The sequence below is a fragment of the Eschrichtius robustus genome, chromosome 3 (assembly GCF_028021215.1).
Source record: "Eschrichtius robustus isolate mEscRob2 chromosome 3, mEscRob2.pri, whole genome shotgun sequence".
Classification (NCBI taxonomy): Eukaryota; Metazoa; Chordata; class Mammalia; order Artiodactyla; family Eschrichtiidae; genus Eschrichtius; species Eschrichtius robustus.
In genome coordinates this window covers 27,845,526-27,917,614 of record NC_090826.1, presented here as the reverse complement: position 1 = coordinate 27,917,614, position 72,089 = coordinate 27,845,526, and the positions used below count along the sequence as shown (strand labels likewise).

Genomic DNA, 72,089 nt, shown 5'->3' with positions numbered 1-72,089 from the left:
ACAGACGGCCATGAAGCACATGAAAAGATGCTCAACATCACTAATTATTAGAGAAATGCAAATCAAAACTACAATGAGGTATCACCTCACACCAGTTAGAATGGGCATCATCAGAAAATCTGCAAACAACAAATGCTGGAGAGGGTGTGGAGAAAAGGGAACCCTCTTGCACTGTTGGTGGGAATGTAAATTGATACAGCCACTATGGAGAACAATATGGAGGTTCCTTAAAAAACTAAAAATAGAATTACCATAGGACCCAGCAATCCCACTACTGGGCATATACCCAGAGAAAACCATAATTCAAAAAGACACATGCACCCAAATGTTCATTTGCAGCACTATTTACAATAGCCAAGTCATGGAAGCAACCTAAATGCCCATTGACAGACGAATGGATAAAGAAGATGTGGTACATATATACAATGAAATATTTCTCAGCCATAAAAAGGAACGAAATTGAGTCATTTTTTGAGACGTGGATGGATCTAGAGATTGTCATACAGAGTGAAGTAAGTCAGAAAGAGAACAACAAATATCGTATATTAATGCATGTATGTGGAACCTAGAAAAATGGTACAGATGAACCGGGTTGCAGGGCAGAAGTTGAGACACAGATGTAGAGAACAAACGTATGGACACCAAGGGGGGAAAACTGCGGTGGGGTGGGGATGGTGGTGTGCTGAATTGGGCGATTGGGATTGACATGTATACAGTGTTGTGAATAAAATTGATGACTGATTAAAAAAAATAGTAATAAAATTTAAAAAAAAAGAGTCCAGGTATCACATGATATCCAAGGTCCTTCACGACCCAGCTCCTTCTTTCTTCTCTTTGCAGAATCATCTTCCATCACTCACGGGTACGGACTTTCTGATCCAACATTCAGAAGGACTTGTTCCTTGTCCATATTATGGTATTACATGCCTTTGTTCCTTTGCTCATCCTGTTCCTTTGGTTCGGGACAGCTTCACCCTCACTCAGCCTCTCCTCCCCTCCCCTTCCCTACTCCCTTCTTCCCCCAACCCCCGCCCTTTCCCCAGCCTCACCTCTTCTGAGAAGCTTTCCCTTTCCAGAAAGGGCTCCTCTGTGCTCTGGCAGCACCAAGTACAATGTGGCCAGAGTCCCTAATCGTCTTGGTGTATGGTAATTTTCTGTTGGCCTAGCTGTTTCCCCCAATCGTTATGAGCAACTCAGGGGCAGGGGAGTCCTTAACTTACATACCTCTGTGCCCTGGATGGTGAAGACAGCGCTACCTGCTTTGTGAACCGAACCACAGCCCACTTCTCTGGAAAGGCCACTGCTGCTGCCTCAGCATTGGTGCCTCCTTGGCCCAGAGCAGGTCCTGTATGCTTAGCCACCGGCTGAACTTCCCTCTAAAGCCTGAAGCATCTCTGGCCACTTGGCCCATGTGAACAGTGCAGATTAAGCCCCAGGCCACTTCAGTCCTTAGGACGCTGTAGCTGGTCACCCTTTAGGTACCTGCCTTTTAGCTGCTTTGTCTCCCAGCGTTAGGGTGGCTCCCCACAGTGGAGTCAGACTGGGGGTATCCCAGAAGGGATGAAAATGTGGCCCCTGCTTCAAATCAGCACTCTTTGCCTGTCTGCTCAGTAGCCATAGGGAGGAGGTGGTAAGGGTAGAGGGAGGGATGGTTCCTGAGCAGTTCAGCTCTTGCCCAAACCCTCATACCCCATTCAGCACAACAGAAGTGCTGCAGCTAAGAGGCCCAGCCTCCTGACAAGCTGGTAAGGCACTTATTATTTCTTAAGCGTGTGCCTTGAGGCTCAACCCCACAACTGGCTATCAAAGTCTTCTCTGAGTGGAGGATATTCTCCCCAAGAGGAGTTCTGGGAACATAATTTTCTCCATATCATTGCATATCTAACAATGTGTCCAAGTCTCTAATGCATTGGGTTAGATTTGATAAGCCTGCCCCCTTTTCATTTATTCTTCTCCACTCTTTCCTTGGACGTTGACGTCAGTGGAGTCTCTGGTGTTTATTTTGGTCTCAAGCTCTGTTTTCTAGAGAACCCAGGCATGCCCATTTAAAAAAAAATCACTGTATCCCTGGTGTCTGGCCTAGAGCCAGAAAATAGTAGGTGCTCAGTGTATTCTTGTGATTATGATCCGGCTTTGGTATTGGGGGGTGTCAGATCAGTCATCCAGGACTCACTCTGAAGGTTGGAAGGCAATGGAAGGAAAGCAAGCAGTGAGTGCCCTCTGGGAGAGAAATGGGGATTGGAACTCAGAAGCTCCGTATATGGCGCATTTCAAAAGGGACTGGTCACCAGGAGACCTGCTTCTAACATCCAGTGTTCCAGACCAGCCCTGTGAAGGGGGAGTGGTTAATGTATGAAGTCCCTGCTTGCCCCCTTCTCCTTAGTCTGGAGTAGCCTTCCCAGAACCTGCTCACCTGAGACAACCACTCAGCTTTGCGGACTTCAACTTTCAGCCAGGGATGTTTTCCAGGTGTTGTCATGGCAATGCTGGAATCAGGAGTCACTCCCCAGGACTCTGCTTTGACTGTAAAGAGTAAACTCCTCCTTCCTTTCTCCTGAAGTGTCAGGTGAAACCTTTCCTGCTGTGGGGTGAGGGTGGGAGAAGCACGCCTACTGATACAGGTGACTGGACATGCACCACTTCTGAGCCAGCCTACGCGGGCGCCCAGGGAAAGAGGTGCTCAGAGCGCATCATCCGTCAGGGTCAAGAAGCCAGGGATCACACAACTAACTGACCAATCAATTCCTGACCCAAGCTGATCAGTGCCTTCAGTCAGGTTCATCTCTGATGGTATGGTGACAGGAACTTGTAGGGTCAGCTTGCCTACTCCAAGCCAGAGAGGGTTGGCTTGGTGGTTCATTGGGAGTCTCCTGCTAACAGCCACAACATTTGCTAACACTTGTATAATACTTACTAGGCACCAGGCACTGTCCAGGGAACATGGTAAGGGGTTTGGATTTACTGCAGTTATACATGTAAAATGCCTAGCACAGCCCCTGGCACATGGAAGTGATCAATATGGAGCTGCTGTTGTTAATTTCAGACTCCTCAAACACTAATATCACCCCTGCCTCCTCTAGCCAGTCTCCTTGACTGCTGATGCCATCCCAGGGTGGCCAGAGATCACCCCACCCCCTTGGATTTAGGACATGACTGTCAATCTGAAGAGCCAAGCTGGATGCTACATTCCTTTATTCCTCGTTCTCCAGAGCCCCGTCCTGGCCCCGGCCACCTTTGTTCTCTTTCTCTGAGGAGTTCCTAGGGGGTCAATGTCCACAGACTCTCTGGGCTGGACCCTTGTTCTAGTGGCCAGTTTTGCAAGGATTCAACTCAGAGAAATCCCCAGATTGTATATGTGTCTTGCCTCCAGGCTCAGCGTAATGGCATTGACAGTTGAAGTAAGCAATTGGCCAATTTCCTTCAGGAACGTTTGAAATAGAAAGCAGTTTGTCTGAGTGGAGGAAATTGTGAGAGCCCCAAATGGAACTGCTTAAATTTATTGCTGAAGAGTTTTTACATATTGAGCCAAAGGCATATCTTTTTGTACTCAGTCTTTGGTTTCAAGAGAGCCGCACTGCACCAGAGATGGAGAGTTCTGGGCTGCCGCCAAAATTGGCCTGCAGGATAGAAACCACCATCCCATCATCAGTCCTCCCAGGAGCAGCCTTAAATCTGCCCCATGAAAGTGGGAAAGATTTGACTGTTGGGATAGGAGACACTCCAGCCTTTTTCACTGGAAAGCAAAGCATGATGCCTGCATCTCCACACAGGATGTTGACCAAGACTTAGCATCCGTAGCATCAGTCATGACCCTCATCAGCTGCTGGACCATCCAAAGGCTGCACTAGACGTGACTTTTCTGGTGGGGCTTCCAGTCCTGAAGTGATGCGCTCTGGAGGCAGGAAATGTAGGGGCTTCCAGGGAAGAGCTCTTTCAGCAGTTTTTTCCTGGGTGGGACTGATAAATTTTTGATTTCAAGTTCTGGATGACACTGGAGATTTTATGCAAGTCAACATCAGAATAAGATATAAATTATTTGTAGAACAGCAAGGGGATATAGTTGGAAGAGCTTGGCAAGGCTGTTATCACACCTGAGACGTTGTCTGACTTGGCACTTGTGTGATGATTAGCAAGCAAGTCACTTTTCTTCTCTGGACCTCAGTTTCCCTACCTGTAAAATGAGGTGGTTAGACAAAAGAATCTGAGGTCCTGCCTACTTCCAATGTGCTGTGATCTGTGTCTCCTTATTGATCATGCCCCCAAAACTTCCCTCTTTCTATCTATCCCTCTCTCCAAATATGACTTATGTATTTTACACATATTCAGACCCCTTATTACAATGTTGGACTCAGTGCATTTTTTTATTGGAGTGTAATTGCTTTACAATGTTGTGTTGGTTTCTGCTGTACAGTGAAGTGAATCAGCTATAGGTATACATACATCCTCTCCTTCTTGGACCTCCCTCTCCCCCCATCCCACCCATCTAGGTCATCACAGAGCACCGAGCTGAGCTCCCTGTGCTATACCACAGGTTCCCACTAGCTATCTATTTTACACATGGTAGTGTATTTATGTCAAACCTAATCTCCAAATTCATCCCACCCTCCCCTTCCCTCCGTGTCCACACATCTGTTCTCTAAGTCTGCGTCTCTATTCCTGCCCTACAAATAGGTTCATCTGTACCATTTTTCTAGATTTCACATATATGTGTCAATATACCTGAGAAAACCATAATTCAAAAAGACACATGTACCCCTATGTTCTTTGCAGCACTATTTACAATATCCAGGACATGGAAACAACCTAAATGTCTATCAAAAGATGAATGGATAAATAAGATGTGGTACATATATACAATGGAATATTACTCAGCCATGAATAGGAGTGAAATTGGGTCATTTGTAGAGATGTGGATGGTCCTAGAGTCTGTCATACAGAGTGAAGTAAGTCAGTGCATTTGTTATACCGAGAGGAGAGGATGGGGAGAGGAGGCATCCTGGTGTAGTGTAAAGAGTATGGACCCAGGAGTCAGACAAGCATGGGTTCAAGTCCTGGTTCTGCCTTTTACTTGCTGGACCTTGGACAAGTTACTTACCCTTTCTGACCCTCAGCCTCTTTATCTAAACCTAGGAATAATGTTGTGAAGATGAAATTAGTGTCATAAATTATCAAAGAATAGGCTGGGCAAACATAGGTGCACACCCAGTATGAATTTCCTTCCTCTTCCTATGCCCAGATCCTATATAAACTGCGTCACCCACAGCACTGCTAGATGGATTAGGGAGGACCCCACCTTGATTTTATGTATGAGTTTGTAATTCTAAAGAGGAAGTGTTATCTTTCATGTTATCCTCTAAGCCGCTGGGATGAAAGATTCTTGGACCAAATGATAGATGTGTTTGGAAGAGCTGCTTTGATAAGTGGCTTGGGTTGGGGATTGGGTGAAACCTTTGCGATTGTCCTTAAGTAAAACGGATTATAGCTAAACTGCCTTCTAAAGAGGGTAAGTCCTGTTAATTGCAGGAGTTTTGTCTTGCTGAGCAGAGATTGAGTGAGGCCTGTGAGTCTGGGAGCAGAGCTGAATTAGTCTGAATGGTGGGGGAGAGGGACATTCATGGGGCTATGGGAGAGAAGAAAGAGTCAAGTGGTGGCCCAAGAGAGAAGAGACTTTGAGGAAAAGATGGAAGCATTTCAGAGGGACTTTAAAAAGGGGTTGGGCTACTCACATAAATATACATGCACAGAGATGCACCCTTGTATTAGAGATGTTACACTGAGACATGTGTTACACTGAGACATCCTCACATACAAGCATGGAGTTATTTGGATGCATGCAAGTGAATCCGTGTGTGTGTGTGTGTGTGTGTGTGTGTGTGTGTGTGTGTATGAGACAGCTGCTCTCTAAGCCTTATGAACATGTCGTCTGTATTAACCCTTCACCCTTCCACTTCCCCCACACCACGAGACCCTGCTGGGATCAGAATTGCTAGGTTTGCAGAAGTGGAGCTCAGAACACTGTATTGGCGTACCAGACTGAGCAAGATGGTGAGGTACACAGAGAAAAGTGACATTTCTCACTAACCTGAATAAGAACACATATTTCTGCTTGTAAAAGTAATATGCTCAGTCTTCACCATGTGCCAGGCTCTGTGCTAGGCACTGGGCATATAACAATAAGCAAAGAAGGCATGGACTCGACCCTTCTGCCCTCACACACCCGATGTTCTTATGGTGTCGACGGATGTAAAACATGTCTGGTACATGGGATGCACGTTATGAAGGAGGACACTTGGGATGCTCTGGGAGTGTGTGATAAGGGGAGGAACCCAGCCCCTTGAAGGACCTGAAAGAAACTCAGAGTGTTTGGAGTTGTAGAGAAGGAGGAAGAGAGTGACAGAAGATCAGGCTGGAAATGGACGCAGGCCAGATCACACAGGGCTTGAAAATATGTTCAAGGATTTGAACTTGATCCTGAGCCCACAGGGAGCCATTGAAGAGTTTTTAGCTTTTGGGAGGGGCATGCTTCATTTTGCCTTCTAGGAAGATCATTCTGGCTTCACTGTGCATGCTGAGTCTTTTCCTAGAACCAGGGCCCTTTCAGAGCCTCTGTGATGGTGTTGAAAGACAGCAAAGTGCAGCCAGGACCCAAGATCAAAGGCCTGGGCGAAATGGGCTGGACTCTCCTTCCAGCTCCCTGTGCAAACGCTGAGGCTTCCTGGGGACAGCATCAAGTCAATCATTTTAGAATATTCGGTTTTAATTAACATTTACTGAGTGCCTAAAATTGGCCAGGCTGGATTATGTCATTTCACGCTCACAGCAGCCTTATGAGGCGTGCAAAAAAAAAAAGAGTCTCATTTTAGATATAAGTGGGGAGAGGAAGAGGCAGACACGGACATTGTGGAGTCCCTTCTGCATTCTAGGCACAGAGCTGGGGGCGGTTAATCCATCTGATCATCTAGGAGGTAGGGACGGTTATCCTCATTTTAAGGTAAGGATTCTGACCTCAGAGGTGAAGCAGTTTTTCCAAGAACACCAAGTGAGTGGTACAACTGGGACTTTTCCCCCAATTACTGGGCTGCAAGTCAAGTTTATTCTTCTAGGTCCTTTCTGGAAACTTAAGAGAAACTCTTCTCTTGCCTCAGAGAGTCATCCCAGGCCCTGGGTGCTGCTTGGGGAAGACACACTGGAGCCAAGACAAGGGCAGCTGCAGAGGTCCGGGGCATCCCTGTGCTGGCAGACAGGGATGGTGAGCCTTCCAGCTCCTGGGGGCTGGCACAGCCTCCCACACCCTTCTGGAGCCCCACAGGGATAGAATTCAGGTCTGCAGGACTCAGGGGTCAAAAGCTCTGGTGTTCACAGGTCCACATACCCAGTCATCACATGACCTCTCTTGGTCACGGCAGGAAGCAGCACAGTGTAGTGAAAGGGCATGAGTTTCAGGGTCAGATCTCTCTGGGTTTAAACCCAAGCTCTGCTCTTTAGGAGCCGTGGAGACTTTCTACTATACCAAGTCACCTCGAAGCATCTTCTTTCCCTGTTGACCTTGGGCAAGCGTCTTTGTGCCTCCATTTCCTCACCTGTAAAGTGGAGATAACGGTACTTAACTGACACAGCTGCTCTGTGGGTTAATGAAATAACACAGTGCAATAGCCTGGGATCTGCATGTTCTAAATTCTCAATAAATGGCAAATTCTCAATTATTGGCAGCCCTTCACTTATGAGCCACATCTATAAGATGAGTGTATTTATACCCTTGGTATAGAGTTTGTGGGAATTAAATGACAAAATGTGTACAGAGTACCCAGCATAGTGATGATCAACAGCCTGGTACATGTGCAGGGGTCCACCCCTGTGTCTGCTTCAGTTTCCCTTTTCCTGGATCTGTGTAAGAGCAGCTGCCAGATGTTTTCACCAACTGCGAATATTTGCTGAAAAATTTCCAGGCTTGTTCTTTTCTTTGTCAGCCCTTCAGGGAGTAGCTTAGATTGTGTTTGCTGCTTCTCACCCCCCTCTGCCTTCACACTGGGCTGCTAGTAGAGCCATGAAATAATAAAATTATTCCTCTCCCCAGTTAGCAGTGCCTCCACATTACTTCACTTTATCAATTGCACACGTCTTTTGAGCAGAGTTTCCCTGCCCTGATCGCAGAGGGTAATGAAGGGTGGGGTCTGCTCAGGCCGTAATTGCACTGCAGAGCCTTGCTCCAAGTATTTCCAAGTCACTTCAGTAACGCTGAAGTTCTCAGAGCCCAGCTGGGATGGAGGTGGGGGAGAAGGGAACAGCCCATTACCTTGGCATGCGCACCCCACCTTTCCCTACAGTGGATTAGAGACCTTCAGTCAGTGTAGAGGCTGTCCAGTCAAGGAGCCTTGTGGTTTGGATATCAGTTACCTTCTATACAAGTCAAGTCCCATTTTGGTTGTCAGAAACCGACCTTGACCTTGACATCTCCTTTTATTTTCCATCCCATAAAGGTGGAATGTTGGTGGCTGCTTTTGGATTTGTTGTGGTTCTGGATTCTTCAAGCAGCAGAATCCCTCCCCTGTTCTGCCATTAATATACATCAGCTACCTCCAGCCAATGTCTAGTTCTTTTCCTTCTAATTTTCCATTGCATTTGGCCTTGGTTTGCCATTGTCCCAACTCAAGGCATCCTTTCAAATTCTTTCTTGGCCACTAACTGAAAAACTTTTTTCCTTTTGGTCAAAGTCTCAAGAAAGCATTAAATTGATCCAGCTTTTATTTTTATTTTTTTTTCTTTTTAAAGCCAGGCCACACAGTCTCTGGATGGCCCATGGATTTTAAGACTAAATGCAGAGATGGGAACTCTCAAGGCCATCCAAGAAGAGAAGGAATAGTGGACTGAGCTCTACAAGGCTTGGAAGGAGTGGCTACTTCTGGATCTAAGGTGGTTCTGGCCTTTGCTCATGTGTTCACTCTCTGACCCACTTGAATATGGCAGGTCAAGAAAAGTGTCAGGTAAAATAAAGCATGGAAGTTGTGTAGCAGGGATATGGGCGTAATCTCTTTTAGAAGAGGGTATGGGTGGGCAAATAAGGACACTGCTAAATTCAACAATCTCTGAGACTGAAACTATGAAGACTCAACATTTGATGGACTAAATCAGCATCTTGAGATGGTAGAGACCCATCTTGAGTGATGACAAAACATCTGAGTCCAATCAAGGGAATGAAGCAGTAGTCCCAGGAAGATGTGATTGTGGTGAAGCAAGCTGTAGCCTGATCAATTATACTGAATCGTGCTTGAAAATAGGGTGTTTTAACTAGCAGGGAGGAGATAGCAAGCGGTCAATCAGAGAGCAAGATGTGACAGACTCTCTTCTGCCCTGGCCAGGGGAAAGAGGCCAATGAACAGGGTGGCATAATGTTAAGTGTGAGCCAGAGAGTCTAGCAAAGTAGACAGACCTTAATTAGTTTCCCACATACATAAGCTAAATGGTGCTTAAGGCTACTAAGGAAGAGAGCAGAGAAACTTGGGAGCTTGGGACAGTGGATTTGATTTAGGGCAGGGGTCAGAAAAGGCTGCCTGAGGAAATGATCTTTGATTGGACATCTAAAGGCGATTTGGAGGTTTAAAAGGGCAAAGCTGGGGCTGAGAAAAGCGTTCCAGACCCTTACAAATGCCCTGGCATTCCTTGCTGTTCTTCAGATATATGTGTTCAGCATTTTTCTTCCTTTGGTCTTTGCTGTTTCTTCTGCCTAGAAAGCCCTCTCTCCAGATAATCTGATGGCTCACTCTTTGCTCAAAGATCACATCCTCAGAGATGCCGTTCCTGGCTTTTTGGCTAGAACAGCATCCCTGGACATTTGTTATTCCCTTTCCCTGCTTCGTGTTTCTTCATAGCACTTATTCATCCCATGCTTTTATATTGTATACAGATTTGTTTATGATCTGTCTTCACTCACTAGAATATAAGCTTCATGAGGGCAACTATTTTCACCTCTTTTGTTCACCACTGTATATCCACCCCAGTGTCCAATATATAGTTTGCCTCAATAAATATATATTAAATTATTGAGTTAAAAGGAGCAAGGTACGTATAGGAATAGAAGGGAAAATAGTATGGCTGGATTTTAATGAGCAAGAGGGTGGATGGTAAGAGAAAAGGGAGACAGGTAGGTGGAGGCCAGGGCACTGTTGGATAATAATGGTCTCTATTCAAGAGTTTCATCTTCATTCTATGGATAATGGAAAGTCACTGAAGGTTTTGAGGAGTGGGAGTATTGTGATGAAATTACCATTTTAAAAGAATTTTCTGGATTCTATGGGACAAATAGCTTGCTGGGGGTAGGGGATGTGGAGGGATGGAGACTGGTTAGGAAGCTTTTGTGTTCCAGCTTGGAGATAAAATGCCTTGGACTCAGGGGGTGACAACGAGGTGGAGAGAAGTAGATGAATTCAAATGATATGTATGAGGTAGAATGGGTGGGATGTGGAAATAGATTTGGACATAGAAGGTGGGAAGGGGGAAGAGGTAAGGAGCATTCCCAAGTTTCTCTCTTTTTTATGTTTATTTATGTATTTTTGGCTGCTTGGGGTCTTCGTTGCTGCGTGCAGGCTTTCTCTAGTTGCGTCAAGTGGGGGCTACTCTTCGTTGTGGTGTGCAAGCTTCTCATTGTGGTGGCTTCTCTTGTTGTGGAGCACGGGCTCTAGGCGCGTGGGCTTCAGTAGTTGTGGCACTCGGGCTCAGTAGTTGTGGCTCATGGGCTCTAGAGTGCAGGCTCAGTAGCTGTGGTGCACGGGCTTAGTTGCTCCGCGGCACGCGGGATCTTCCCGGGCCAGGGATCAAACCCGTGTCCCCTGCATTGGCAGGCAGATTCTTAACCACTGCACCACCAAGGAAGTCCCGATTCCCAAGTTTCTGACTTTTGGAACTAACGGATGGTGGTCCATTGGCTAAAAATGGAACTTTGAAGGAGGAGTGTGTGAAAGGGCAGGAGAGGGTGGGAAAGAGCTGGAAAAATCAGAGATGATGGCCAGATCCTGAAATACTAAAATTTAAGATTTGAAGATACTGGACAGTTCCAGAGGATGGCCAAGTCCAGGGTAGAGCTGCCTGGACTTGCTGCTGGTCTAGGTGTGGGAGTGAATGTGGGTTTGAGTATTGGAGTGAATGTGGGTGCCATTAGTTGAGATGTACTGTGTGGGATGCAGACCTTCACTGGGTTTGAGATTATCAAGTTGCTGCAAAGGCATAGGGATTGTGGAGCCCACATGGACAGTGAGGTCGGCCTGGCTGAGACTGAGCAGAGAGGAAGACCCTGAGCCAGGGCCAGAGTCCTCCATGGAGGTGAAGGTGTGACTGGGAGGTCAGGTGTGGCAGCAGTGAGGAGGGGGTGGGGTGGCCGAGCCCCTAGGAAGGCGTCCCTATGTGAGATGGTAACCATGGTGAGGAGGGTGGAGACTTCCTCCCACGCTGCCCACCCCTTTACACTGAAGCCCTGGGGGCTTAAGAGAATGAGGCCTGGAGCAGAGTTGGTCTCACTTCTCCCAGGAAATGGAGGGGAACTAAGAAGGGGAGGGGATGCAGGGGTGAGGTGTGCAAGATGGGGGCCCATCCAGTCCGCTGAAGTTTGGTCAGGGGCAATGGTGCATTTTGACACCTGGGATAGATCAGTCTTTAAACAGTCTCCCTCCTCTATTTAATAAAATTATTTTTAGTACTAATTATGAAATAAAACCAATAATAATAATAATAATGATGATGATAATGACCAGAGAAGAAACTCAGTAAAAGTTATCTTGTATTGAACTTCATATATATCATTATGCCAGTAAAAAAATAAAATAAGTAAAATACTACAGTACAAAAATTTTAAGAAGTAATGGATTAATACTTTTAAATTGTATTAACATATGTTTTGAAAGAAAGGGGAAACTTCGACTTACTTATTGGTCTGTTGCAATAACAAATGATAACACTACAATTTCTGTTTTCTTGATTCACTTTTTAGCTTTAAAATAGGCAACAATTGAAAAAGAATTCACTTCAATGTTAAAGATATGATCCAAATCCAGTAAAGTAGTTCCTGAGCTAAAATTTGCACTTTCCAAACAAAAGATAGTACCCTTGCAGTTTGCGTTCTGTTTCACTGCTTTAAAAATTTATATACAAATAAAAATTCTATGTGGTCACATGGAAAGACAGAATGGAAGTAACTCAAGCTCAGTTTCTTTGTTTTCCAAAGACTATCTTTACCGTCACTGTGCTATCATTGTTTATTTAGAAGCTTCTATTTAAACACAGGAATATGTAGTATCATGGGAGTTAGAGACATAAAGTGCCCCTGAAGTGGGCTTGAGTGATTCTGAATGTTGGAACACTCTGAAAATAAACATGTGTAACTGAGGCCCCACGTATGGGAGCCAACTGTATGACTGAAAGGGCTCTGTATTACCATCCATGAAGAATACAATGTTCATTAAAGGACAAGTAATAAAAAGAGATAATCTGAATATATATTGTATCTATATTAAATATATATGTTAAAACTCAACAGTAACCACAGCAATTGTTAGCATTTTACCAACAAAAGGATTTTTGGTGGAAGAGTATTTTTATCACTGCAATGTTTAGAATTGTCAGTTCCTGGTGATAATAAAAAGAGACGGACTTTTAGTTGGCTTTATTACTGTTTTAAGCATCTGTACAGACAACACATCCCTGTATTTCCTGCGCTGGGGTGGACTTCCCCACTGCCCTGCCCCAGGTACCCACTGGCAAGGGGAGTGAGCCCAGAGCCCGCATGGGTGGGAGGGGCAAGGTTTGGGAGAGGGCAGGTGATGGGATCCGTCTGGATTTGGAGGGACACAAAGGCTGTTTGGGGTGAGAGCTCTCCTTTAAGAGGCTTTACTGGGAGTCTTGGGTGGGGGTCCCTTTATCCTATGTCTTCTGTGTTCTCTACAGATAGATGAAGGGATCCCCATAGCAGGGACAGCCATCGCTGGTTCTCCTGCTGAAGCCCAGAATTTGCCTGTTTTTTCTGCCTCTCTGTCTCGGACTCATTGCTTCCCCCCTCACACTTTTGTCTGTCTTCCCCTCTATTTCTCTGTCTGTCTGGCTGTCACTCTGTTTTCCATCTCTCCCTCTCTGTGTCACTCCCTCTCTCTGCCTCTGTTTCTCTCTCTCCTTTGCTGCCTCTCCTTGTGTCTGTCGTGCTAGTTCTCTACCTCTCTGGTGTGTCTTTCCTGTTTCTCTATGTGTCTCAGCCTCTCTGCACAGGACATGGGTCTCCTAGTTTCTCTATTGGAGAACTAAGGGGAGTGAGGGGAACAGCAGGGCATAATTGAAGCTATGCATCCCCACCCCTTGTTGGGAAATCCTCCTCCTCTTGCCATGCCCCATTCCCTGGGGCATTTCTAAAAGTCAGAAGCCAAGCCCCTGGAAATGACAGCCCTTTCTCCAATCCCGGGGCTGGGGTGAGGGTTGGTGGCTTTTGGAAGTTGCAGGCCCCATGGACAGGCAGGGGAGGGGCCTGGGGTGGACATGGGCGGAGAAAGGCAAGGTGCAGCTGTAGAGTCGGGGCTTCAGTGGGAATCTCTGAGAGACTCCTTTAGTGGCCCTTTGATGCACCATGCTCCCTCCTTCTGGCTTGGCCTGGGGAAGGGAGGAGTACTCGCTTTCCAGGTGAGACCCTCCCGACACTGGTTTCCTGAGTAGGGCTCCTGCCCCAGGCAAGATGGCAGCCCCAGGACTGAAGAAGCTGACTCAGCCTCCTCCCTACCCTCTTCCCCACTCCCTCCTCCTGGACCACGAGTCCTGTCCAGAGGACATGGGAGTTGTCCGCTGCCCCTCTCTCCCTGGAGTGCACCCCCTCACTCCCCTCTTTGTCCTGCCCCTTCCCTGTGCTGCCTGCTCTGGCTTCCCAGCCAGCTGCCCCTTGGCTTTTACTTGAGGTCCTTTTTACTGAGACAGAAGAAGACTCAGACCTCAGGGGAGAAGGCAGTGGAAATCATAGGCTTGGAGCATCCTGGTCCCTGAATGCCTGGGGAGGGTGCATTCCTTATATAGATGAAAAGACTGAGGCACAGAAAGGTTCCCCCAATGGGTAACCTTAGAGTCCATTCAGTCCAGTTACCTTCTTCCCATTCCTTCCACTGGATTCTTGATGCTCCGCAAATACCCAGAATGCCTCTGCCTCAGGGCCTTTGCACTTGCTATTTCCTCTGCCTGGAATGCCCTTCCTGTACATACCTGAATGGCTCATTCTTAGCCCTTCAAGTATTTGCTCAAATGGATATTTGAAGCCTTCCCTGACCATCTTATTCTTCCAGAACTCCTTCCTTAACTCCCATTCCCTGCTTAATTTTTCTGCACAGCATTTATCACCCAACACACTACAGAGTTAATTATTATTATTTTTTGTTGTCTATCTTTCTCACCAGAGTATAAGCTTCCCCAGGGCAGGAAATTCTGTATATCTTGTTGAAAGCTGTATTCCTAACTCCTAGAAAAGCGTTTGGCACCCAGGAGGCAAACTTGTGCCCTGACTGGAATGCCCTTTCTCTGATACCAGGAGAACCTCTGCCTGACCTTGAAAACTTGGCCCATGTTTTCCTCCAAGCCTCTCCTATTCTCCAGGCAGGTTTTGATCCTCCCTGCCCTGCCCCCCCATTCACTCTCCACCAAACACCTGTTGCTCTTGAAAGATCACGTGCTCTGAGCCCAACTGTGATTCACATTCTTGCTTCCCCTCTTCCTAGCCATTGACAAGTGACTTAGTCCCTCTGGGCCTCAGTTTCTTTATCTGTAAAATAGAGGTGATAATAAGATATGATACAATAAAATACCATATGATATGATATATGACACGATGTGATATGATACGATATGATGTAATAACATATGATACTATACAATATGATATATGATATGACATGGTATGATATGATACATGATACAATATGATATGATACAGTATGATATGATATATACTTACGATAGAGCAGTTCTGAGCATCTCTTTTGTGAGATGGACCTGCCACTACCGGCTCATTCTGGATGGCAACCTGGGGGGGGCGGTACATTCTTTGACAGCAGCACCAGTCCAGGCTCCTGAGGGTGGTGGAGGCCGCACCTGCCCACTGCAAGCCGAGAGACAGAGACGTGGCAACATTCGACGAGCACTTGAGTTCTGTGAAGAGGACCTGCCTGGGCTGGTGTGGGCACCCATGACTGGGCCTGCTTAGCCAAAGCCCCTGCCCTGTGAGACCCCGTGTTCACAGGGGCATGGACAGAGCATGACCGTGACTGCCATGCCTGACCCTGTCTCTGCCACTTCCATGTGCTGCCTGTGTCCCGTGGAACCCACAGTGAGGATGCCATCACCCCATCTTCCACAGGTGCAGGTGAGCCTAGGACACCCCCCTGCCTGCCTCCTTTGGAGCGCCAGGCCTTTGCTGGGAGAGGGAGGATTCTGAGGAGATACAACACCTCCCTGGGCTGGCCAAGAGGGGTCCCCAGCCTTTGCTGAGGGCTATTTTACCACTTGTGGAAGATTGGACTTGCCAACCTTGAACATTCCTTCCAATTCTGAGAACCTACAGTTCTAGGAATATTTATCCTCTACATCCAGCCAAAATTTCTTCCTTCAACCCTTTGTTGTTTCTCCTACATTTCAAAACCAGAAAGCAGAATGCTCAGGTCTTGTGTACCTGGAGGCAAGTTGCTCCTCTTCCAGTGACCCCTACGTGCCCGGGAAGGCATTCCTGGTCATCTGTGGCAGCCGGCTTTATAGAACATTGATAAATCAAAGGCAGTTTGGATGGAAGAGAAAAGTGGACTCCAGTGTACATTCAGCCAATTAGCAAAATGCCCAACAGTCCTTCTCAACTAAGCATCTTCGAAATGATCTTGTGTTTGTGCACCCAACAAACACATTTGCTTGGAGATTATTTTTTTATTCCTTCAATAGGATATATTTTTGAGTGTCTACTCTGCCATGTGCTAGGCTGGGTACTGATCATCCTGCGTGCTCAAGATCAGACATGGAACCCACCCATTTGGCACTTCGTACCTAAAAAGGGATAGGCCTTTTCACCGGTAGGAATTCCAGTCCTTGTGAGAAATAACAGGCAGCTGCTCTCCTAGAGCCGGATAAAGACAGGCGTGTGTTTCAATCAGGGATCCATGAGCGCAAGACTCAGAAGCCTGCTCAAGCTAGCTCAGCCAGAGAGGTTGCTGGAAGGGACTCTGACATATGGGACGCGTGGTCATGCCTTGTGGGTCCTGGAAAGTCACCAGGCAGCCATCTGTTCCTTGGATGCTCTCTACTGTTACATGATCCTGCTTCTACAAGGGCTATCATAATGCTCCCAAGTTGTGACCTCAGGTCATTAAATCTTTGAGGCTTTCCAGCTTGGCTGCCTATATTATCAGGGGTCCAGCAGGACACAGACGGTCTGCTCGAAAGGGGAGGTCAAAGAGAGCTTAGAGCAGAGATTACTTACCAGTAAATGGTTCAGGGAAACCAACAAGGGACCCTGAAGCGCCTTGGGGCTGGCAAAGTGGGAAACCATTTCTTCTTGTACATCAGAAGGGGCAAGGGGAGGGAGTGGTGCCCTTGAACCTGGCAAAGCCTGTGGCAATGGGAGAAGGGCTGCCTGACAAGAGTCATGGCCTTTGGTAGAGGAATTCAGCCACTGCCAAACCATAACCTGGAAGAGAGGGAACTGTGGGAATAAGTCCCCCTACCTTTCTCTCCTTCCACTCTTCTCTCTCTTGCTGGTGCCTCATGTTGGCCAGATCAGGCTAGAATCCAGGAGGTCAGGGAGGCCAGCTGATACAATCCAGATAGAGGTCAGCTTCCCAGGGCACAGAGCAGGGCAGAGAAGGATAGGGAGTGGATTTGGAGGGGCAAATGGAGGATATCCATGGCTAACTTATGTGGTCTTTCCATCTCACTTTCAAATGCCCAAGAGGGAGAATCTAATTGGATCAGCTCAGACTGGGGCAATGGTGGAAGGAGCTTCTGAGAGATAAGCACCATCATTTTCATTTCCAAGTTAAACAAACCAAGGCTGATAGAGGGGAAGATGCACTCCCAAGATAATGAGTGACAGTGCCACTGAGCTCAGGGGAGCTGCCCTTCCTGGATATTCTCTCAGCAACATTCCTGGCCTGGGCTTAGGGAAGTACTTTCTGCGTTTCCCCTTCTACATGTTTCCAACAGGTGTTGTATTCAGGTGTCTCTCTAAAGATCATAAAGAGTTAGGAATGGGTGTGTGTGCCCTTCAAAGTATATTCCATCTGAGAAGAACACTGTTCCAGACCCACTGTGCACTGTCTAGTCCAGTGTCCGAGACTCCCATGATGCTCCTTTCTACCTGCAGTTGGACTCCAGTGTTCATCTGTGCTAGGCTTGCCTGGTAGGTTTTTTGGACAACGTGGAGTCCCCACACCATGGTCACTATACCTCCACAAGGGTCAGGGCCTGACTTCACAGGGCCTTTGCTCCTGATGCAGGCCTGAGCCATGCTTTTGACTTTGCTGTGCCTGGAGTAGCCTGGACACCTTGAAGAGAACAACCTGCATCCCAGCTCGGGTCAAAGGGGCTCCAAGAGGCCCCTTACTAGAACTGCGTTCACACCATCTGAGAAACCTGTAAGTGCTTTCCTTTCTGGGAATCCTCCATAAAAGAGGCTCCTTGTGGTCGTATCTTAAACTCTTCTGCCTGGAAAGCTTTGCTAGGTGTCTTACCTAACCCCCTTTCAGTGTCATCGAAGCTTGTTTTGCTTAGTGAGAACAGAGTAGTCATCTGAGGTGTGTTCAGAGGCCAGTACAGACTTTGTTGTCAAGAGCAAGGAACGGTGAGAAGAAGCTTCCCAGTGGAGCAGGAGCCATTCTGGGGCACCAGTTGTGTGGAGTGGGTGCCAGCTGTGAGGGCCTGGATTCCAGCCAGGTGTGTGGACTGGGTCACCATCTGAGCGGACTGGGGTGCCAGCTGTGAGAATCCAAGTGCCAGCCAGTTGAAGGGATTGGAGTGCCAGCTGTGTGCATTGGGATGCCAGCCAGGTGTGGACAGGATTAGCAGCCAGCTGTGTAAACTAGGTGCTCACTGTGTGGGCTGGGGTGCCAGCCAGCTGTGTGGACTGGGGTGCCAGCTGTGAGAACAGGGGTGCCAGCATGGGCCAAGTTGAGACTGGATGGTGTCTCGGCTGCGCACTTACCACTGTTGATGGCCCTGATGTTCTCTTCAAGCAGTTTCAGTAAATCAAGGTCACTGAATCAAACTGTCTTTACCCAGTGACTTTTGATGCAGAATTGAAGATGTGTTTCTCTGATGCAAAGAAAAGAAAATGTCCTTAAGAATAATAAAACCATCATTAGGAATGGGACAGATCTTTCAGGATCATATTTTAAAGGGAAAGAATGACTATTTATGCTAAGATGTTAATTTGTTCATACTTGCTGGATGCCTACTATGTGCCAGACATTGTATAAATAATCATACTTAGATGACCAGGGCTCAAGATAAAGTACCTGGGGTTGTTTGTGTACTAGTTACTCACTGTAAGTGAATGCTCCATGGCTGAGGCCAGAAGGGTGAGGAAGACTCTTCCCTTCATCCTTTCTTCTCATGGGAAACAATCATTACCCCTAATCTATAGGGGCCTAGGCTGAGGGCAGTGTGAAGGACCACGGTAGGTACACAATTGCAGACCAGAGCCGTGGGGGTCTTAGAGGTGCTGGTTGTGAGGGATGCAGCTCAGAGTGAGGGGACCTGAACACTTCTGCAAAGGGAGATGATTTTCTGGCTTATCTAGCTACACTTATCATTTCCACACTGTTTTTTTTTTAACATCTTTATTGGAGTATAATTGCTTTACAATAGTGTGTTAGCTTCCGCTTTACAACAAAGTGAATCAGTTATACATATACATATGTTCCCATATCTCTTCCCTCTTGCGTTTCCCTCCCTCCCACCCTCCCTATCCCACCCCTCTAGGTGGTCACAAACCACAGAGCTGATCTCCCTGTGCTATGCGGCTGCTTCCCGCTAGCTATCTGTTTTACATTTGGTAGTGTATATATGTCCATGCCACTCTTTCACTTTGTCACAGCTTACCCTTCCCCCTCCCCATATCCCCAAGTCCATTCTCTAGTAGGGCTGTGTCTTTATTCCCGTCTTGCCCCTAGGTTCTTCATGACCTTTTTTTTTTTTTTTCTTAGATTCCATATATATGTGTTAGCATACGGTATTTGTTTTTCTCTCTCTGACTTACTTCATTCTGTATGATAGACTCTAGGTCCGTCCACCTCACTACAAATAACTCAATTTTGTTTCTTTTTATGGCTGAGTAATACTCCATTGTATGTATATACCACATCCTCTTTATCCATTCATCTGTTGATGAACACTTAGGTTGCTTCCATGTCTTGGCTATTATAAATAGTGCTGCTATGAACACTGCGGTGCATGTACCTTTTTGAATTGTGTTCTTCTCTGGATATATGCCTAGGAGTGGGATTGCAGGATTGTATGGTAGCTCTATTTTTAGTTTTTTAAGGGAATTCCCATCAACAGTGTAGGAGGGTTCCTTTTTCTCCACACCTTCTCCAGCATTTATTATTTCTAGATTTTTTGATGATGGCCACTCTGAACAGTGTGAGGTGATACCTCATTGTGGTTTTGATTTGCATTTCTCTAATAATTAGTGATGATGAGCATCTTTTCATGTGCCTTTTGGCCATCTGTATGTCTTCTTTGGAGAAATGTCTTTTTAGATCTTCTGTCCATTTTTTGATTGGGTTGTTTGGTTTTTTGGTATTGAGCTGTATAAGCTGTTTGTATATTTTAGAGATTAATCCTTTGTCAGCCGTGTCATTTGAATTCCTGCCCCTTTTCAGCTACATCTTAGAATTTTAGCATGTGACCTTGGGGGAAGTGCATTTGTTGGTTGTTTTGAAAAAAATCAAGCAACAAAGGAGGACCTGTTCATATTACTTTTCAAAGAGCCATTGGAAAGATATATACATATGTATATATATATACATACATAATATACGTACATAAACCTATAGACACACAAACACATATTGCATAGTTGATTCTTATTATTTTTGGGGGTTGTGGTCTACAAAGTTGCCACAAACACACTGACTTAGTGGATACTGAATCATTGTTTCTAGGGGAAATAAAAGGGTCAGGTTCCTGCGAGCCTCAGGTTGCAACATTTCTGTCAGCCAATCAATATATAACCTTGTTTTATGTGTTTCTCTTTAAAGACACCTTCTCTAATATATATTGTTGACTCACTAACATTGAACTCATGGCCAACAGCACTATAACTCATGCCTGAATGAAGCTCATCTAACACATGTATTTTCTCCCCGAGGCCCACCGCAACTTTCTTGTGCTTGGGAACACTAGACAGCACTTCATCGCTATGCTTGGGGGGCCTTTTAAAATAGCAAAATCACCAGAAAAAGCACAAAAATGCAAAAAAGGAAAAATGGGGTGGGGCATTAAATAGACTTCAGATAAGACACTTGTTTATAGTATAAGAACTGAAACAAGAGTGTTGCCTTGTTCAACCTCATCTGGGAATGTGCATGTCAGGCCGCTCAATTTTTTTGCTACTCTGGACATGTCCATAAATGACTGTGAAAGTATTGATTTTGGTGTTACAAATAAATTTTACCAAGCAGGGGAATTCATGAACATGGAATCTGTGAATAGTGAAGATCGACTGTATATATACTTGCTAGTCTATCTGTGTACACACACTCACACTCACACACACACACACACAAATGACATGTTACTCAGAGGTTAGGGACTAAACCTAGAGGCAGAAAACACCAATTAGATTTGACCTGATGCTTCGGAACAGAGACACGTGAAGATGAGTTCCTTTGAGGTTGTCTCATTATAACGGACTTCTAAGCATTTATAAGTGACCAGGGTAGGGAGGTGCACACTGGTGTTTCTAAATCTGCAGTTCTACTGAGGTTTTTTAGGACATAAGTCATTAAGTTGTTCGGCTAGACTCTGGGAAGACCTTCAACTCTTCTCAAGTGGACAGAAAATGGTAACATGAAATAAGGCCAGGTGTGAATGTAATACATTTAGAATGAATAGTTATGACATGACAGGCTCCAGGTCTCGGGATGGCTCTTGGGGTGGGAAGTCAGCGTAGACCCTTTAACAACTCTGAACAAGGTACTGTAAAGGTCAAGGTGGCTGGTCTCGTTCTAGGCAACATCTTATCACTCACCCAGATCCACCAAGCTGGACACCTGAGAGGTACCTTAAACTACCTTTCCTTTCAACATTTGTGATTCTGCTTCCTTTATATTTCTTTAACCAGGCCATTGGTCATTTTCTGGACCATCTCAAACCAGAGGTGACCACAACTATCATTCAGGTATGGCCCATGAGCATTATGTAAGAGGAAAGAGCATATTTGCTTGTGTTTCTAGTGCTACACATTAGACCCTAGACCCTGGGTAGATAGGTGGGTAGGTGAATGGTGAAGTAAAAATTGTCTTTGGTTAATATTTTTTCTTATTATCCAGGAGTAACAATCAGTGGTCTATCACTTTCTTATCTGTTAAATTGGACCACTTGGTGAGAAATAATGATGGTGATAATGATAAAAATACTAATGATAGCTAACATGCCTATATAAATATATCAGGCATTGGGCCAAGTGTTTTATTTTTATCAGAGTAACAATGTGCCTGATAAAATGTTGTGGTTTTCCCACAAACATTTTATTTTGAAAAATTTAAAAGATGATTGAAAAGTTGAAAGAAAAGTACAGTGAACATCTACATACCCTTTATCTAGTCTCACCAATTACATTTTGTTACATTTCTTTATTTTCTCATCTCTGTCAGTCTCTCAACTATCTATCTATCTACCTACCCATCTATCATCTACCTATCTCTCTATCTACCCACCTATCTATCATCTTATTATTTATTTTTGCTGAATAATTTTAAAGTATATTACAGATACTGTATTGCTTTATACCTATATACTTCATCATGTATCTCCTAAGAATTAAAGGCATTCTTCTATATAATCATAATACCATTATAATAACTAGGGATTTTAAAGTTAATTCAACACTATCATCTACTATGCAGTCCATATTTAAATTTCATGTACTTAGTTTAAAAGAATAAATATCCATATAAGTCTTTGAAGGGAAGGTAGCACTTTTCCTTTCTCCTGATTTTTTTTCTCCCTCAGGCAACCATTTCCAACTCTTTTAGCTGTTTTCTTCCAGTATTAACTCCATGTTTCTAAATAACATGCTTATTCTGTTTTTTTTAAAAAAAATCTACTTACCATTTATTAACTTCTTTTTGTGTAAGAAGAGGATTTATCTCTCTTATCTCGCAAAACACATTTCGTTCTATCTTCCTAATATGATTATATTATCATTTTTGGATAATATTAGTATTCAGTTATGTTATTATGGTTGTATTAATCTCAGCTTGAGTTACATAGTGGATCATGACTATATTTCTTTTCTTGTACAACTTTGTTGTTTTCCTTGGGTTGTAATTGCCCTGATTTGTCATTTACTTGGTTTTCTATGTACCTATCACTACTTTATCCCCAAGCTCCCTGGCAGAATTATAATTTTCTCTTAAATATGTTGACACATGTAAAATTATGTATTGATTTCATTCTTGGTCCTCCTGCTCCAACTTGGTTTCTCGCTCGTCTGTCATCCTGGAACTTCCTTTCATCATCAAATTGGAAATTCCCTTGACTCTCTCCTGTATTAAATTCTTGATTTCCTGGATGGCAGGCTTTCTCTTTTTTGATTTTTCTCCCTCATCTTGGTGGAGAACATCCTTTAGCAGTTTTCTGAGGAAGGGTTCATGGGAGGCACTATTTTTGAGATCTTGTATGTGTGAGGTGATTTTCTATTATATCCTCCCACTTTCTTAACAGTTTGGCTGAATATAAAATTATAGAATGGAGATCATCTCTCCCCTGACTCTCAGGATTTTTAATGTATTTCTCCATTGTTTCCATTTTGCAGTGTTGATATTGAGAAGTCTGATGCTATTCTTGTTCCTGATTTTTTTTAAAAAATTATTTATTTATTTATTTTTGGCTGCGTTGGGTCTTCGTTGCTGCTTGTGGACTTTCTCTAGTTGCAACGAGGGGGCTACTCTTCGCTGCGGCGCGCGGGCCTCTCATCACGGTGGCCTCTCTTGTTGGGGAGCATGGGCTCCAGGCGCGTGGGCTTCAGTAGTTGTGGCGCACGGGCTTAGCTGCTCCGCGGCATGTGGGATCTTCCCGGACCAGGGCTCGAACCCGTGTCCCCTGCATTGGCAGGCGGATTCCCAACCACTGTGCCACCAGGGAAACCCTTGTTCCTGATTTTTTGAGTGTCCGTTGGTGGGCGATGTTTTCCATCCTTTGTTCTGGTACTTGGGGGCCCTTTCAATCTGGAAATTCATGTCCTGGTTTATTGCTTCAATAATTTCCCCTCTTGGTTTCTCTCTTTCTGGAGCTTCTGTTATTTTTTTAAACTTTTTGTTGGGGTATCGTTGATTTACAATGTTGTGCTAGTTTCAGGTGTGCAGCACAGTGCATCTGTTACACATGTATATACATCCACTCTTGTTTAGATTCTTTTCCCACATAGGCCGTGACAAAGTATTGAGTAGAGTTCCCTGTGCTGTACAGTAGGTACTTATTAGGAGCCTCTGTTATTCAAATATTGGCTGTTCTCATTGGTGTTATAATCTTCTTGTACTTTCTCCCATTTTTCACTTCTCTGGTGCTCTGTGCGTCTCTTTGGAGGTTCCCTTAACTTACTCTTACAACGTTCTACTGAGTTGTTTACTTGTTATAATATTTTTAATTTTCAAGAGTTCTTTTAATATTTCTCTTTAATCATTATAAGTTCTTGTTTTAAGGATACAATAGTTTTCCCTATTTCTCTGAGGATATTAGTTACAGGTTTTTTTTTAATCTATCAATACCTTGTTTCTATTTCCCAATTTTTTTCCCCCCATTTGCTTATGTTAGTCTTTCTTCCATGATAGAGCAGTTCCTCAAACATCTGGTGAGCCCCAGTGCCTTTTGTATTTAAAAGGGAGGTACCAAAATGCTCAATGGAAGTTCCATGACTATAGCTTTACGGACTAGTGACTTCCCCTAGGATGATCGAGCAGGACCCAGTTGTTCAATTATGAACTCATAAATGCCAATACCATAAGGTCTCTTCTTTTGGATTGATCAGTTGCTGCCCTCTCCAGCTCCATGGACAGCCATATCCTGCTCTCCCCACCCTTTCCCCCACCCAAGCAGTTAGGCTGTTCTCCAGCCATACTGCCACTCCCTGCTGACCCCCAGAAGTGAGCAGTTGTAGGCTTCTGTGTGCATGTGTTTGTTCAGAATGCCTTTTGTCACTCCCTAACTCCTTCACGGGGCAAACTCTTACTTACTTAATAGAGTCTGTTATAATCACTTCTTTTGTTTCTGCAATTTTCCCCTCCTCACCATTCCAGGACAGAGTTAGCCTCTCCCTGCTGTCTGCCCTAATAGTTCCCAGAGGTTCTCAGTGGGAATCCAATGCTGCAATATCATGGTTTCTTGCTTGTTTGTCTCCTCCACTAACCTCAGTGTCTTTCAAGGTCAGGAGCTCTCTTATTCTGTTACCTGGTCCTGGTCCAGCCAGTTCCTTTAGCAATAGTGACACTTTGTCATCTTGGGATAATATAAAGAAAATAGAGACACTTCTCAGAAATCAAGGAAATTTTATGGACCTGTTACCATCACAGACATCTAAGCCCAATTCCAAGGGCTACATTTTCACTAAGACTTATACAAGTTTTCAAAAGCCTACAAAACCTCTTGCCGCACACTTTCCTAGTGTCCTCGTAGGATGGAGAGCAAACACACTCATATCACTATTTAACTACCACACCCCACAGCCAGAGTGGACCTATTATCTGGAGAAACAGAAACACCCATCATGAGGAGTTTTGACCTCCCTCGGAAGACATCTGTCGGTAGAGGTGTCAATCAACTGTGAGCATAAAGTCCCAGATGGAGCTGGGTTCTCCCAGAGTCTTGACACCTGGACTTCTTGCATATCCATTATCAACAGATCAGGAAAATGTCAATATCACATGAATACACATTAGGTAGAGTGGGGATAGCAATTACATTTCACCTCCAGTGTAGTTCCACCTGATAAGTAGAGTCTGCCTGAAGTGCTTGTTAAGGGTTCTGAGGCCTTAACCAGGTTTGGTATGAAAGAGTCCTGTGATCCATTAGTGATGTCTGCCTGGGAAGTTATTCACCAGCCCAGAACCAGGGGAAAGTTGAAAGTAAAATGTTCTAAGACAGTGTTTCCCAAACTTGGCTGACGATAAGAATTGCCCGGAAGTGCTTTTTAAAAATAGATTCCAGACTCTTCCCCAGGAGATTTGGATTCAAGAGGTCTGGAGTGAGAACTGGGAATCTGTACTTAGTAAACACCCACGGGGCTAATGCCATCAGCCTGTCTGGAAACTGTTCTAAAGGAGGGTGGGTTTCCAGGAACCCCTGCTTAACAAAGGAGGAAATGCAGGATGGTGGAGTAACGGAACCCAGTGCTAGGAAAAGAAAGGAAGAATGGTGAACCCAGGCAAACAGGACCACAGACCCCTACACTTAGGTGAGGGATCTGCATGAATCCTCAAATCCCAACTGAAACCCCCTAACTTATTTGGTGTTGAACCTCATGAACTAGCAGAGTGCCTGGCTTGCAGTGGGCATAAATCAATGACTGAAGCATAAGCAAATCACTAAATTTTGGAATTACACATCTCAGTATCTTGTTTAACTTCCACGTGTTCATACCCAGATCCCTGTGTATTGCTTCTGGCACTTCTGGTCTGAGGTGCTCTAGAGAGGCTGGGGATGAATGGTAGGTATAACCCATGAAAAGAAGGTATAGAGATCTGTGTTTGTCAGTCAGGGAAACTGAGGGTTGAACAGGGATGTCTCCTCTCCTTTTGTAACATCAGTGTCTTCAGTGGGGACTCACCAAGTTCTTGACATGGAAGCTCCCTGAACATTGAACACAGTCAGTTTAGACAAACTTCAATAAATTTCATCTTATCAGTGGGGGACCAGCTCCTGAAACTAGTCCCCCCACCTCAAAAAAGGGGGGCAAGCTCTTATAAACAGGCATAAATGTTGTGGACCTGCAGCCCCTTCTCCAATATCCCAACATCAGCAGTGCGTGTTCATGCTAAAGTGAGGAGAGGTTGGGTCTTGTCTGCACCTTCAGTGAGGAATCCATACATATATCATGCAACCCAAACAGATAGCTCATATTTGCTATGCACTTACTATGCACCACAAACAACTTTAAGCCTTTTGTATATTAACTTATTTTATCCTCTCTAGACACCATGAGAAGATAACTTTATTTCATAGCTATGAAACTGAGGCACAGAAATTATAAGTTATTTGCCCAAGATCACATAGCTAATAAAATGCCCATATTAGTTATCTATTGCTGCATAACAAATTACCAGTAGTACCCCCTTATTTGCAGTTTCACTTTCTGTGGCTTCAGTTACCCATGGTCAACTGTGGTCCAAAAATATTAAATGGAAAGTTCCAGAAAGAGACAACTCATAAGTTGTAAGGTACATGTCATTCTGCGTAGTGTGATGAAATCTCTCGCCATTCTGCTCTGTCCGGCCCAGGACATGAATCATCTGTTTGTCCAGTGTACAATAAGATATTTTGACAGAAAGAGAGAGAGAGAGACCACATTCAGAAAACTTTTATTACAATATAATTGTTCTATTTTATTATTTGTGATTATTGTTAGTTTCTTACTGTGCTTAATTTATAGATTAAATTTTATCATAGGTATTATATATAGGAAAAAACATAGTATATATAGGGTTTGGTACCATCCATAGTTTCAGGCAACCACTGGGGGTCTTGGGACGTATTCCCCCGTGGATAAGGGGAGAGTATTGTATTCCCAAATCTAGCAGCTTAAGAAAACAAAATTATTTCACAGTTTCTGTGGGTCAGAAATCTAGGTATGGCTTAGCTGGGTCCTCTTGCTCAGGGTTCCTTACAAGGGTGCAGTCAAGGTGTCCACTGGGGCTGCTAGTCATCTCAAGGTTCAACTAGAGGAGGATCCGTTTCCAAGCTCACTCATGTGGCTGTCAGTAAGTGCATAGGATAAGGTGGAGCATATAGGTGGATGTAGCAATACTGATGATATTCTAGTTTTTAAGTCAGTATTCACTTTACTATACACTGTATAACTCACATGCAGATTACATGTTTTCTTTTGGATGTACCAAATATTACATGACAAATTATTATTATTTTATAATTTACTTGTTTCCTTGTGGAAAGAGATAAGAGCAAACACTAACTCTCAAGAATCAAGCATCTGTGTGTGCTTGAATTGGTGATATGCAACAGGATTGCACATGAGAAACGACTGGGGAACTTTTTCTTTTTTCTTTTTTTTGTATTTATTTATTTATTTTTGGCTGCGTTGGGTCTTTGTTATTGCGCACGGGCTTTCTCTAGTTGCAGCGAGCTGGGGCTACTCTTCATTGCGGTGTGCGGGCTTCTCATTGCAGTGGCTTCTCTTGTTGCGGAGCATGGGCTCTAGGCGTGCAGGCTTCAGTAGTTGTGGCTGGTGGGCTTTAGAGCGCAGGCTCGGTAGTTGTGGTGCACAGGCTTAGTTGCTCTGCAGCATATAGGGTCTTCCTGGACCAGGGCTCAAACCTGTGTCCCCTGCACTGGCAGGTGGATTCTTAACCACTACTTCACCAGGCAAGCCCCGAACTTTTTCTTTTTTAATTAAGAGACTTTATTTTTTTTTTAGAGCAGTTTTAGGTTTATAGAAAAATTTAGTGGAAGGTACAAAGAGTTCCCCATCCCTAGTTTCCCCTATTACTGAAGTATTGCATTATTGTGGAACATTTGTTATAATTGATGACAATATTTATACATCGTTATTAACAAAAGCCCGTAGTTTACATTAGGATTCACTCTTGTGTTGTACATTCTATGGGTCTTGACAAATGCATAATGGCAAATATCTACCATTATAGAATCATAAAGAATAGTTTCACTGCCCTAAAAATTCCCTTTGCTCCACCTATTCATCCCTTCCTCTCCCCAACTCCTGGCAATCACTGATCTTTTTACTGTCTCCGTAGTTTTGCCTTTTACAGATATCATATAGTTGGAATCATACAGTACGTAGACTTTTCCAGACTGGCTTCTTTCATTTAACAATATGCATTTAAGTTTCCTCCATGTCTTTACATGGCTTGATAGGTCATTTGTCTTTATCTCTGAATAGTGTTCCATTGTTTGGATATACTACAGTTTACCTATTCACCTATTGAAAGACATATTTGTTGTTTTGGCAATTATGAATAAAGCTGCTGTAAACATTTGTGTGCAGGCTTTTCTGTGGATAGACATTTTCAACTCATTTGGGTAAATACCAAGGAGTGCAATTACTGGATTGTATATTAAGAGTATGTTTGGTTTGGTAAGAAACTGCTAAACTGTCTCCCAAAGTGGCTGTACCATTTTGCATTCCCACCAGAACCTAATGAGTGTTGCTGTTGCGCCACAGCCTTGTCGATATTTGTTGTCAGTGTTTTGGATTTTGCCATTCTAATAGGTGTGAAGTGGTATCTTGTTTTAATTTGCAGTTCCCTAATGGCATGTGATATTTAGCATCTTTTCCTATGTTTATTTGCCATTTTTATGTTTTCTTTGGTGAGGTGTCTGTTTCGATCTTTTGCCCATTTCTAGAGCGGGTAGTTTTTTTCTCGTTAAGTTTTAAAAGTTCTTCATATATTTTGAATACAAATCATTTATCAGGTATGTGTTTTGCAAATATTTTCTTCCATTGTGGCTTTTTTTTTTTCATTCAACAGTGTGTCTTGCAGGCAGAAATTTTTAGTTTTAATGAAGTTTAATTAATACAAATTTTTTTCATTCATAGATTGTGCTTTTGGTGTTGTATCTAAAAGTTCATCTCCAAGCCCATGGTTACTTGGATTATCTCTTACGTTATCTTCTAGTTTTATAGTTTTGTGCTTTACATTTATATCTGTGATCCATTTTTGAGTTAAATTTTGCAAAAGGTATAAAGTTTGTGTCTAAATTCTTTGTTTGTTTGTTTGCTTTTTTCTGCATGTGGCTGTCTAGTTTTTCTAGCATCATTTGTTGAAAAGACTATCTTTTCTCCATTGTATTGCCTTTGCTCTTTTGACAAAGATCAGTTGACTGTGTTTGTGTGGATCTATTTCTGGGCTCTCTATTTTGTCCCATTAATTTATCTGTTCTCTCACTAATACCATGTTATCTTGGTTACTTTAGCTTTATAGTAAGTCTTTAAGTCAAGTCGTGTCAGTCCTGTGACTTTGTTGCTCTCCTTCAATATTGTGTTGGCTATCGTAGGCCTTTTGCTTCTCCATATAAACTTCAGAATCATTTTGTTGATATCCACAAAATGACTTGCTTGGATTTTGACTGCATTGTATTGAATCTATAGGTCAAGTTGGGAAGAACTGACATCTTAACAATGTTGTCTTCCTATCCATGAACCATGATGATTTTTAGACAGCTTTATTGAGAGATAACTCACATGCCACACAATTAAACCATTTAAAGTATAGATTTCGATGTTTTTTAGTATATTCACAAGTTTGTGTAACTATCAGCACTATCTAATTTTAGAAATTTTTTGTCTCCCCCAAATAAATTCCATGCCTGTTAGTACTCCCCATTTCCTCCCAACCACTACTCCGGCCCAACGACTAACATACTTTCTCTCTCTACAGACTTTCCAATTCTGGACATTTCTGGACATTTTATATAAATGGATAGTTCATATAAACACAAGGTGTTGTCTTTGAGACTAGCTTCTTTCACTTAGCATAATGTTTTCAAGGTTCATGCACGTGGTAGCATGTATCTGTACATTATTTGTTCTTATTGTGGAATAATATTTCATTGTATAGCTATACCAGATTTTATTTAACCATTCATCAGTTGATGGGCATTTGGATTGTTTTTACTTTTTGGCTGTTATGACTAATGCTGCCATGAACATTTCTGTACAAGCGTGTGAATATATGTTTTCATTTCTCTTGGGTATATGCCTAGGAGTGGAATTGCCGAGTCACATGGTAACTTTATATTTAACGTTTTGAGTAGCTGCCAAACTCTTATGCAAAGTGGCTGCACCATTTAAAAATCTGCCAGCAATGTGTGAGGCTTCTAATTCCTCCACATTCTCACCAATGTTTGTCATTGCCTGTATTTTAAATTATAGCCACCGTAGTGGGTGTAAAGTGGTATCTCATTGTGGTTTTGATTTGCATTTCCCTATGAATAATGATGTTGAATATCTTTTTATGCACTTATTGATCATTTGTATATCTTCCTTGGAAAAATATCTATTCAGATCTTTACCCACTTAAAAACTGTTATTTGTTTTTGTCATTGTTAGTTTTAAGAATTTTAAAATATATTCTGAATACAAGTCCCATATTAGGTATAAGATTTGCAAATATTTTATTTCATTCTATGGGTCGTCTTTTCACTTTCTTGATGGTATCATTTGTGGCACAAAAGTGTTTATATTGATATAGTCCAATTTCCTTTCCCCCCCCCCTTTTATTGCTTGTACTTTTGTTATAGTGTTTAGAAAGCATTACTTAATCCAAAGTCACAAATTTGCTTCTATGTTTTTGTTTAAGACTTTTATAACTTAGCACTTATATTTAAGTCTACGTTCCATTTTGAGCCAATTTTTGTATATAATTGAGGTAGGAGTGCAAATTTATTCATTTGCTTGTGGATATCCAGTTGTCCCAGCTTCATTTGTTGAAAGAGTGTTCTTTCTCCATTGAGTTGTCTTGCCGCTTTTGTTGAAAATCAACTGATTATAAATGTAAATGTTTAATTCTAGACTCTCAATTCAATTCCATTGATCTGCCATTATGCCAGTACCACACTGTCTTGATTGCAGTGTAATTTTGCAGCAAGTTTTGAACTTGGGGAGTGTGAGTCTTCCAACTTTTTTTTACAAGATTCTTTTGGCTATTCTGGGTCCCTTTAATTTCCATATGAATTTGAAGATCAGCTTTTCTGTTTCTGCAAAAAAGGAAGTTAGGATTTTGATAGGGGTTGTGTTAAATCTGTAGATGAATTTTGTGAGTATTGCTATCTTAATATTAACCCTTCCAATCCATGAACATGGAATGTCTTTCCATTCATTTATATCTCTAATTTCTTTCAACAATGTTTTGTAGTTTTAAGTGTACAAGTCTTGTACTTCTTTTTCCTGACTATGTTATTCTTTTTCATTCTATTTCTTAGTATGAAATAGCATGCTATTGTAAATGGAATTGATTTCTTAATTTTTTCCATAATGTTTATTGCCAATGTATAGAAATAAAACATTTTTATAAATTAATCATGTGTGTTGTGTCTTTGCTGAGTGCACCACCCCCCCGCCCCAGTACAATATTGAATAGAAGTGGCAAGAGTGGACATCCTTGTCTTGTTCCTGACATTAGGAGAAAAGCACTCAGACTTTCACCGTTAAGTAAGATGCTGTGGGTTTTCTTCGATCTCTTTAGGAAGTTGAAAAAGTTTCCTTCTATTTATAATTTCTTGAGGTTTTTTTTTTAATTTTGAAAGGTTATTGGATTCTGTCAAATTATTTTTCTGCAACTTTTGAAATGATATTTTTTGCCATTTATTCTATTAATATGGTGCATTACATTAATTGATTTTCAGATATTAAACTAATTTGCATTCCTGGGATAAATCTCATTTGGTTATGGTATATAATCCTTTTCACATGTTGCTGGCATCAGTTTGCTAGTATTTTGTTAATGATTTGTGCAAATATATTCGTAAGGGATACTGGTATGTAGTTTTCTTGTGATGTCTTCGTTTTGTTTTGATATCGGGGTAGTAATGACATCATAGAATGAATTGAGAAATGTTTCTCTTCTTCTATTTTTTGGAAGATGTCATGAAGGATTAGTATTGATTCTTCTTTGAGTTTTGGTAGAATTTACCAGTGAACTTATTTGGGCCTCGGCTTTCCCTTGTGGGAAGTTTTAAAATTACAAATTTGATTTCTTTACTTGTTACAGGTATATTCAGATTTTCTATTTCTTCTCAGGTCAGATTTGGCAATTTGTGTTTTTCTAAGAACTTCCTACTTCATCTATTTTATCTGATTTGTTGGCATAAAGTTATTTGTAGTATTCCTTTACAATTCTTTTTATTTCTGTAAGGCCGGTAGTGATGTTCTCATTTTCATTTCTAATTTTAGTGTCAAGTATTCTTTCTCTGCTTTTTTCTTGGTCACTCTAGCTAAAGGTTTGTCAATTTTCTTAGTCTTTTTAAAGGACCAAATTTTTGTTTTTATTTTTTTAAATCATTTTTCTATTCTCTATTTCATCTTTTCTGCTCTAATCTTTATTTTCTGCTCTAATCTTTCTTTCCTTCTGCATTTTTAGGGGTTTGGTTTACTCTTATTTTTCTAGTTGAAAGACTAGGTTATTAATTTGAGTTCTTTCTTATTTTTTTAAAAATAGGTGTTTACGGCTATAAATTTCCCTCTGAGCACTACTTTCACACATTCCATAAATTCTGGTATGTTGTGTACTCGTTCTCATTCATCTCAAAGTATTTTCAAATTTTCCCTGCAATTTCTTCTTTGCCCCATTGGTTAAATAGTAGTATTTTGTTTAATTTCCACATATTTTAAAATTTCCCATATTTCCTTCTGTTATTGATTTCCAATTTAATTCCTTACTGAGGCTTGTTTTGCAGCCTAGAATAAGGCCTATCTTAGAGAATGTTCCATGTGCATGTGAGAAGAATGTGTATTCTGCTGCCAATATGTGGAGTGGTTTATAGACGTCTTTCAGGCCTAGTTGGTTTATAGTATTGTCCAAGTCTTCTATTTTCTTTTTGAGCTTTTGCCTAGTTGTTCTATCTGTTACTGAAAGAAGAGTATTTATAAGCCTGCAGTTATTATTGGTGAATTGTCTATTTTTCCCTTCAGTTCTGTCAGCTTTTGCTTCATGTATTTTAGGTCTGTGTTGTTAGATGCATATATGTTTATGCTTGTTATACTTCCTGATGGATTGACTTTTTTACCATTATAAAATGTCCCTCTTTATCTCTAGTAACATGAAACCTCTTCCCTACAGGCAAACTGGGGATAGAGTGATTGGATCCCCAGTCATCTCAGCCTGCTGAGCCTAGAGTAGAGCTTTTCCCCTATGAGTAGGGGCTGAGTGAGGGAAGGGAGACTGGTCCTCTCTGCAGCATCAACCAGAATAGAACTTCTGCAACCTGGGGCTGGAGAGGGGGATGAGAAAAACCAGTAGACTGCCCCCTGACAAGATGAAACAGGAGCTCCACACTGGGAGCTGGAGGGAGAGGGAACCCTCTTGTTCTTGGACACATTGACTTGGGGCAGAGCTTCTGTAATGTAGAGCTGTGGGGTAGGGGGTAAGGGAGTGAGTTGTGGCTCAAATACCAAAGACTCTCACTGTTCTTACTGAGGTTTAGTAGGTTTTCTAGAATGAATGTTTCTCCCATTGCTATACATATTTAGGAAAATTTCTAGAGACTTTAAATAATTTTTTAAAAATAATTTTCACCAGTTAAATAGTTGTTTTGCTGGAGAGAGAGTCTGCCAAGCTCCTTTTGCACCTTTCAGGAAGTATTTCCCCTTCATGTATATTTTTAAAAGAATAAATAGGACTAAGTGTAGCTTGCTTGGGTTGAACACCACCCAGGTATTCTCGACAGTTGAGGTTGATGTGACCAGAAAGGAGGAAAAACGAGACATAGTCCTTGGTGGCACCAAATTATAAAAAATAGAAGTTGGCTGCTGATGGGCTTCCCTGGTGGTGTAGTGGTTCATAATCCTCCTGCCAATGCAGGGGGTATGAGTTTGAGCCCTAATCCGGGAAGATCCCACATGCCGTGGAACAACTAAACCCATGCACCACAACTACTGAGCCTGCTCTCTAGAGCCTGTGAGCCACAACTACTGAGCCCACATGCTGCAACTACTGAAGCCCATGCACCTAGAGCCCGTGCTCCACAACGAGAGAAGCCACTGCAATGAGAAGCCCACATACCACAGCAAAGAGTAGCCCCTGTTCACCGCAACTAGAGAAAGCCTGCACACAGTAGCGAAGACCAAACACAGCCAAAAATAAAATAAATAAATTAAAAAAAAAAAAAAAGAAGTTGGCTGCTGAGTGGTCACATATTTGCCTTTCACTTCTCTGAGAAATCAGTCTCGTTACTCAGCAACTCAAACTTATGGCAGCAATAAAAGTGCAATTGCATCCGTGTGAAGGCCTAACCTAGCCTAGTGCTTTGGATTGCTGTATAAGCTCAGGGCACAAATGCCAAGGCAGGAGGTTGATTAGCAAGAGGCCATTGATTTTTTAAAAAATCAAATTATGTAGTTAAAAGGGAAAGTGGAACTTGGTAGAAATGAAGAAGAGCCATTCCCAAACTGGGTGACTCTTGTTGGAAGAAGACCTAGTTAGTGGAGGGCTGATGTAGGCCAGGGAGGTCTCAGATCCAGAGGGCAAGCATGTTTACCAGGGAAGGAGATTCACTTGGTGGTGGTATGATCAGAAGCTCAAGGGTGTCGCACCAGCCAGGCAAGGATGTGCCAGGATGGAGTAGTCTCAGCAGGTGGTTAGCTTGCTGGTTGCAGGACAACCCCTGCACCTCGGTCCCTCATAGCCTTGGGAAAATGGATGCTGAGGCATGAGACAGATACCCAGTGTTCATGGGGCACAAGATCAGAATGGGTCCAAGCACCAAGGCTGACAAGATGAATCTTGAACAGCAGGCTATGGGCTTCTTAAATTCTTCTAAGTACCAGATGATTGGGTTCTGAGCCTGAGGTGTAGCTAAATCTGTGGTGGAAGCTGATTGGCTATAGCTGTAGGCATTTGAGACTCTTGGCGACAGAGAATTATGTAGGTGAATACAGCTCTCCTTAGTTGGCAATTCAGGTAATAATAATAATCACAGTAGTAATAGTAGTAGCGACAGCAACAGCACCTATATACCACTTATAATGTGCCAAGCTCTCCTTCTAAGCATACATTTAATCTTTAGGAAAATCTCATGAAGTAAGTAATATTATTACCCCATTTTAGAGATGAGAAAGCTAGAGGCATAGAACATTTAAGTAGCTGCAACTGTATTGCACTGCCAGCACTTATTGGAGACAGAGTTGAAACCCAAGCATCTGCTCCGTGGGCCATATCTTCCTACTGCAGCTATCACATCAGATGATTTCTGAACTTTTTTACTCATCCCTAAGTGGGAAGAACAATAGACACCTCATCAGAATGTAGGGAAGATTAAATATCTGTGGGAGTACATGTAAGCCAGAAATTATGGTCCCTATGTTCATTATTCGTGATTGCTACAATCCCCAGGCTACCCTCAAATACAACCCCTCTGCCTGTTTCTTCTTCTTCTTCTTCTTCTTTTTCTTTTTTTAATAAATGATTGCTTTTATTTATTTATATCTGGTTGCTCTGGATCTTCTTTGCTGCGTGCGGGCTTTCTCTAGTTGTGGTGGGTGGGGGCTACTCTTCATTGTGGTGCGTGGACTTCTCATTGTGGTGGCTTCTCTTGTTGTGGAACATGGGCTCTAGGCTCACGGGCTTCAGTAGTTGTGGCACGTGGGCTCAGTAGTTGTGGCTCATAGACTCTAGAGCGCAGGCTCAGTAGTTGTGGTGCACATGGGCTTAGTTGCTCTGTGGCATTTGGGATCTTCCTGGACCAGGGATCGAACCCGTGTCCCCTGCATTGGCAGGCGGATTCTTAACCACTGTACCACCAGGGAAGTCACTGCTTGCTTTTTTTTTTTTTTTTTTTAACATCTTTATTGGAGTATAATTGTTTTACAATGTTGTGTTAGTTTCTGCTGTATAACAAAGTGAATCAGCTATATGCATAGATATATCCCCATATCCCCTCCCTCTTGCATCTCCCTCCCACCCTCCTTATCCCACCCCTCTAGGTGGTCGCATAGCACCGAGCTGTGCTATGCAGCTGCTTCCCACTAGCTATCTATTTTACATTTGGTAGTGTATATATGTCAATGTTACTCTCTTACTTCGACCCAGCTTACCCTTCTCCCTCCCTGTGTCCTCAAGTTCGTTCTCTATATCTTGTGTCTTTATTCCTGTCCTGCCCCTAGGTTCATCAGAACCATTTTTTTTTTTTTTAAGATTCCATATATATGTGTTAGCACATGGTATTTGTTTTTCTCTTTCTGACTTATCTCACTCTGCATGACAGACTTTAGGTCCATCTGCGTCACTACGGATAACTCAATTTCGTTTCTTTTTATGGCTGAGTAATATTCCATTGTATATATGTGCCGCATCTTCTTTATCCATTCATCTGCCGATGGACACTTAGGTTGCTCCCATGTCCTGGCTATTGTAAATAGAGCTGCAGTGAACATTGTGGTACATGACTCTTTTTGAATTATGGTTTTCTCAGGGTATATGCCCAGTAGTGGGATTGCTGGGTCATATGGTAGTTCTATTTTTAGTTTTTTAAGGAACCTCCATACTGTTCTCCATAGTGGCTGTATCAATTTACATTCCCACCAACAGTGCAAGAGGGTTCCCTTTTCTCCACACCCTCTCCGGGATTTGTTGTTTGTAGATTTTGTGATGATGGTCATTCTGACAGGTATGTGGTGATACCTCATTGTAGTTTTAATTTGAATTTCTCTAATGGTTAGTGATGTTGAGCATCTTTTCCTGTGAGCAAAAGTTTTAAGTTTCATTAGGTCCCATTTGCTTGTTTGTTTGTTTGTCTTTATTTTTCCCCATTCCTTTTTTTTTTTTTGCATGGAAGAATAGTTTTTATTGTTTGTTTATTTATTTATTTTACTTCTTTATTGGAATATAATTGCTTTACAATGGTGTGTTAGTTTCTGCTTTATAACAAAGTGAATCAGCTATACATATACATATATCCCCATATCTCCTCCTTCTTGCATCTCCCTCCCATCCTCCCTATCCGACCCCACTAGGTGGTCACAAAGCACCAAGCTGATCTCCCTGTGCTATGCAGCTGCTTCCCACTAGCTATCTATTTTACATTTGGTTGCGTATATATGTCCATGCCACTCTCTCACTTTGTCTCAGCTTACCCTTCACCTTCCCCACATCCTCAAGTCCGTTCTCTACGTCTGCATCTTTATTCCTGTCCTTCCCCTAGGTTCTTAGAACCATTTCTTTTTTTTTTTTTTTTTACATTCCATATATATGTGTTAGCATACGTTATTTGTTTTTCTCTTTCTGACTTACTTCACTCTGTATGACACACTCTAGGTCCATCCACCTCACTACAAATAACTCAGTTTTGTTTCTTTTTATGGCTGAGTAATATTCCATTGTACATATGTGCCACATCTTCTTTATCCATTCATCTGTCGATGGACACTTAGATTGCTTCCATGTCCTGGCTATTGTAAATAGAGCTGCAGTGAACATTGTGGTACATGACTTTTTTTGAATTATGGTTTTCTCAGGGTGTATGCCCAGTAGTGGGATTGCTGGGTCATATGGTAGTTCTATTTTTAGTTTTGAAAGGAACCTCCATACTGTTCTCCATAGTGGCTGTCTCAACTTACATTCCCACCAACAGTGCAAGAGGGTTCCCTTTTCTCCACACCCTCTCCAGCATTTATCGTTTGTAGATTTTTTGATGATGGCCACTGACTGGTGTGAGGTGATACCTCATTGTAGTTTTGATTTGCATTTCTCTAATGATTGGTGATGTTGAGCATCCTTTCATGTATTTGTTGGCAATCTGTATATCTTCTTTGGAGAAATGTCTATTTAGGTCTTCTGCCCATTTTTGGATTGGGTTTTTTTTTTTTTTTAAATATTGAGCTGCATGAGCTGCTTCTAACTTTTAGAGATTAATCCTTTGTCAGTTGCTTCGTTTGCAAATATTTTCTTCTATTCTGATGGTTGTCTTTTCATCTTGTTTATGGTTTCCTTTGCTATGCAAAAGCTTTTAAGTTTCATTAGGTCCCATTTGTTTATTTTTGTTTTTATTTCCATTTCTCTAGAAGGTGGGTCAAAAAGGATCTTGCTGTGATTTATGTCATAGAGTGTTCTGTCTATGTTTTCCTCTAAGAGTTTGATAGTGTCTGGCCTTACATTTAGGTCTTTAATCCATGTTAAGTTTATTTTTGTGTATGGTGTTAGGGAGTGTTCTAATTTCATTCATTTATATGTACCTGTCCAGTTTTCCCAGCACCACTTACTGAAGAGGCTGTCTTTTCTCCATTGTATACTCTTGCCTCCTTTATCAAAGATAAGGTGACCATATGTGCATGGGTTTATCTCTGGGCTTTCTATCCTGTTCCATTGATCTATATTTCTGTTTTTGTGCCAGTACCATACTGTCTTGATTTCTGTAGCTTTGCAGTATAGTCTGAAGTCAGGGAGCCTGATTCCTCCAACTCTGTTTTTCTTTCTCAAGATTGCTTTGGCTATTCGGGGTCTTTTGTGTTTCTATACAAATTGTGAAATTTTTTGTTCTAGTTCTGTGAAAAATGCCATTGGTAGTTTGATAGGGATTGCGTTGAATCTGTATAGTCATTTTCACAATGTTTATTTTTCCAATCCAACAACATGGTATATCTCTCTGTCGTTTGTATCATCTTCCCTGGTGACCGAGCTGGTGGCCGAGGATGGGAGCTGGGTGTACATGGTGGGCATGGCACACTTCAGCGACAACAGCAAGAAGGACATGGTGAAGACCATCTGGGAGGTGCAGCCTGACGTGGTTGTGGTGGAGCTGTAGCAGTACCATGTGTCCATGCTGAAGATGAATGAGTGTACACTGCTGCATGAGGCCAAGGAGATCAGCCTGGAGAAGCTGCAGTAGGCCATCAGGCAGAACGGGGTCATGTCAGGACTCATGCAGATGCTGCTGCTGAAGGTGTCCACCCACATCACTGAGAAGCTGGGCATGGCCCCTGGAGGTGAGTTCAGGGAGGCTTTCAAGGAGGCCAGCTAGGTGCCTTTCTGCAAGTTCCACCTGGGTGACCAGCCTATCCCTGCCACCTTCAAGAGGGCCATCGCCACCCTCTCTTTCTGGCAGAAGATCAAGCTGGCCTGGGGCCTATGTTTCCTGTCAGACCCTATCAGCAATGATGATGTGGAGTGGTGCAAGCAGGACCTACTGGAGCAGATGATGGCTGAGATGATTGGCGAGTTCCCCGACTTGCACTGCACCATTGCGTCTGAGCGGGACATCTACCTGACCTACATGCTGAGGCAGGCGGCCTGGTGCCTGGAGTTGCCGCGTGCCTCTGATGCCGAGCGCAGAAAGTGCGTCCCCTCCGCGGTGGTGGGCATTGTGGGCCTGGGCCACATCCCCGGCATTGAGAAGAACTGGACCACTGACCTCAACATCCAGGAGATAATGATTGTCCCCCTGCTGTCCGTCTCTGGCAGAGTGTCCTGGCTGGCCATGAAGGCCACCTTCTTGGACCTCCTGGGCTACAGCCTGTACTGGTTGGGGCGCCATGCCAGCAGCCTGGTCTTGTCACTGCCTGCCACCCAGTACTGCCTGCGGAGGGCCCCCGAGGCCTGGCCACACAAGTAGGAAGGACAGAGGGAGCCACCACGTCCATCCAGGGGGCTGCCCGTGGCTGCTCCTGTGACATAGCCAAGGGGCACAGGGGCTGGCCCCCTGAGGAGCTCCTGGTTGCCACCCCCCATGGGGGTCCAGCTTAGCCTCGCCTGCCCTCTCCCAACCCACCCAAATAAAGAATTATTTCACTGTCAATAAAATAAAATAAAATAAAATAAAATAAAATAAAATAAAATAAAATAAATAAAATAAAATAAAATAAAATAAAATAAAATAAAACTACCCTTCATCAGTGTCTTATAGTTTTCTGCATACAGGTCTTTTGTCTCCTTAGGTCGGTTTATTCCTAGGTATTTTATGCTTTTTGTTGCAATGGTAAATGGGAGTGTTTCCTTAACTTCTCTTTCAGATTTTTCATCATTAGTGTATAGGAATGCTAGAGATTTCTGTGCATTAATTTTGTACCCTGCTACTTTACCAAATTCATTGATTGGCTCTTGTAGTTTTCTAGTAACATCTTTAGGGTTCTCTATGTATAGTATCATGTCATCTGCAAACAGTGACAGTTTTACTTCTTCTTTTCTAATTTGTATCCCTTTTATTTCTTTTTCTTCTCTGATTGCTGTGGCTAGGACTTCCAAAACTATGTTGAATAATAGTGGTGAGAGTGGGCAACCTTGTCTTGTTCCTGATCTTAGAGGAAATGCTTTCAGTTTTTCACCATTGAGAATGATGTTGGCTGTGGATTTGTCATATATGGCCTTTATTATGTTGAGGTAAGTTCCCTCTATGCCCACTTTCTGGAGGGTTTTTATCATAAATGAGTGTTGAATTTTGTCAAAAGCTTTTTCTGCTTCTGTTGAGATGATCATATGGTTTTTATCCTTCAATTTGTTAATATGGTGTATCACATTGATTGATTTGCATATATTGAAGAATCCTTGCATTCCTGGGATAAACCCCACTTGATCATGGTGTATGATCCTTTTAATGTGCTGTTGGATTCTGTTTGCTAGTATTTTGTTGAGGATTTTTGCATCTATGTTCATCAGAGCTCTTGGCCTGTAGTTTTCTTTTTTGTAACATCTTTTTCTGGTTTTGGTATTAGGGTGATGGTGGCCTCGTAGAATGAGTTTGGGAGTGCTCCTCCCCCTGCTATATTTTGGAAGAGTTTGAGAAAGATAGGTGTTAGCTCTTCGCTAAATGTTTAATAGAATTCACCTGCTAAGTCATCTGGTCCTGGACTATTGTTTGTTGGAAGATTTTTAATCGCAGTTTCAATTTCAGTGCTTGTGATTGGTCTGTTCATATTTTCTATTTCTTCCTGGTTCAGTCTCAGAAGGTTGTGCTTTTCTAAGAATTTGTCCATTTCTTCCAGGTTGTCCATTTTATAGGCATATAGTTGCTTGTAGTAATCTCTCATGATCCTTTGTATTTCTGCAGCGTCAGTTGTTACTTCTCCTTTTTCATTTCGAATTCTGTTGATTTGAGTCTTCTCCCTTTTTTTCTTGATGAGTCTGGCTAATGGTTTATCAATTTTGTTTATTGTCTCAGAGAACTAGCTTTTATTTTATTGATCTTTGCTATTGTTTCCTTCATTTCTTTTTCATTTATTTCTCATCTGATCTTTATGATTTCTTTCCTTCTGCTAATTTTGGTTTTTTTAAAAATTCTTCTTTCTCTAATTGCTTTAGGTGAAATGTTAGGTTGTTTATTTGAGATTTTTCTTGCTTCTTGAGGTAGGATCGTATTGCTATAAACTTCCCTTTTAGAACTGCTTTTGCTGCATCCCATAGGTTTTGGGTCATTGTGTTTTCATTGTCATTTGTTTCTAGGTATTTTTTGATTTCCTCTTTGATTTCTTCCATGATCTCTTGGTTATTTAGTAGTGTATTGTTTAGCCTCCATGTGTTTGTATTTTTTACAATTTTTTTCCTGTAATTGATATCTAGTCTCATAGCATTGTGGTCGGAGAAGATACTTGATACCACTTCAATTTTCTTAAATTTACCAGGGCTTAATTTGTGACCCAAGATATGGTCTACCCTGGAGAATGTTCCATGAGCACTGGAGAAGAAAGTGTATTCTGTTGTTTTTGGATGGAATGTCCTATAAATATCAATTAAGTCCATCTTGTTTAATGTGTCATTTAAAGCGTGTGTTTCCTTATTTATTTTCAGTTTGGATGATCTGTCCATTGGTGAAAGTGGGCTGTTAAAGTCCCCTACTATGATTGTGTTACTGTTGATTTCCCCTTTTATGGCTGTTAGCATTTGCCTTATGTATAGAGGTGCTCCTATGTTGGGTGCATAAATATTTACAATTGCTATGCCTTCTTGGATTGGTCTCTTGATCATTATGTAGTGTCCTTCTTTGTCTCTTGTAATAGTCTTTATTTTAAAGTCTATTTTGTCTGATATGAGAATTGCTACTCCAGTGTTCTTTTGATTTCCATTTGCATGGAATATCTTTTTCCATCCCCTCACTTTCAGTCTGTATGTGTCCCTAGGTCTGAAGTGGGTCTCTTGTAGACATTATACATATGGGTCTTGTTTTTGTATCCATTCAACCAGTCTATGTCTTTTGGTTGGAGCATTTAATCCATTCACATTTAAGGTAATTATCAATATGTATGTTCCTAGTACCATTTTCTTAATTGTTTTGAGTTTGTTTTTCTAGGTCTTTTCCTTCTTTTGTGTTTCCTGCCTAGAGAATTTCCTTTAACATTTGTTGTAGAGCTGGTTTGGTGGTGCTGAATTCTCTCTCTCTTTTTTTAACAATTTATTTATTTTATTTTTGGCTGTGTTGGGTCTTTGTTGCTGTGTGCAGGCTTTCTCTAGTTGTGGCGAGTGGGGGACTACTCTCCGTGTGGTGCGCGGGCTTCTCATTGTGGTGGCTTCTCTTGTTGTGGAGCACGGTCTCTAGGTGTGTGGGCTTCAGTAGTTGCAGCACGTGGGATCAGTAGTTGTGGCACACGGGCTTACTTGCTCTGCTGCATGTGGGATCTTCCCAGTCCAGGGCTTAAACCTGTGTCCCCTGCACTGGCAGGTGGATTCTTAATCACTGCACCACCAGGGAAGGCCAGTGGTGTTGAATTCTCTTAACTTTTGCTTATCTGCATAGGTTTTAATTTCTCCATCGAATCTGAATGAGATCCTTGCTGGGTAGAGTAATCTTTGTTGTAGGTTTTTCCTTTCATCACTTTAAATATGTCCTGCCAATTCCTTCTGGCTTGCCAAGTTTCTGCTGAAAGATCAGCTGTTAACCTTATTGGGATTCCCTTGTATGTTATTTGTTGCTTTTCCCTTGCTGCTTTTAATATTTTTTCTTTGTATTTAATTTTTGATAGTTTGATTAATATGTGTCTTGGCATGTTTCTCTTTGGGTTTATCCTGTATGGTACTCTCTGTGCTTCCTGGACTTGATTGACTATTTCCTTTCCCATGTCAGGGAAGTTTTTGACTATAATCTCTTCAAATATTTTCTCAGACACTTTCTTTTTCTCTTCTTCTTCTGGAACCCCTATAATTAGAATGTTGGTGTGTTTAATGTTTTGCCAGAGGTCTCTGAGATTGTCTTCAATTCTTTTTTCTTTATTCTTCTCCCTGGTAGTTATTTCCACCATTTTATCTTCCAGGTCACTTATCCATTCTCTGCCTCAGTTATTCTGCTATTGATTCCTTCTAGAGTATTTTTAATTTCAGTAAGCATGTTGTTTGTCACTGTTTGTTTGTTCTTTAGTTCTTCTAGATCCTTGTTAAATATTTCTTGTATTTTCTCCATTCCATTTCCGAGATTTTGGATCATCTTTACTATCATTACTCTGAAATCTTTTTCAGGTAGTTTGCCTATTTTGTCTTCATTTATTTGGTCTTGTAGGTTTTTACCTTGCTCCTTCTTCTGTAACATATTGTTTTGTCATTTCATTTTTTTTTTTTTTTGATGGGTGGTGCTGTGTTCCTGTCTTACTGGTTGTTTGGCCTGAGATGTCCAGCACTGGAGTTTGCAGGCAGTTGGATGGAGCTGGGTTAGGAACTCTTGGAGGCCTCACTCCAATTAATATTCCCTGGGTTCTGAGGTTCTCTGTTAGTCCAGAGGGTTGGACTCGGAGCTCCCACCACAGGAGCTCAGGCCCGACCTCTGGCCTGGGAGCCAAGATCCTGCAAACTTTGTGGCATGGTAAAAAAAAGAAAGAAAGAAAGAAAGAAAGAAGCAGTACAATATCAAAGAATAAAAAACAAAATAAAATTAGAAAGATATAAAAATATATTAGGAAAAATAAAACTGTAATTGAAACAACTGCAATAAAGTATAATAAAACCACAACAGAAAAAAGGAAATAAATAAAGGGGGGGGGGGAACAAGCCAAAAGGAGAGAGCAATAACAAAGTATAAAGAATAAAATAAAAGTAGAAAAATAAAAGATTTATTAGGAAAAATAAAAATATAAAAGAATGAGCAACAATGAATCAACAAGGTAAAACAGAACCCCAATCTAAAAGAGGAAAAAAAAAAAAGCCTTGGCTATGGGGGCGGAGTTTAGGCGGGGGTGGAACTTAGGCTGGGGCGGGACCTAGGCGGGTGGGGGGGGTCACGTTTGAGCGTGGGGCGGGGCCTAGGCTCAGGACACATGGAGCCGGAAAAGGCCCTGGGGGACGGGGCCTAGGCGGGGCTATGTTCAAGCATGGGGCGGGGCCTCTGCTGGGGACCTGCTCAGAAGGGGAGAGGCAGCCGGTCACAAGGAAGGCCTCTGGAGTGTGGAGTTCCGGAGTTTGGAGGTAAGGCCCTGAGTGAGGGTGTGTGGGTGGGGTTTAGGCCCAGATCGTTGGAGGGGGTCTCCGAGTGTAGAGGTAGGGCCCTGGGTTGGGGTGTAGGGGCAGGGCTTGGGTTCTGTGCAGCAGGAGAGAGACTCTGAGGGCAGAGGATTAGGCCCAGGATCCCAACAGGCTCCCCAGTGCCTAAGTGGACAGGGAAAGCACTGGCTGCGTTCCCTTCTGTTCCTTTGCACCCCTCCCCCAGGGTTTCCCCCATCGCCGCTGGACCCCTAACTGTGGGTGGGTCCTGCTGGGTATAGGAACTCCTCCCCTCCCCCAGCCACCCCTCAGGGGTGCTGTCCCGGAAGTCCAGCCTTTACTTTTGCTTCCTCTTCCCCCCCTCCCACTCCCTCAGGACCCGCCCTGCTGGAGGGGGCCTTGGTGGGCAGAGGATCAGGCCCGGGATCTCAGCAGGTTCCTGGGAGAACAAGTGGGCAGGGGAAACCTGGCCATGCTCCCTTTTGATCCTCTGCCCTCCCGGTGGTTCCCCAATTTCCCCCTTTGGGTGTGGGAAACCCTTCCCCTCCCCCAGCCACCCCTCGGGGCACCAGTCCCTTCCCGCCTATACTTCTCCTCCCCCTTCACTCCCTCCATGCCCCACGTCCTACCCAGTCACTGGGGGTTCCTCCCGTCCCCTTAGGTGTCCGTGGTTCCCCACTGGTGCCTGGTAGGTGCCCTAGTTGTGTGGAGACATGAATTCCACATCCTCCTAGTATGCCATCTTGACTCTGCCCCCACTGCTTCTTTTTTTTTTTTTTTTTTTTTTTTTTTAAAGATTTATTTATTTATTGATTGATTGATTGTTATGTTGGGTCTTCGTTTCTGTGCGAGGGCTTTCTCCGGTTGTGGCAAGTGGGGGCCACTCTTCATCGCGGTGCGCGGGCCTCTCACTATCGTGGCCTCTCTTGTTGCGGAGCACAGGCTCCAGACGCGCAGGCTCAGTAGTTGTGGCTCACGGGCCTAGTTGCTCCGTGGCATGTGGGATCTTCCCAGACCAGGGCTCGAACCCGTGTCCCCTGCATTGGCAGGCAGATTCTCAACCACTGCGCCACCAGGGAAGCCCCCCACTGCTTCTTTTAATAATTGAAAATGAGCTGGAAGTAGAAAGCATTACCTCTGTAGCCATGTTTTATTGCTTAAGCTGGATAGCGTGCACAACGTTCATTGCATTATTTTTAAACCTTTTGTCTACCTTAAATACTACATAATAGGCTAAAAAATAAAATGAGTCTGGGCAGGTTGAGAGAGTGGGCATCAGAATAAGTAACTCTAAGGGTGTGGAGAAAAGGGAACCCTCCTACACAGTTGGTGGGAATGTAAATTGGTACAGGCACTGTGAACAGTATGGAGATTCCTTAATAAACAAAAATAGAGCTATCATATGATCCACCAATCCCACTCCTGGGCATATATCTGGAGAAAAAAATTGCTTGTAAGGATACATGCACCCCAATGTTCATTGTAGTGCTGTTTACAATAGCCAAGACATGGAAGCAACCTAAATGTTCATCGACAGATGAATGGATAAAAAGGAGGTGGTACATATATACAATGGAATATTACTCAGCCATTAAAAAGAACGAAATAATGCCATTTGCAGCAACATGGATGGACCTGGAGATTATCATAGTAAGTGAAGTCAGACAGAGAAAGGCAAATATCATATGATATCTCTTATATACATAATCTAAAAAAAGGAATTTTACAAATGAAGTTATTTACCAATCAGAAACAGACTCGCACATACTTAGAGAACAAACTTATGGTTACCAGAGAGGAAGGGTCGGGGGAGACGGATAGATTGGGTGTTTGGGATTGACATGTAAACACTGCTATATTTAAAATAGATAACCAACAAGGACCTACTGTATAGCACAGGGAATGCTGCTCAATATTCTGTAATAGCCTAAATGGGAAAAGAATTTGAAAAAGAATAGATACATGTATATGTATAACTGAATCACTTTGCTGTACACCTGAAACTAACACAACGTTGTTAATCAACTATACTCTAATATAAAATAAAAATTAAAAGAAAAGAATAAGTAGCTCTAGAGTGGCCTTAAGATAAACTTTGTTGATGTGACAAGATGGCTTTTGGACCATCCTAGCTTTCTAGACACCATTGGACACGTATGAAAAGAGAGCAAATGTTTCAGGCAGGGAAATTTCTACATTGGGAAAAGGGGACCCAGAAAGAAAGGACAGAAATGTAGGAAGAAAACTAGCTAGAGTATCATGTGTTAGAAAAAGCAAAAAAGGAGGCTGGGGGAAGGGCTGTGGGACTATCCTAGTCAAAGGCAGTAAAGAGGCTGAGAAGGCTGATGAAAGTCTGTGCTGCTCGTCCAGGGAGCAGCTTCAGAATTTGTCCATAATTAATGTGCTGCCTCTTTCTACAAAAGATTTGAGACACTTTGTCTACAACATACATATTCAATTGTTTTGGTGAAGGATGGACACTAAGGAAAATTTGGGACCAAGGATAAAAGAGAAACTAAAACATGACAACAACAAAGCTTGACTTAGTGTTATATTGTGATTTATAATAAGAAATATAGATATATAATAAGAAATAGATATTGTCCCCATTTCTGGCACAAAGCTCCTAAAATATTTGGAATTTCCTAAGTGATGAGAGAGACAAAGTGCTCTTTTGTTATGTTAATGAGGTGAGTTTTGGACTGCATCTAAGGCTGGGGGTTGTTGGTTGCTTGGAGAATCAGCTGGGTGATTAGGAGGTTGGAACTTTTAGTCTCACTCACCTGATCTCAGGGGAGGGGAGCAGGGCTGGAGATGGAATCAATCACCAATGGCCAATGATTTAATCAGGCAGGCCTATGTAATGAAGTCTCTGTAAAGATGCAAAGGACAGGGTTCAGAGAGCTTCCAGGTTGATTAACTATGTTGATGCTTGGAGAGTGGTATGTCCAGAGAGGTCATGGAAGCTCCGCGTCCCTTCCCATGTACCTTGCCCTGTGGATATATTCCATCTGGCTCTTCCTGGGTTATAGCCTTTTATAATAAGCCAGTAACCTAGTAAGTAAAATGTTTCTCTGAGTTCTGTGAGCCACTCTAGCAAATTGATTGAATCCAAGGAAGGGGTTGTTGAAACCTCCAATCTATAGTTGGTCAGTTGGAAGCACAGGTGACAACCTGGACTTGTGATTGGTGTCAGGGTAGGGGGCAGTTTTGTAGGACTGAGCCCTTAACCTGTGGGATCTGATGCTAGCACTTGGTAGATCATCTCAGAATTGAGTAGAATTGTAGGACAGCCAGCTGATGTCCCAGAATTGCTTGGTGGTGTGGGAAAAACCCACACACTGGAACTGGGAGCAGAACCATACTTAGATTCCCAGAAGTCCAGGCAAAAAGTCAAATATGGAAGTCACAAAACACAGATGATCAGAAACGAGGCCACAGGCCACTTCCTCAGGACAAGAATGATTTTTTCCCTCTGCTAGCTTCAGACTTTGATACCTTGGTATACTTGAAAGTAGAAAAGGCCTACTTTAAATTGGCTGTGACATTGGTTCAAGATGGCAGTGTAGAAGGATGTGCACTCACTCTCTCTTGCGAAAGCACTGGAATCACAACTAACTGCTGAACAGCATCGACAGGAAGACACTGGAACTCACCAAAAAAGATACCCCCACATCCAAAGACAAAGGAGAAGCCACAATGAGGTGGTATAAGGGGCGCAATCACAATCAAATCAAATCTCATAACTGCTGGGTGGGTGACTCACAAACTGGAGAACAGTTATACCACAGAAGCCCACCTACTGGAGTGAAGGTTCTGAGCCCTATGTCAGGCATCCCAATCTGGGGGTCTGGCAATGGGAGAAGGAATTCCCAGAGAATTAGACTTGAAGGCTAGTGGGATTTGATTGCAGGACTTCCACAGGACTGGGGGAAACAGAGACTCTTGGAGGGCACACACAAAGTAGTGTGCATATCAGGACCCAGGGGGAAGGAGCAGAGACCCCATAGGAGACTGAACCAGACCTACCTGCTAAAGTTGGAGGGTCTCCAGCAGAGGCAGGGGTTGGATGTGGCTCACTGCGGGGACAAGGACACAGGCAGCAGAAGTTCTGGGAAGTACTCTGTGGCATGAGCCCTCCTGGAGTCCGCCATTAGCCCCATCAAAGAGACTGTAGCCTCTAGTGCTGGGTCACCTCAGGCCAAACAACCAACAGGGAGGGAACTCAGCCCTACTCATCAGCAGACAATCAGATTAAAGTTTCACTGAGCTCTGCTCACCAGAGCAACACCCAGCTCTATGCACCACAAGTACCTCCCATCAGGAAGCTTGCACAAGCCTCTTAGATAGCCTCATCCACCAGAGGGCAGACAGCAGAAGCAAGAAGAATTATAATCCTGCAGCCTGTGGAACGAAAACCACATTCACAGAAAGATAGACAAAATGAAAAAGCAGAGGACTATGTACCAGATGAAGGAACAAGACAAAACCCCAGAAAAACAACTAAATGAAGTGGGGATAGGCAATCTTCCAGAAAAAGAATTCAGAATAAAGATAGTGAAGATGATCCAGGACCTCGGAAAAAGAATGGAGGCAAAGATGGAGAAGATGCAAGAAATGTTTAACAAACACCTAGAAGAATTAAAGAACAAACACCTAGAAGAATTAAAGAACAAATACACAGAAATAAACAATACAATAACTTAAATGAAAAATACACTAGAAAGAATCAATAGCAGAATAACTGAGGCAAAAGAACAGATAAGTGACCTGGAAGACAGAATGGTGGAATTCACTGCCACAGAACAGAATAAAGAAAAAAGAATGAAAAGAAATGACGACTGCCCAAGAGACCTCTGGGACAACATCGTGCACCAACACTCACATTATAGAGGTCCCGGAATGAGAAGACATAGAGAAAGGACCTGAGAAAATATTTGAAGAGATTATAGTTGAACACTTCGCTAACAAGGGAAAGGAAATAGCCACCCAAGTGCAGGAAGCACAGAGAGTCCCAGGCAGGATAAACCCAAGGAGAAACATGCCGAGACACAGAGTAATCAAATTGACAAAAATTAAAGGCCAAGGAAAGTTATTAAATGCAACAAGGGAAAAACGACAGATAACATACAAGGGAACTCCCATAAGGTTAACAGCTGATTTCTCAGCAGAAACTCTACAAGCCAGAAGGGAGTAGCATGATATATTTAAAGTGATAAAAGGGAAGAACCTACAACAAAGATTACTCTACCTGGCAAGGATCTCATTCAGATTTGATGGAGAAATCAGAAGCTTTACAGACAAGCCAAAGCTAAGAGAATTCAGCACCACCAAACCAACCCTACAACAAATGCTAAAGGAACTTCTCTAAGTGGGAAACACAAGAGAAGAAAAGGACCTACAAAAACAAACCCAAAACAATTAAGGAAATGGTACTAGGAACATACATATCGACAATTACCTTAAATGTGAATGGATTAAACGCTCCAACCAAAAGACACAGGCTCGCTGAATGGTTACAAAAAAAAGACCCATATATATGATGTCTACAAGAGACCCACTTCAGACCTAGGGACACATACAGACTGAAAGTGAGGGGATGGAAAAAGATATTCCATGCAAATGGAAATCAAAAGAAAGTGTTGGAGTAGCAATACTCATATCAGATAAAATGGACTTTAAAATAAAGAATGTTACAAGAGACGAGGAAGGACACTACATAATGATGAAGGGATCAATCCAAGAAGAAGATATAACAATTATAAATATATATTCACCCAACATAGGAGCACCTCAATATATAAGGCAAATGCTAACAGCTCTAAAAGAAGAAATCGACTGTAACAGAATAACAGTGGGGAATTTTAACACCTCACTTACACCAAAGGACAGATCATCCAGACAGAAAATTAATAAGGAAACACAAGCTTTAAATGACACATTAAACAAGATGGACTTAATTGATATTTATAGGACATTCCATCCGAAACCAGCAGATTACACTTTCTTCTCAAGTGCACATGGAACATTCTCCAGGATAGATCATATTTTTGGTCACAAATAAAGCCTCAGTAAATTTAAGAAAATTGGAATCATATCAAGCATCTTTTCTGACCACAGCGCTATGAGATTAGAAATCAATTACAGGGGAAAAAACGTAAAAAATAGAAACACATGGAGCCTAACAATACGTTACTAAATAACCAAGAGATTACTGAAGAAATCAAAGAGGAAATCAAAAAATAACTAGAGACAAATGACAATGAAAACACGATGATCCAAAAGCTATGGAATGCAGCAAAAGCAGTTCTAACAGGGAAGTTTATAGCAATACAATCCTACCTCAAGAAACAAGAAAAATCTCAAATAAACAATCTAACCTTACATCTAAAGGAACTAGAGAAAGAAGAACAAACAAAACCCAAAGTTAGCAGAAGGAAAGAAACCATAAAGATCAGAGCAGAAATAAATGAAATAGAAACAAAGAAAACAATAACAAAGATCAATAAAACTAAAAGCTGGTTCTTTGAGAAGATAAACAAAATTGATAAACCTTTAGCCAGACTCATCAAGAAAAATAGGGAGAGGACTCAAATCAATAAAATTAGAAATGAAAAAGGAGAAGTTACAACAGACACTGCAGAAATGCAAAGCATCATATGAGACTACTACAAGCAACTCTATGCCAATAATGTGGACAACCTGGAAGAAACCTGGACAAATTCTTAGAAAGGTATAACCTTCCAAGACGGAACCAGGAAGAAATAGAAAATATGAACAGACAAATCACAAGTAATGAAATTGAAACTGTGATTAAAAATCTTCTAACAAACAAAAGTCCAGGACCAGATGGCTTCATAGGTGAATTCTATCAAATATTTAGAGAAGAGCTAACACCCATCTTTCTCAAACTGTTCCAAAAAATTTCAGAGGAAGGAGCACTCCCAAACTCATCTGATGAGGCCACCACCACCCTGATACCAAAACCAGACAAAGATACTACAAAAAAAGAAAACTACAGACCAATATCACTGATGAACAAAGATTCAAAAATCCTCAACAAAATACTAGCAAACAGAATCCAACAACACCTTAAAAGGATCATACACCATGATCAAATGGGATTTGTCCTAGGGATGCAAGGATTCTTCAACGTACACAAATCAACCAATGTGATACACCATATTAACAAACTGAAGAATAAAAACCATGTGATCATCTCAATAGATGCAGAAAAAGCTTTTGACAAAATTCAACACCCATTTATGATAAAAACCCTCCAGAAAGTGGGCATGGAGGGAACCTACCTCAACATAAGAAAGGTCATACACGACAAACCCACAGCAAACATCATTCTCAATGGTGAAAAACTGAAAGCATTTCCTCTAAGATCAGGAACAAGACAAGGATATCCACTCTCACCACTATTATTCAACATAGTTTTGGAAGTCCTAGCCTCGGCAATCAGGGAAGAAAAAGAAATAAAAGGAATCCAAATCGGAAAAGAAGAAGTAAAGCTGTCACTGTTTGCAGATGAGATGATACTATAAATAGAGAATCTTAAAGATGCTACCAGAAAACTACTAGAGCTAATCAATGAATTTGGTAAAGTAGCAGGATACAAAATTAATGCACAGAAATCTCTTGCATTCCTATACACTAATGATGAAAAATCTGAAAGTGAAATTAAGAAAACACTCCCATTTACCATTGCAACAAAAAGAATAAAATACCTAGGAATAAACCTACCTAAGGAGACAAAAAACTTGTATGCAGGAAATTATAAGACACCGATGAAAGTAATTAAAGGTGATACAAATAGATGGAGAGATATACCATGTTCTAGGACTGGAAGAATCAACATTGTGAAAATGACTATACTACTCAAAGCAATCTACAGATTCAATGCAATCCCGATCAAACTGCCAATGGCATTTTTCACAGAAGTAGAACAAAAAATTTCACAATCTGTATGGAAACAAAAAAGACCCCGAATAGCCAAAGCAATCTTGAGAAAGAAAAACGGAGCTGGAGGAATCAGGCTCCTGGACTTCAGACTATACTGCAAAGCTACAGAAATCAAGACGGTATGGTACTGGCACAAAAACAGAAATATAGATCAAGGGAACAGGCTAGAAAGCCCAGAGATAAACCCATGCACATATGGTCACCTTATCTTTGATAAAGGAGGCAAGAATATACAATGGAAAAAAGACAGCCTCTTCAATAAGTGGTGCTGGGAAAACTGGACAGCTACATGTAAAAGAATGAAATTAGAACACTCCCTAACACCATGCACAAAAATAAACTCAAAATGGATTGAAGACTTAAATGTAAGGCCAGACACTATCAAACTCTTAGAGGAAAACATAGGCAGAACACTCTATGACATAAATCACAGCAAGATCCTTTTTGACCCAGCTCCTAGAGAAATGGAAATAAGAAGAATAACAAACAAATGGGACCTAAAGAAAATTAAAAGCTTTTGCACAGCAAAGGAAACGAGAAACAAGACGAAAAGACAACCCTCAGAATGGGAGAAAATATTTGCAAATGAAGCAACTGACAAAGGATTAATCTCCAAAATTTACAAGCAGCTCATGCAGCTCAATATCAAAAAAACAAACAACCCAATCCAAAAATGGGCTGAAGACCTAAATAGACATTTCTCCAAAGAAGATATACAGATTGCCAACAAACACATGAAAGCATGCTCAACATCAATCATTAGAGAAATGCAAATCCAAACTACAATGAGATATCATCTCACACTGGTCAGAATGGCCATCATCAAAAAATCTAGAAACAATAGATGTTGGAGAGGGTGTGGAGAAAATGGAACACCCTTGCACTGTTGGTGGGAATGTAAATTGATACAGCCACTATGGAGAACAGCATGGAGGTTCCTTAAAAAACTAACAATAGAACCACCATACGACCCAGCAATCCCACTACTGGGCATATACCCTGAGAAAACCATAATTCATAAAGAGTCATGTACCAAAATGTTCATTGCAGCTCTATTTACAATAGCCAGGACATGGGAGCAACCTAAGTGTCCATCGACAGATGAATGGCTAAAGAAGATGTGGCACATATATACAACGGAATGTTACTCAGCCATAAAAAGAAATGAAATTGAGTTATTTGTAGTGAGGTGGATGGACCTAGAGTCTGTCATACAGAGTGAAGTAAGTCAGAAAGAGAAAAACAAATACTGTATACTAACGCATATATATGGAATCTAAAAAAAAAAAAAAAAAAGGTCATGAAGAACCTAGTGGCAAGACGGGAATAAAGACACAGACCTACTAGAGAATGGACTTGAGGACACGGGGAGGGGGAAGGGTAAGCTGGGACAAAGTGAGAGAGTGGCACGGACATATATCCACTACAAAATGTAAAATATATAGCTATGGGAAGCAGCCGCAAAGTACAGGGAGATCAGCTCGGTGCGTTGTGACCACCTAGAGGGGTGGGATAGGGAGGGTGGGAGGGAGGGAGGTGCAAGAGGGAAGAGATATGGGGATATATGTATATGTATAACTGATTCACTTTGTTATAAAGCAGAAACTAACACACCATTGTAAAGCAATTATACTCCAATAAAGATGTTAAAAAAAAAAGAAAGAAAAGGAATACAAATTGGAAAAGAAGTAAAACTGTCACTGTTTGCAGATGACATGACACTATGTAGAGAATCCTAAAGATGCCACCAGAAATCTACTAGAGCTAATCAATGAATTTGGTAAAGTTGAAGGGTACAAAATTAATGCACAGAAATCTTTTGCATTCCTATACACTAATGATGAAAAATCTCAAAGAGAAATTAAGGACACACTCCCATTTACCATTGCAACAAAAAGAATAAAATAACTAGGAATAAACCTACCTAGGAAGACAAAAGACCTGTATGCAGAAAACTATAAGACACTGATGAAAGAAATTAAAGATGATACAAACAGATGGAGAGTTATACTATGTTCTTGGATTGGAAGAATCAATATTGTGAAAATGTCTATACTACCCAAAGCAATCTACAGATTCAATGCAATCCCTATCAAATTACCACTGACATTTTTTACAGAACTAGAACAAAAAATCTTAAAATTTGTATGGAGACATAAAAGACCCCAAATAGCCAAAGCGGTCTTGAGGGAAAAAAATGGAGATGGAGGAATCAGACTCCCTGACTTCAGACTATACTACAAAGCTACAGTAATCAAGACAATATGGTACTGGCACAAAGACAGAAATATAGATCAATGGAACAGGATAGAAAGCCCAGAGATAAACCCACGCACCTATGGTCAACTAATCTATGACAAAGGAGGCAAGGATATACAATGGAGAAAAGACAGTCTCTTCAATAAGTGGTGCTGGGAAAACTGGACAGCTACATGTAAAAGAATGAAATTAGAACACTCCCTAACACCATACACAAAAATAAACTCAAAATGGATTAGAGACCTAAATGTAAGACCAGGCACTATAAAACTCTTAGAGGAAAACATAGGAAGAACACTCTTTGACATAAATCACAGCAAGATCTTTTTTGACCCACCTCCTAGAGTAATGGAAATAAGAACAAAAATAAACAAATGGGATCTAATGAAACCTAAAGGCTTTAGCACAGCAAAGGAAACTATAAACAAGACAAAAAGACAACCCTCAGAATGGGAGAAAATATTTGCAAACAAATCAATGGACAAAGGATTAATCTCCAAAATATATAAACAGCTCATGCAGCTCAATATCAAAAAAACAAACAACCCAATCAAAAAGTGGACAGAAGACTTAAATAGACATTTCTCCAAAGAAGACATACAGATGGCCAATAGGCACATGAAAAGCTGCTCAGCATCACTAATTATTAGAGAAATGCAAATCAAAAGTACTATAAGGTATCACCTCACACCAGTTAGAATGGCCATCATCAGAAAATCTACAAACAACAAATGCTGGAGAGGGTGTGGAGAAAACGGAACCCTCTTGCACTATTCGTGGAAATGTAAACTGATACAGCCACTATGGAGAACAGTATGGATGTTCCTTAAAAAACTAAAAATAGAATTACCATAGGACCCAGCAATCCCACTACTGGGCATATACCAAGAGAAAACCACAATTCAAAAAGACACATGCACCCCAATGTACATTGCAGCACTATTTACAATAGCCAGGTCAAGGAAGCAACCTAAATGCCCATCGACAGACGAATGGATAAAGAAGATGTGGTACATATATACAGTGGAATATTACTCAGCCATAAAAAGCAATGAAATGGGTCATTTGTAGAGATGTGGATGGACCTAGAGACTGTCATACAGAGTGAAGTAAGTCAGAAAGAGAAAAACAAATATCGTATATTAACAAATATATGTGGAATCTAGAAAAATTGCACAGATAAACCAGTTTGCAAGGCAGAAATAGAGACACAGATGTAGAGAACAAACGTATGGACACCAAGGGGGGAAAGTGGGCACGGTAGTGGTGGTGGGATGAATTGGGAGATTGGGATTGACATATATACACTAATATGTATAAAATAGATAACTAATAAGGACCTGCTATATAAAAAAAATAAAATAAATTTCAAAAAAATAAATAAATAAATTGGCCTTAAAGATGGGACAAACATCTAACAGCTAATATTTAAAACAGAGCTTTGTTAGACTGTACCTTCAAATGTGAAAGCAAAAATTATTAAAAATAAGTTTATTTTATTGTAAACTCAACAAAATTGGATTTGCACATGCTACTATCAGTCTGCTGTTTGAATGAACAGAGGAAACCAAGGGCTGACTTTTCTGGTGGAATTTTCCCAACAAAAGTATATGGTAGAATGAAATAACATTCTCAAATTCATGTTTGACTTTTGCAGCATGATCATAAAAGTGTTATTTTTTGCAAAAACTCTTTGAGCGCTTTATCAATTTTCTCCAGAGCCTCTCCTATTCCTTTGATATTCAAACCAATCCCTTTCAAAGTCTTCGTGGTATCATAGTCCTTGCAGTTCTCCCCTCTTCAGCTGTTAACTGCTCTAACGCTCCCAAATACGCATTCGTCAAAGCCTTTGCAATCGACGCCAGCAGTTCCTCAACTTCACTCTCATAGACTTTATGAAATCCTGCCCCCTTCCTCTGCAATATTTGCAATTATACTTTGCAATCAGTTTGCATTGTATTCCCAGGGTATTGATCCTCTGTCAACCAGGGAAAGGTTGAGCACCAAAGATGTTGATAGGAGAGGAAGGCATAGACCCTAGTGTGCATGTGGGAGGAATATTAAGGAGAGAGGACTAATATTATATGTGGAGACTTTTGCTTCCCTAGGTAAACACGTAACTGTAGGAGTTCAGATCATGAATACCTGAATAAAGGCAAACCCTGTTCTAAACTCTTAAAGTGTTTCTCACATGGCCCTTTACAAAGAGAACCACGAAGTTAATGGAGCAGTAAACAATACGCTTAATCACAGGTGTGCAGCAGAATTGGTGGCACATTCTATGTGGCTGTTTCTTGTAACCACCTCTGATAAAATCTGGGGCAGAACATCCAAACTCAGCTCAGTGGAGGTGATTCTGTGAGGGGCTGAGTTGATCTGACTCCACATGTGGTTTGCTTGCATTGGTTATCTGTTGCTGTGTAACAAGTGACCCCAAACTTACCAGCTTAAAACAATAAACATTTATTATCTCATAGTTTCTGTAGGTCAGAAATCCAGGAGCAGCTTAGCTGTGGGTCAGCCAGGGCTGCAGTCATCTGAAGATTGTCTGTGTTTGGGGGATCTGTCTGAGCTCACTCATGTGTCTGTTGGCAGGAAGCTCCTGTTCCTTGCTAGGTGGATCTTACCAAATGGTTTCCTATGACACGGCTTCGTCCAGACCGAAAGATTCAAGAACGCAAGAGAGAGAAACTGATCAAGATAGAAGCCACATTGTTTTTATAACCTGATCTTGAAAGTGACATGCCATCATGTTTGCAGTATTCTATCAATCACCCTGGTACAGTTTGGGGGTGTAAATTCCAGGAGCTGGCGGTAACTGGGGGCAATCTGGGAGACTGGATACAGTGCTGTCCATTGGTTGATTGGTTGTAAGGAAGAAGCAGTTTTACCATAACAAAAGACTGGGAAGGGGCAAGAAGTTGAGAGGAGGGGAGAAGGAGGGAACAGATAGAAACAACTTATGGGGTGACGGGTGTTGATACCGTGGCAGGGCTGCCCCATACAGTTATGTTGGTTGTGCACTGCACTACTTTAGAAGGTTCCATTTACATAGATCATCCAAAGCCCTGAGTGGAGGTGAGCACAGCCTCTTCCCTGCAGAAGTTTGACATGGAAGGGGCTTCACCGTGGTGACCTCTTCATCATGCAGAAATGACACAAATGTCTCTGGGAGCTGGGTTTGTGGAAACCCATTCTCTGTGTAGACCAGGTGGGACGTGGCTGCTCAGTGGAGGGAAGTGGGTGTCTAACAGGCACCTGTGAGCTCTTGGCTCTGGAATGACATTCCCTTCCTCTGCTGAAGGAACCAGTGGAGGTGGGTATTATGTGGGTGTCATAGGAGATCCTGGCTCCATTTAGGGATGGCAACATGACTCACTAAGCAGGAACAGCAGTGAGGCAGACTGCCTTTTTTCTTCTTCTTAGTGTCTGCAATTCCATTTACACCTCTGTCAAAAACAAGGGTTGACTGGGACACGATGACTTTGGCATAAGCCCCAGAGTTTCATAGATAGGAAGTCAGAAAATATTAAGTTCTATTTCTGGAATCATTAATGACTTTCTGTGTTGCCCTGTGTTATGGGCTGAATTGTGCCCCCCCCAGCCCCCCACCTCCAAAACCCATATGTTGAAGTCCTAACTCCCCAGTACCTGAGAATGTGACTATATTTGGAGATAGGGTCTTTAAAGAGGTGATTAAGCTAAAATGAGGTCATTAGGGTGGGCCCAAATACAATACAGCTAGTGTCCTTATAAGAAGAGGAGATGAAGACACAGACACATATAGAAGGAAGACCATATGAAGACACAGGGAGAAGATGGTCATATACAAGCTGATGAGAGAACCTCAGAAGGAACTAATCCTGCTGACACCTTGATCTTGGACTTCTAGCCTCCCGAACTGTGAGGCAATACATTTCTGTTGTTGAAGCCACCGTCTGTGGCACTTTGTTATGGCAGCCCCAGCAAACGAATATACCCTGGACAAGTCTTTTTCCTCTCTGTGTCCTGGTCTTGCAATGCTTAAATTGATAACTCCTTGTCTTTGGTGCTTGCATATAATGCATGTTACACATATGAATGCTGTTGGCCCACATGGTGCTTTTGTGCAAATTTATAAAAGATACCTCTTCTTCTTGGCAGTTGCAATCCTGCGCCAGGGTGTTTGGCTTGGTGACGGAAGTGTGGGCAAGATTTCAGTGCTCCATCATCCCTAGGCTGGGTGTGCTTGTGCTGGGTACAGTCTGCATCTTTACATGGCAAGCCTGCCATGCAAGAAGCTCTGGATCCTCAGGATGCAGGGAGGGATGCTGGTTCTGGCTGGGGAAGCCAACCATGAAGCTCTTCTTAAGGGGAAAGGTTGAGATGACATCCCTTTCTCCTCATTGCCCTTTCTTAGAGCAAACTCAGTGGAAAACTTCTGCAAATGATGCATTAAACTTTTAAGTTTACAAGATACTTTGCACGTCTACTGTACCTTAATAACGTAACACACCAAAAGGTTGGAAAGAGCTTCTTTAAAACTTCTTTATGAATTCACAGCTCTGTACTCACTCTCATTCTCATTCTCAACCACAGATACTTACAAACCCAGAAATTTACATATTCATATATAGAGAAATGCCACTTAGCTCTCTATATAAATACATTTTAATATCATTTTGAGGAAATTTGTAGGTCCGGCTACCTTGTCACAGTTTAATGAATGTTTGGTTAGATGAAACTGGCTCTTCCTTGACAAATCTTCTCCTCCTAAGCCAAAAGCTCAGGAGATGTCGTAATTCTCTTCCCATTACGTAGTCCTCTCAAGGAAGCTCAGGAGAACTGGAGAAGCTGAGGAAATGGAGACAAGCAGACTGATCTTGCGTCTGGCATGGCCACTGGTGTCTGGGGCAAGCTAAGGCCCATCTACAGTATCTGCAGCACTGGTCCTGGGGCTTTCCCCAGAACCACAGGAGGCCACTCTGCATGTGCTGGGGAAGCGACAACCCTGGGAGCAGCCTTCAACCAATGATGAATGTGAGTTTGTATGTAAAATCCCCTAGCTACTTTGCTGGGTGTGTGTGGATAGTTTTGAGGCATGTGCTTTATAGCATTTCCTGGAGTTTCCTTATGGGATTCTGTTGCAGTCCCTCACTGGGGAAGCTGGCTTATTAGTGCACACATTTTGGCTGCCTTCCTCTCTCTGGATGATTTCCCGTTTCCATATAGTGTTCCTGGTGCCCCCCAAACAAATTACTAGCACTTGAATCCTGTCTCAGGGTCTGCTTCTAAGGGAGCCTAAACTATATCCCCCTCCAGATTATAAAAGACTCAGCTTCAAACTTTGGATAGAGTCAGCTAATTGCCCAAAGAGCTTGGCCAGAATGGTTCCTGCCGCTAGTTGGCTGTAATAGGGCACATCCTGAAACACACCCAGAAACACATCCAGTATGTTTTGCAACAATCCTATGGGGCTACTTATAAATTCTTGAGGTAGAGCAGTCAAGTTCAGGAAGTGGAGGGATGGAAAGGGAATCTGAAGCTATTGCATGCCTAGTACATTCTAGATTCTTTATATACTTTAAAAAAAACCTTTAATTTTGAGTGAACAGAAAAGTTGCAAAGATAAAACATTCTCTTAAGTTTCCTACCTCATTTTCTTCTTGCAGAACCACAATATAGATAGATGAAGAAATATCTATGTGCATATATGCATGGGTTGGTGCACATACCTATATTTCCTAGCTCTGTCTGATGAGAGGGCCTAGAATCAATGACACCTCAGTAACCATGAGCACATGTAATGCTCACATCTTGGTCTCTAAACACCATTTTCCATTAAAAGGAACTGGGGGTCCTAGAAGAAGTGGTTGATTCCAGGAGTGAGGAATGGAAAATACAAGATGAGCTTAGAATATCTGGAGATTTGTTGAAAGAAGATAGGAGCCAACTTGATGGAGCTCCCAATGACTAAAGCTTGAACCATTTGAGCAGCAAAAAAATAATGCTGGTATTTTAATTAAAAAAATAACAACCCTATGATATGGATATAATTATTCCCAGTTTATAAATCCCTGAGGTACTGGAGGAGTCAAGATTCAGATTCAGGTTCATATAATATCAAAGCTCCACTATACACATCTTCCCCATTGTAGCAAGGCAAATAGAATCTCTCAATGCACTAAAGCACTCACTTCTGCTTTGAGTTGAGCAACACTAACCTTCACCCAAATGAGAGTAGGTTCTATTTTCTTTCTTCACCTTTCCATCCTTCCAGCAAAACTTTAAGTCCTACAGGTCTCACACCGAATTTTCTCATTGAGTCAGTTTTGCTTACTCTGCTGGCTTAAATCAGAGGTCACTTGGCATGAGCATTACAGTAATCTCCTTTTTCAAAGTCTACTGATGCTCCAGGTGTTTTAGAACAACTCTTCCATTCTGGTCCACAACTCAGATAAATTATCTGGGGAATTCTGGGGCATGGGAGGGAGTTAAAATAAGAACTAGAGACAGCAGGGGGGTGGGAATTTGACATCCCATTCTTTTTTTTTTTTTTTTAACATCTTTATTGGAGTATAATTGCTTTACAATGGTGTGTTAGTTTCTGCTTTATAACAAAGTGAATCAGTTATACATATACATATATCCCCATATCTCTTCCCTCTTGCACCTCCCTCCCTCCCACCCTCCCTATCCCACCCCTCTAGGTGGTCACAAAGCACAGAGCTGATCTCCCTGTGCTATGCGGTTGCTTCTCACTGGCTATCTATTTTACGTTTGGTAGTGTATATATGTCCATGCCACTCTCTCACTTTGTCACATCTTACCCTTCCCCCTCCCCATATCCTCAAGTCCATTCTCTAGTAGGTCTGTGTCTTTATTCCCGTCTTGCCACTAGGTTCTTCATGATCTTATTTTTTTTCCCCTTAGATTCCATATATATCTGTTAGCATACTGTATTTGTTTTTCTCTTTCTGACTTACTTCACTCTGCATGACAGACTCTAACTCCATCCACCTCACGACAAATAACTCAATTTCGTTTCCTTTTATGGCTGAGTAATATTTCATTGTATATATGTGCCACATCTTCTTTACCCATTCATCCGATGATGGACACTTAGGTTGCTTCCATGTCCTGGCTATTGTAAATAGGGCTGCAATGAACATTTTGGTACATGACTCTTTTTGAATTATGGTTTTCTCAGGGTATATGCCCAGTAGTGGGATTGCTGGGTCGTAGGGTAGTTCTAGTTTTAGTTTTTTAAGGAACCTCCATGCTGTTCTCCATAGTGGCTGTATCAATATACATTCCCACCAACAGCGCAAGAGGGTTCCCTTTTCTCCACACCCTCTCCAGCATTTATTGTTTCTAGATTTTTTGATGATGGCCATTCTGACGGGTGTGAGATGATATCTCATTGTAGTTTGGATATGCATTTCTCTAATGATTAATGATGTTGAGCATTCTTTCATGTGTTTGTTGGCAATCTGTATATCTTCTTTGGAGAAATGTCTGTTTAGGTCTTCTGCCCATTTTTGGATTGGGTTGTTTGTTTTTTTGATATTGAGCTGCATGAGCTGCTTGTAAATTTGGGAGATTAATCCTTTGTCAGTTGCTTCATTTGCAAATATTTTCTCCCATTCTGAGGGTTGTCTTTTCGTCTTGTTTCTCGTTTCCTTTGCTGTGCAAAAGCTTTTAATTTTCTTTAGGTCCCATTTGTTTGTTATTCTTCTTATTTCCATTTCTCTAGGAGCTGGGTCAAAAAGGATCTTGCTGTGATGTATGTCATAGAGTGTTCTGCCTATGTTTTCGCCTAAGAGTTTGATAGTGTCTGACCTTACCTTTAGGTCTTCAATCCATTTTGAGTTTATTTTTGTGTATGGTGTTAGGGAGTGTTCTAATTTCATACTTTTACATGTAGCTGTCCAGTTTTCCCAGCACCACTTATCGAAGAGGCATGACATCCCATTCTTAATCACCCCTCTGCGCTTTGATGCCTTCCTTGATAGCATGGGTTCCAGATTCCTCATGTGTTCACATTTCCTGGGGGGTGGGGGTGGGGGGGCAGCAGTGAGGGCGGAGCACTCCACACTGCTATAAAAATAACGAAAGTGATAAATGGCCTCTAACAGCAAGGAAGGGAAGAAATGGCCTTTTTGTCCCCCTCCTTGCCTTGGCTGTAGATAAATTGCATCTGTCGTGGCTGGGGCCATGGGGCTTTAAGTGTGATGCAGTTGGGGTGGCTGTGTGCCAGACCCTCCCTCCCCCTACAGCAAGGAAGCTGACCTGGCTGGCTAATTTTGAAAGAAATAAAAGGAAGCAGGGGCCCAGTCTGCCTAGTAGTTAAAAGCTCTGACTCTCCAGGTTCACAAGACCTTTGCCTCCATGTAGGCGCAGCTTCCTGCTTGAGAGCAGAGCCAACCTGTGTGTTCATGGAACATCTGTCCTTCACCGTACCCGTGGCTGACCATTTGGATGGGTTGCATGCTGATGGGGCCTGAGGCAGAGGGATGGATAAAGTGGCCTCTGACAGGCTCCTTACTGCCTCAGGTTTTTTAAAAAAAGACAGTTTTATGGAGGTATAATCAACGTACCAAACACTGCACGTATTTAATGTGCTCAATTTAAGTTTGGACATACGCATACACCTGTGATACAATAACCGCAGCCAAGGTAATAACCACAGCCATCACCTCCAAAAGTTTCCTTGCGTCCCCTTGCTCTTTTGTGCGATAAGAACAATTAACATGAGACCTACCCTTTTTAGTTTTTAAGTGCACAATACCATATTGTTAACTATGGGCACTATGTTATACAGCAAACCTCTGGAACGTCTTCATCTTGTATAACTGAAATATTATACTCATTGAGCAACAACGTCCCGTTTCTACCCCCCCCCCCCACCCTCTAGCAACCACCAATCTATTTTCTGCTTCTGTAAGTTTGACTACTTTAGATTCCCCATGCAAGTGGAATCATGTAATATTTGTCCTTCTGTGATTGATTTATTCCACTTAGCATGACGTCTTCAAGGTCCATTTATGTTACCACAAGTGATATGATTTCTTTCTTTTTTAAGCTTAAGTAATACTCCACTGGATGTGTATTTTCTTTAGCCGTTTGTCTGGTGATGGACTTTTGGGTTGTTTCCATATCTTGGCTATTGTGTATAATGCGTCACTGAACATGGGAGTGCAAAGAAGCCGTACAAATGACCAACAGGCACATGAAAAGGTGCTGAACATCACTAATCGCCAGAGAAATGTAAATCAAAACCGCAGTGAGATATCATTCACACTTGTTAGGACGGATCTTTTAAAAAAATCAAAATATAATAAGCCTTGGCAAGGTTGTGGAGAAATTGGAACACTTGTGCACTGTTGGTGGGAATGCAAAATGCTACAGCAGCTATGAAAACAATATAGAGGTTCCTGCCAATTAAAAATAGAAGTGCCCTATGATCCAGCAATCCCAATTCTGGGTATATGTCCAAAAGAATTGAAATCAGGATCTTGAAGAGATGTCTGCATGACGCCTTTTGAGTTCTGGCCCCAAATCAGTCTGTGATAAAGCTCTGCTGTGTCAGAACTGTAAAGGCAAGTGGTGATGTCAATTGATTCTGCTGGTCATGATTTTAGTTAGGTCAAAACCTGGGAGTCACTCTAGCCTCCTCCCTCTTGACCATTCCACATGTCCAACAGGATTCCGTATCTGGATGCTTCTATCTCCTTAACATCTCCTGCTTGTGCCTCTTCTCTCCTCCCAGGGTCCCTGCCTTAGGGCAGCCACTTCCTCCCTGCCCTAATCTATGCAAGGGCTTCCTGGTGGTCCCCATGCCTCTACCCTTGTCCGCTCTGATCCATCCTCTAGACCGCAGCAAGAGGGAGCACACATCTAGGTACAGATCTCCTCCAATTAAAACATTTCCATAGCCCCCAGTGTCGTGAAGATAAAATCCACTTTCTGCTGCATAGCATACATAGTCTCGCATGATCTGGCCCCTGCTTATCTCTCCAGCCTGGTCTCTCCCTGGTTGCTTTGCAGCAAATCCTGGCAATACCAAGCCTCCTTGTGAGGCCTTAAAAAAGACTTACTTTTTCTTGCCTTTAATGAGATGCACAAACATGCTTCCATCTTCTTCCCCTGAGTGACTCCTACTTATTGTCAGGGCCTCAGGTCCAAGGGCACCTCCTCTGGGAAGCCCTCCTAAGGTTAGATTAAGAGGCCTTCCTCTGCCATCACACGAAAGCCTCCTTCTGTTACCCATCTCGCAGTCTCACCAGACTCCTTGATAATAAGGCTCATACTATCTTCCGGATACTGTTTTAGCACATGAGCTGAATAATCACGTCCTTACACACACCCAGTGTTTAGCATCTTCATTTTACAGATGACGCTGCTGAAGCCCAGAACAGGTAAGTAACTTTTCTAAGGTTACGGAGCTTGTAAGTGGCAAAGCCAGGCTTGAACCTAGCCTGTGGTTTTGACCACTAGGCTGTACCATGTGTACTTGCTTTCTCACAATTGTGCAGTTTTCCTTTGAGCAACTGGGCTGAACGCCTGTGGCTATAATCAGTTTTGTGAGTTGCACCTGAACTGGGAGGATGACGGGAGGGAGGGGCCAATTACGCCCTGAGGGCAGGCTGCCTGTTTTTGTAAATAAAGTTTTATTAGGACACAGCCCTGCCCATTCAGTTACATGTTGTGTATGGTGGCTGTGGTTCTACAATGGCAGAACTTAGTAGTTGTGAGAGACTTCTTGGCTTGCAAACCCTAAAGTACGTACCATCTGGGCCTTTAAGAAGAGGCTGGCAGACCCCAGCCTCTTCTTAAAGCCTTTCAGACTCCAAAGCCTGTGCACCAATTTCCCAGGCATGTCCCCTGCAGCCAGGCACTGGGACAGATAATGCACAGTGGCAACGTACACATGAAAGGTGGTGGTCAGGGCCCCAGGAGGAGCTCTGTCAGTGGTATTGCAGTTTCTTCCTTCCACACCTCTCTGTGTTTTCTCCTCCCCGCTTGGTGTCTGGTGTCTTAGCTGAGGATGTTGGTCTATAGAGCTCACGGCCATGGCATCAGAGTCTCCATCCCTTCCTTAAGTTCCTCCTGGAACAACCGGTCCGCCTCCGCTTGCCCCGTACCAGCTCGCTTCCTCTAGGCAGGTGGCAAGAATTAAAGTTTGCATTTCCTCCAGCCGGCTTCCTGGCCTCCTCTCCCAGGGTCCCATCACTCCAGACTGGTCTCAGTGCCACAGATGGAGTTGGTTATAAAAGTGCATCAATAAATGGAATTGGGGAAAAATAAAATCCCCAGCATGGAGAAGAGCTCTGTGTGTGTGTGTGTGTGTGTGTGTGTGTGTGTGTGTGTGTGTGTGTGTGTGTGTGTGTAGAGGGGACACTGGAGGATGGGCTGAGAGGAGGGCTTTTCAGAGAGGGAGAGAAGGCAAAGGCCCCAGGAAGGGAGAGTTTCTTGGGGGCTGTCAGCAACAAGAAGGGTGATTTAAAATCAATTTCCTGGCCAAGAAGAATCATTCTTGCCAGGGTGAAATATAATGTGAAATAGGAAAGAAAGGCGAGCCTGGGCTCTGCCATGATGTGCCTTGGGTCCTCCTGCTTATGAAGCAAATAACCTTCTCCATAGGCAGCCAGCCCGGCTCCATTTTCATAGCAGGAACAGTTGCTAGGCGTAACCATCTCTAGTTGTCAGACTGGGGACATCAGGCTCAAGAGGGACAAGTGGCCCACGAGGGCTGCCCTGGCTCTATACATGAATGACTTTAGCATCAAGCATCTTGGGTAACAAACATTGTGAACCTGCTCTTTGGTCTACAGTCATGAGATGAAAATTTTTTTAGTAGAAAGTAACAGAAACCCAGTTTGATTTAGTCTAAGATCCAACTGGCTCTATTGACTCAAATGACCATATCTCAGGCCAAGCAGGCAGGGACAGAGTTGAGTGTCAGGCACTCACATGCTCCAGGACAAGACTTCTGTTTCTCTAAATGTCAACTGAATTTTCCCACATGGACTTTCTCCACCAGGCTGGGCTACCACAGGGACCATTGGCTACTCTTGGACTCACAAACCCAGGTTTCAACACTAGAGAGGAAAAGCCTCTATTCCCTTGGTTCTAATTTGAGAAATCCCAGGGAAGGGCTTTGATTGGCTGAGCAGAGACTCAAGGCCCAGGTCCCACTAAAACGAAATGGTTGAGGTTGGGGAGGAATATGACCCCAAAAGGAGAGGGCATATGGTTCCCAGAAGAAAGAAGAGTCTGGACACACAAACTGTGATGTGCACCACAGTGTCTGAGCTCTTGCCTAAGTCCCTGGCCCACCCCAGCTCCCAGCAATCAAGTCCTCCCTTTGGATCTTGAAGGTGTTGTCTATACCGCCTGCCTCTGCTTCTCCACTTCTCATTTTCTCCTCTGCACCTTGCAGTCCAACTTCTGGTCCTTCCATGTCATGGAAAATCTCCCTTGAAGGTTACGATGAGCTAAGTCATTAGACGAAGCCCTCTATCTCATCCCACTCTCTTGGCCTCCCTGCAGGGTCTGTATGGTTATTTACCACCTGCAGCTTTGGGATGTTCTCCCATCCTTCTTGTATCTGGGAAAGTGTGCTCTCCTGTTTCCACCTACCTTCTGACTACTCCTTCTCAGTTCCTTCTCTGGTCCTTCTTTGTAAGCCCATCCCATAATGAAGGGGTTTTCTTCAAGGGCGGCCCTTTTCTTCATCTCAGCATTCTCTTTTGGTAATTTCAATTAATCTCAGAGCTACATTAACAGAAGCCTAGTGAATAGAGAAAAGGAGGTGATATTCCTGTAGACAGACCCCCACCTGTGGTAATATCCTTGGTTCTAGGCAGCATAGTTTTAAAGGAACAGTGAAAAATTAGTACATGTTCAAGAGTCATAACCAAGGAGACTAAATATGGGGTCATATGGGGAAAAATCACAGGGACTGGAAACATTTAACCTGGACAGAAGAAGCATGTTGGGGCTCAAGAGGGCTCTTCTAGAGAGCTGTCCATTTCATCGTTCCAGTGGTGGGATGGGGGTGGGTCTCAGAGCAAGGCCAGAAAGGACAGGGTAACTGATTTCCTCTCTGTGCCCCCAGGGCTAGCCCAGCCTTCAGCATGGGAATTAGGGCCTTGAATAGATGACTGAGCTGTTCTGCGTGAGGGGGAACTCCTGCTCCTGGAAACACGCAAGTGGAGACTGGGCAGCCATGATTCGGGACATGATTCGGGACATTCGGGTGGGTGGGGAGGTCTGACTCCCTGATACTTACAGGTCCTTCCAATTTCTAAATCACTGTGGCTCTTGGGCTCAGGGATGAGATTTTAAAAGAGGCTTGGGTCCTCTAAGTGAGCCACTCTTCCTCCTCTAGGTCACCTGGTTTCATCCTGTGGCCCTGGAGAGATGACGGTGCTCAACCCCATCCTCCAGCAAACCTCAGGGGGCCTTCCTTCTCTGTTTATTCAATTGTTCAAGTAGTACTTATTCAGGACCTGCTATAGGCCAGGCAGTGCTCTAGGTGTAGAGACAGGTGGATATACTACTATTACTACTACTACTACCAACAACAACAACACTTAATAGTGCCTATTACATGCCTAGAACATCAAGGCTACATAAGTCAAACAAGGTCTCTGCCCTTATGGAGCTTATACTCTAGCAGAGGAGACAGGCAGTAGCAAGTCAAGATACTGTTATGGTGCTAAAGGTTACAATGAGAATAATATTGGGTAATAGGAGGAGCTGGAGTGTGGATTAGGGGATGCAGGGGGGGACCATTAGGAAGGGTGTTCAGGGAAGGCACCCCCTGCCTGGAAGAGGTCTCTGCCTCTTCAGCCCACACTCCCAGCCTGACAGCTGCTCCTCTCACCTCCAGCCGCTGGAAGAGCTCAGCCTGCTTTAGGAAGGGACCAGACTCCCCACTGAGGACAATAAATAGGAAATTAGTTGAAAATGTCTATACACGCAGAAAACATACACAGACATAATATCCAGAGAGCAAGATGGTTTTTATTTGACTCTTTTTTTTTTGTTTTTGGTACCAGGAGGAGGTCTACGTAGGCCTGTGTACATTGGTTGGGGGAGGGGCTGTGTAAACCACTGCAACTCACCCTAATTCTTCCGAATTTGTCACCCTCTCACTCACCTATTGGGGGGCCCTTCTGAGCTCAGAGGGACTCTCTCTGGAGGATAGCCGTGCCCAGTGCAATGGGTACAGAGGGGATGTGGGAGGCGGCACCCAGGGAACTACTGGCATCATCTTTCCGCCTTTAAAATTCGAATTTATGGGCTTTGTCTCTTGAGCCCACGGTTTTCTCGTTGTGGAGCTTCCATTTTTATTTGCGGGAATAAAAGTCAGCGGCAGCTGATGTGGCCCTCTGGAGTTGGAGGCAATAACCATTGTGGGCAATGCAGCCTGGGAGATAATCACAGTAATAAGCAGCAAAAGGGGAAACAGCTCTTTGAAAGTGGTTGATGAATGGCTATAGACTCAATAACCCCTCTCCACCCTTCCCACCGCCATCACCAAACACACACACCTAGCTTCCCTGCAGCCCTGCAAGAATCCTAATAAAAAATGCAGCACACAGAGAGACTGGTACAAAGGAAGGAAGCTGAGGAAGTTTCCAGGGGTCCCGCAACTAGGAGGCTAAAGTAGCCGCTGGGGTGAGCAGGTGTCCCTGGGACAGGGAGGGAAGGAAGATGAGGCTTTCTGAGCCTCAGAAACATCTGAAATATCCCTGCTTCATAGTCGTGTGAGTGGCTTACGTGAGATAGCACATATAAAGCATCTAGCATAGAGCCCGGCACATAGTAGACTGTTAATAAATGATAGCTCCACATCCTCCCATCCCAAGGCTGAAGAGGGAACCAATGATGCTTTTTCAAGAGATGAAGAGGAGAAACCCAAGGGGGGGCACTTGGGTTAGATCTGACCCCTTGAATGTGCCAGTTGAAAAGAATTGAAGGTGCCACCAAAGGCTAAGGGGATCCCTCCCATTCAAACGCCATCTCCTCCACTTCTGACCACTCCCTGCCCAGCTCAGTGCTCTCTGCTTCCTAGATCTTGGGCTTTCACTGTCTGTGTGCCTTCTGTCAGCCTTGCTCTGTGCTTTCTCCTATGTTCTACATCCCCTGCCCTGCTCTATGTGGAGTCTTGCCCACTGTGATGTGACCAGACACCCCATTTCTTTCTTTCAAGGAGAGAGGACCTAACATTTTTTTAAGGCTTGTACCGTGTGCCGGATACTGTGTAAGTCGTATCAACATCATTATTTTTTCTAATCCATAAAACGACCCGACGAAGCAGGCATGGAGGTTTTCATGTTACAGAGGAGAAAACTTGGATTCTGGAAGGTTGACTGATTTTGTTGTGAGTGAGGGAGCGAGGGGTCTGGAACACAGTCTGCTCAGACCCCACAGCCCATGGTACCAGGGCTCCAGACTGTTTATGGTACCAGGTTGCCTTCAAAGGAGGCAGAGAGACCCGAGCTCAAATGGGCATTCAATTAACAGGCTGAGCTGAGCCCAGCTGTTCCAAGGAGATCCTGGGCACCCTTCCCACCGAGGGCCCAGGCTCTGGGAGCCTCTCGCTGGGAAAGCTCTGCAAAGAGTGTTTGGTGGACTCTGCCCATCTACCACCTCTGCTGCCTCTGCTTGAATGTTTGCAAAGATGGGGAACTCACTCCTCCAGCAGACTGCATACATAGTGCAGCGGTTCTCAAAGTATGGTACGTGCAACTTTGTATGGCAGCTTCAGCGTCACCTGGGGACCTGTTAGAAATGCAAATTCTCAGGTACCACCCCAGAATCAGAATCAGAAACTTTAGGGGTGGGCCCAGCAACCATGCCTTCTGGGTGATTCTGATGTTCCTCAAGTTTGAAGCCCATTGGCTTAGTGGGAAGGAAAATGGCTTTGGGATCAGGGAGATTGGGGCTCCCAGCCCTGGTACCTCCCATTTGTGTGACTTTGGGCAAGTTAGCTGGGAGGACTTTGTCATAATTACTCACATTTAGTGAGCAATGTGGTAGACTGAATAACGCCCCCTTCACCATCAAAGACGTCCCTGTGCCAATCCTCAGAACCCGTGAATATGCTACCTTATACAGCAAAAGGGACTTGGTGGATGTGGTGAATTTAAGGATCTTTAGTGGGGAGATTATTTGGGTGGGCACAATTTAATCACCTAAGTTCTCATAAGAAGAAGACAGAAACATCTGAGAGAGGAGAAGGTAATATAAGAGCAGAAACGGAGACTGGAGTGATGGGGCACGAGGCAAGAAATGCAAACAGCCTCTAGGAGCTGGTGAGGAAGGCGTGGATTCTTCCCTGGAGCCTCCAGGATGAAGCAGCCCTGCTGACACCTTGGTCTTAGCGTTGTAAGACTCATTTCATACTTCAGACCTCCAGAACAGCAAGAGAATAAATTTCTGTTGTTTTCATCCACGAAGAGTGATCATTTTTTTTTTTTTTTTTTACAGAAGCAATGGGAAACTAATAACAAGCACTTGCTAGGTGCCAGGCTCTGTTCAAAGTGCCTTACCTATAGAAACTTATCCATTATTTCTGTTCACTCATTTAATCCTCACAACAACCCTATTCTGTGAGCACTGTTATTAAGCCCTTTTTGCAAATGAGAACACGCAGGCATGGAGAGGTTAAGTCACTTGCCCAAGATCATACAGCTAGTGAGAGGCAGAGCCTGCATTTGCTGTCTGGCTCTAAGTTTTATCTCACATGGTTGGACTCACCCTTTATCCTAGGAGGATTGCCTTTGCACATTTCACCTGTCTGCCCCTTCTCTATTCTCAGCAAAACTTCAATGCTTCCTTGTGGCTGTTTGATTCTATCAGCAAAGCTCTGCCTGTTGCTGGGGCCAAATTGCCCAAGTCAAAGCCTTGACCTTCTTGAACTCCTTTCTAATCGTCTTCTCTCCGACCTGGAAGAAGCTTAGCTTTGGGGCCTTTCCCAGAGGCGGGAGCTCAGGCCGCAGAGCCCCCAGCTGAGTCCTTCCTGCATGTAGTAAAAAGAACTCCAGCTCTGCTAGGATGCTGGGCCTCCTAGCAGGCAAAGCACAGAGGGCAGCCTCGGGAGAGCTGCCTGGAAGCTATGCCCAACTAGAATACCCTTCCTGGCCGGGTACCAGGGCTCTCTCTCAGGCTCCCATCCATCCCACAGCGAGAACTACATTCTGGCTCTTGTTGCAATGGATACACGTGTGTGGGCTGCATTTCTGCCAGAATCTGACACATGGGCAGAATTTTTGTAGCAAGCATATGGCTGGGAGCCCTCAGATAACATGCTCAGTGGGGACCCATTTTGAACCAAGATTTCAAGTGAAAACATAAGTCTGC

At 42.9% G+C, this 72,089-nt stretch overlaps 1 pseudogene; it reads left to right on the top strand.

The window, feature by feature from the left end:
• Positions 1–18,146: 18,146 nt before the first annotated feature.
• Positions 18,147–39,723, top strand: LOC137760547 (traB domain-containing protein pseudogene; annotated as a pseudogene).
• The last annotated feature ends 32,366 nt before the right edge of the window (positions 39,724–72,089 follow it).